The sequence below is a fragment of the Peromyscus maniculatus genome, chromosome 2 (genome assembly GCF_049852395.1).
Source record: "Peromyscus maniculatus bairdii isolate BWxNUB_F1_BW_parent chromosome 2, HU_Pman_BW_mat_3.1, whole genome shotgun sequence".
Taxonomy (NCBI): domain Eukaryota; kingdom Metazoa; phylum Chordata; class Mammalia; order Rodentia; family Cricetidae; genus Peromyscus; species Peromyscus maniculatus.
In genome coordinates this window covers 20,923,083-20,995,171 of record NC_134853.1, presented here as the reverse complement: position 1 = coordinate 20,995,171, position 72,089 = coordinate 20,923,083, and the positions used below count along the sequence as shown (strand labels likewise).

The 72,089-nt window shown below is 40.9% G+C and overlaps 2 protein-coding genes across 3 annotated transcripts; both read right to left on the bottom strand.

Annotated features, from left to right (window-relative positions):
- Window positions 1-23,617: 23,617 nt before the first annotated feature.
- Window positions 23,618-39,092, bottom strand: Ca2 (carbonic anhydrase 2). Its single transcript, XM_015988214.2, has 7 exons — window positions 38,718-39,092; window positions 37,439-37,636; window positions 30,281-30,399; window positions 29,767-29,859; window positions 28,681-28,743; window positions 27,490-27,645; window positions 23,618-24,406 (listed from the first exon to the last, which is right to left on the bottom strand). The coding sequence occupies exons 1-7, from the start codon at window positions 38,749-38,751 to the stop codon at window positions 24,287-24,289; spliced, it is 783 nt and encodes a 260-aa protein (XP_015843700.1). The 5' UTR covers window positions 38,752-39,092; the 3' UTR covers window positions 23,618-24,286.
- A 14,679-nt stretch (window positions 39,093-53,771) lies between these two features.
- Ca3 (carbonic anhydrase 3) lies at window positions 53,772-64,350 on the bottom strand. Of its 2 annotated transcripts, none has more exons than XM_015988211.3 (8): window positions 63,137-64,350; window positions 62,597-62,688; window positions 61,762-61,959; window positions 59,423-59,541; window positions 58,017-58,109; window positions 57,150-57,212; window positions 56,225-56,380; window positions 53,772-54,602 (listed from the first exon to the last, which is right to left on the bottom strand). In XM_015988211.3, exons 2-8 carry the CDS (start codon window positions 62,628-62,630, stop codon window positions 54,483-54,485), a joined length of 783 nt encoding a protein of 260 aa, XP_015843697.1. In that variant the 5' UTR covers window positions 62,631-62,688; window positions 63,137-64,350; the 3' UTR covers window positions 53,772-54,482. The 2 variants fall into 2 exon arrangements, with proteins under 2 accessions (XP_015843697.1, XP_076419937.1); XM_076563822.1 differs by having other exon boundaries at window positions 62,597-62,728; window positions 63,137-63,474.
- Window positions 64,351-72,089: the final 7,739 nt, after the last annotated feature.

The window sequence follows — 72,089 nt, the reverse complement described above, 5'->3', positions numbered from 1 at the left end:
GAAAATCCCTTTGAACTCTTGAGACCAAGTAAATATCATTTTATCCACCTGAGTTATACTTTGAAGTATTCCATCACAGAAATGTAAAAATAATGAAGATAGTAATAGTTCCCAACCTGCATGAATCCCCCAGATACAGAAATACAATCATATTAATTCCCCCAGTAACTATGCATTTAAAAGTTGAATGCTGGAGAACAATCCCAACTTACATATACAAATTAAAAGTTTTTCTACATAGATAATCTCAGTTTACTAAAAAAAAAAAAAAAATGGATGAAACACAGTATTCGTATTCTCTCTTTGTACAAAACCATTCTGAGTTCATTATTTAAAAAAAGAATTGAGGAAGATCCCATAGTGTTTTGTCTTTACTCTTCCTGTTTTCATGCATACAAAACAAGATGCCTTAAGGGGAAACAGTGTCTACAGAGAATATAGAAAACCACCACTTGAATAAGAAGTGTGTAAAAAATTTTAGAACCTTAGCATGCATTTCCTCAGAGACAATATTGTGTGCATCTAGAACATAATGAAGTAAATGTAAGTATTTGTAAAATAAATAAATAAATAAATAAATAAATAAATAAATAAATAAATAAATAAATAAAAAGAGTAAAAACTGAGCACACTGGGCACTGCAGTCAGAACACAGTAGTAAAACAGAAGATTTTTTAGTAGGAATTGTACTGGCAGCAAGACAGTATATTATGAATATGTATGACTGAGGTGGTATGAAGATTACTGTCTGAGACAGGAAATCGAGGGAGTGTAAAGTCACCAGTCCACATGACCACTGAAATTACTGATCACTGTCAGAACATGTTAAGCTCCTCTTCTGTTGGAAAGTGAGCACAGCAGCTGGAAAACTTGCACCACAATGAATGAGAATAACACAGTCAGTTGTTGTTGTTGACACACCAATCAGATTTTAAAGTGACAGCCCCACTTTTTAGTCCCAAAGTACATGAGAATCCTGTGGTCTGTAGATTTAGGTATGGACTGAAGAAAAATAGATCAATGGTGGATCAAAAGTATAAAGCATGAAACAGAACAGCCCGAGATAAGAGAATGTAAGTGACTCTTAAGGATTGAGTTCTGTGAGAATGACAGAGGACTTAATAAGAGCCTATTACTTGGAAGACAGTAAAGCTAAATGTATTCAGTAGGTTATACGTGTCTCCATGTGTGTATAAAAACTATAATTGAAGAAGAAATTATTAATTTGGAAAGGAGCACAGTAGTTGGTGAAAGAATGATAGCAGGATTAGTATAGATGTGGTGCTCATATACGAAGTTCGTAAAAAACAAATAAAATTTTGAACAAAAAAGGAAGTGGAAAAAGATTAGGGGTAAAATTTAAAGTGTGATTCCCTACCCTTTTGTAATCGGTGCATCTATTCTATAATGGGGTCATACTTTCTCACTTACTCAACACATGTGCAATCATAGGCTAATAAGAGATTAAAAAGTGTCACACAGAGAATGGAAGAGGAAAACGTGGAAACAATTGGCCACCACCTAAAACAGCTGCCCCTGCAATTGCTGCTGTCTAGGAAGAGACTGGGACAAAGGCAGTTGGAAAGCCAGGCATGAGAAGACTGTGTGTAGTGCTTGTGGAGGATATGTATGCCATATAGCATACATATCATGGGGGAGCTCAGCATGCCAGACCTGAGAGGCCACATGGCAGTGGTTGGTCTTTGGTTAAGGGCAAATTTTATTCTTGAACCAAATATCCTTCAATTCTTATAACAAGGTAGATGGGAAGACTGAAACACATCTTACTTCTTCCAGTTGACAGATCCATTAGCAAACATGGAGGAGAAACTTAGCTTTTGCTTCAAATAAGGGTTCTATGGTCCTCATAGCTGGCATGCACTTTTCAGAAGGACTCTAACATCCTTTCTGGAAGGGAACAAAGCATGTAAGCCAAACCGATATGTGACAGGTCTTTGTGAGTCCCACCCTCCCCACCATGCTTCCTGTCCTCTTCCCGTCTGTGGGAAAATTAGCCTTTGCAATGAGCTGGGGAACAAACTTGAAGATGACAGAAAAGTAAGGTGTTTCTGGTAGATCAACTTCAGGAAATTTATATGCATAAGTCAGGTGGCTGTAGGTAAACAAGGAAGTGGGTGCTTAGCCACAAGGTCATTTCTAAAATTGTCATGAGAAAGCAAGAGAAAGGAAAAGATAAGAATGAACCTTGAATGGCGATATGTATAAAGGATGCACATCTGAATATGTGGTTTTCAAAGACATGTTGATGAAGGGATTTCAAACACTCAGTAAAGAGCAATAATAGCAAACAAAGCATCACAGAACAGTGATTAACAACAGCATTGTCACTTTCACCATCTAGTCTTTTCCCAAGGCATTTTATAGTCAAACCGGCATGATGATACTTAGTATAATTCCCATATTCTTTCTTGCATATTACTAAATTGCACACTTCTCATATATGCATATATCTATTCCACTCCAAGGCATCTAATAGTCAAACTGGTATCATGATATTTAATATAATTCCCATATTCTTTCTTGCATATTACTAAATTGCACACTTCTCATATATATATGTATATATCTATTCCACTCCAAGGCATTTTATAGTCAAACTGGCATCATGATATTTAATATGATTCCCATGTTCTTTCTTGTATATTACTAAATCGCACAGTTCTCTTGAAGATATCTAATCCACTCCTGTGCATACATCCAAAGGACAGTACTACAGAGACACCTACACATTTCACTCAGGTATAAAGAAAAACAAAATTACAAAATTTGAAGCAAAATGGATAGAACAGAAAAAGATATTTTCAATGGGATGATTCAGATTCAGCAGAACAAATGCCATGTTCTCTTTCATGTGTGTCCTAGCTTCTATTCTTTCTTTCTGTTAAACATACAGAATACCTGTGGGTTACCTGTGGGTGCTAGGAAGAGGACAGTGAGAGTGGGTAATGCCTTAAAGGAGGAGATCTAAAAGGAAAATAGAGATGGCAATATTGGAGGCAGAAAGGTTTAAGTAGGTGCAGGGTGGGGTGGGTAGGGAAAGATGGGAAGACCAGTTAAGCAAAGCAAAGTGTATATGAAAAAGACATATGGAAACATACTATAATTTAACCAAAGAAAAACTCCAAAAGAGAGACTGAAGGGAGTTGCCATGCATGGCTCCTTAGTGGTGCTCCTAGAAACAATGGGTTACCAAACAAAGTCCCCAGTGCCAGGCATGGGCTACCTTTGTAGAAGTGGTTGGTCAGGGAGGCCTGAGAAGCCCCCAAACAAAAGAGGCAAGAGTCAGTCCTCAGTTACCCATCAAAATAAGGAGATGTGAATCTGTTGCTGAAGACAGCACATACCTTGTTTGCAAGGTGTAGAGAAATGGAGCTGAAATGACCTGGAAATTTCTTGCTTGCTAGCTTTTAAAGTTCCAGAAGGTTCTCACAGTTGCCTTACCCAGCTTTGAGCTGTCTGAGTGATTTCTGTGTTTTAAACAGAGAAGGTCAGTTAAAGTCATCCCGGGTAGATTTTGTTTGTTTTTAGTGAGGATGAGAGCTAGAATATGTCACAAGAAGCATAAGGGGATGGTCACAGAAGGAGAGGAAAGCAGACACTCTTCATATGGGAAAAATGAAGAGGAAAGTTGAAGCTTTTGCTTATGAGTGAGATTTGCTTCTTCTCAAACAAAAGAGAGAAAACACTGATGATTTTTGAAGTGGTGGTAGGGATAGTATTCAAAGTAGAAGTCAATCCATGCAATCAGATATAATCATCTAGAAGGACTGAAATGAGAGGTGAGAGGTGATCCTCTCACCAGGCTCACCTCCGTTCTTGGTGAAGGGAAGCTGCTCACCCTGCCAAATTACTTTCATTTTCTCACTGAAGTAGAAGGTGAGGTTGTTTGATAAAAGGGAAGGGTAAGGGCATGGTTGTGATTTCAGAGGTAAATATTTAAAGGTGATTGTGGACGTGAACAAGACAGCATATCAACCAAAGATAAATAGTACCTACAAAACCAGGGGCGTAGAATGAATAAATAAATTGCAGGTCTCAAAGGTGCTGGGTTGCCAAAGAATGTGATAGTAAGACTTGTGAAAAATACATATGAATCAACAAAATAATTTTCATGTATTTAGTGCTTAAATGTGGGCTTTTTTAGTTTGCTTTGTTTTTGCTGTTTTTTGTTGATAACTGAGATTAGAAGACAAAGGAAAAAAGAATTATTTAGTTTTGCTAATAGAAGGCAGTGAAAACATGGGTCCTATGATATGTTTGGTAAACATATATTTTTTCACTATTAAAATTTTCAAATAATTGCATATGAAAGCTAGATTACTAGAGATATAAGGTCAAACTTTAAAAATTCTACCTTGTCCAAAATTATCACATTTGCCTGTCATACACCCACAATAACAACATAAGTGATAAAAGAAAGTTGGGAATAAGAGAAAAACAAATAAGACAAAGAACTATGATTACATCACCACTGTGAACTTCTGTTCTCACTTTTCAATGAACTTTTGTTTGAAAGGCCAGATCATATTGAAAATCACTAATATCCTCTGCCATGGCTTTAAAATCCAGTTCTGAAGGGATTCATGTTTTTATAAGCAATACAATAGAAAATTTGTTTCCATGTTCACTTCAGAGGCAGAAAGCATTTATTAATGGATACTGAATGACTAGTTTCCTACGTCAAAATTTGTGTCTTAGTAATTATGATAGCTAACATTTATGGAGTAAGTTCAAATATGCACTATAGAAAGGATCCTAATTCATTAATCCTTTCTATCACACATTTGCAGAGAATGAAAGTGCCCAGTTAGCCTCCCAAGAGCCATGCACAGAGGAAAGGCATACTGCCAGAGCTATAAACTGGAGGCCATGAAACACTATGAATAAAGTATATACACAGATACGTAAATAGGATCATTCCAAGTAATGGTAGGTGTTTTGCCAGAAATACAGTAGAAGTTACACAGGAAAAGTGATAGGAGTACGGTGTCAGTGTGGGGTTGGTTTTTCATTTGTGGGTTTGGTTTTGGTTTTCTGTTTTGTTTTGGTTTTGAGACATAGTTTCACTTTGTAGCCCTGCTGATGTAGAGCTCACTTTGTAAACCAGGCTGACCTCACATCTGCCTTGCCAGAGCTAGTGTTAAAGAGGTCTGCAGCCTCAAAACTCAGCGCCGTCTGGCAGGAGAGGGATTTAGAGCAGAATGAGAGTGATTTAGAGCGGTATGAGCTCTTCCTTATGGCGTTCTTCCAGCTGAGACGACGAGTGGCAGGCATGTGAAACTCAAGCGCAAAACGACGTACAAGGGACTACAGCAAGATCAGGAAATGGAGGAGAACAACCAGTCTGAAGAAGAAGGCTGAACCCAGGGTACGCAGCCTTGACGGCAAAGAATTGTTTCCTTGTCATAGAGGAAAGCATGTGATGTGATTTGTGCTCTACATGGTCGACTGCAGCTCCTGTGTAGGAAATTAACTGTAAAGTAGAGGCAGGGAGACATGTGGGAATGTTTTGCTGCTACTAACAGAAAACTCGAGGGTTCAGATAAAAGTTGGATTAAGAGTGTTAGGGGAAAATAGCACTCAGGTGTGATTTCTAAACTTTTCATTAAGCCATGTATAGAAAATAGTACCCTTTGATGCCCAGAAAGAGCTAAGAGAGGTTACAAAGATGATTCAATAGTCTTTCTGGTCATATGAAAGCTTAGATGTAGACATCCAGGTGGTAAATGGACAGTTGCCATCTGGAGGAGAGATAATTTAGGGGTCTTCCATTCCCTGTGGTGCAATGCCTTACTCAGCCTGCATGCAGGAGGGAGGGGCTAAGTCCAGCCCCAACATGGCATAACAGCCTGTGTTGACTACCCAAGGAGGCCTCGCTCTCTATGAGGAGGGTATAGGGGGCGGGGAGGGGGAGGTGGAGGGAGCAGGAGAACAGGAGGGAAGGGGAACTGTGGTTGGTATGTAAAAGAATAGAAAATCTTTTTTTAAATAAGAAATTATTTTTAAAAGCTTTTAGAAATAAAAACATTGTAATAAGACATTAACAGCATAGATGACTCTTTGAAAAAAAATAAAACTTTCTATCAAAACTGAAAAAAAAAAGAATTTAGGGGTCTTGAACTGGGTTGTGTCTCATGCCACTTGGTGGTGGAGACTTGTCTAGTACGTGTGAGGCCCTAGATTTCACATCTAATGGGAACCTTTAATTTTTATTATTTTTATTTAAAATAGATTTATTTTCAAACATTATGATTACAGTTTCCCCTCTCCCTAATTCTCCCTGATCTTACCCACTTCCTCACCTATCCAAATCTCCATCTTTTATCTTCCTCGTTAGAATACAAACAGGTACCTAATAATAATAATAATAATAATACCAGAATGGGATGAAACAAACTAACAGAAGAAAAAGAGCCAAAGAGTAAGCACAAGAAACACATATAGACCAAGAGACACACATGTTCACATGCATAGAAATCCCAAAAAACAGAACACCGCCAGGTGGTGGTGGCGCACACCTTTAATTCCAGCACTCAGGAGGCAGAGGCAGGTGGATCTCTGTGAGGCCAGCCTGGGCTACAGAGTGAGTTCCAGGAAAGGGAAACCCTGTCTCAAAAAGAAAAAAAAAAAAAAAAAAAAAAAAAAAACAAACAAACAAAAAAAAAAAGTTAAAAAAAAAACAACACAGAACACCAGAAACCATAATATATATGCAAAAGATCTGTAAGGGGGAAGAGAGAGAGAGAGAGAGAGAGAGAGAGAGAGAGAGAGAGAGAGAGAGAGAGAGAGAGAGAGAGAGAGATGAAGGATTGTGAAACAAAGAACTTCCAAAATTTTAATTGGTTCATTCTGTGTTGACCATCCACTGCTGGGCATGAGGCCTGTGCTTAAGAGTGGTTTGTGTACCCAGTGAGACTCCCTTGGAGAAGAATAACTGGGAGTGGTTACCAGTTGGACATAGCTTGTGAGTTAGGGATGGAGGCCTGAGTTCACTTTTCCTCTCAGTACTGGGATCCCATCTGGCTTAGACCTGTGCAGGCCCTGTGCACGCTGGCATGGTCTCTGTGAATTCCTTTGTGTGTCAGTATGTCTATGTTTGGAAGGCCTTGGTTCTTTGCCATCCTCAGTCCCCACTAGCTCATACGATATTTCTGTCTCCTCTTCCACATAGAACTCCTTGAGCTCTGGGGAAAGAGGTTAGACAGAAACATCCCTTGGAGGGATGAGTGTTCCAAGGTTTCTCGCTCTCTGGGCATTGTGCAGTTATAGGTCTTATTTTTGTTCACATCTGCTGCAGGAGGAAGGCTCTCTGAAGATAGCTGAGCCAGGCACTGATCTGAGTATAGCATGACGTCCTTAGAAGTCATTTTATGGCTATGGTTCCTCTAGCAGAACAGCAGTATTTGATTTTCCCTGTGGCTCTGACCTGTCAAGTTTCAGGTTCTGAGCCATTCAAGCAGTATTGGGTATGGATTCTATCTCATGGAGTGTACACAGATTTTTCTTTGGGCTGCCAGCTCACAAAAAATGACACAGAGATTAATATTAATTATGAAAGTTCAGCCTTAGGCTTGTTTCTAACTAGCGCTTATAGCTTAAATTAACCCCTATTTTTAACTCTATGTTTTCCCACATGTTTGTTACCTCATCTCCATTGCGCCCATCCCGGTTATTCAGGTCTGGCTGGCGATTCTGCCTTTCCTCTTCCTAGAGCTCTCTCTGTCTAAAAGTTCCTGCTATACCTGCTGCCTAGCTATTGGCTGCTTAGCTTTTTATTAAACCAATCACAGTGGAATATTTTTACACAGTCTAATCAAATATCTCTAACAATGGGGTGGGCCTTAAATCCAATCAGATATTGGTTGGCTGCTCCTACAAGCCTTGTGCCAGTACAACACCAGCATATATCGGTGAGACAGGTCACCATTGTGGACTGAATGACTTTGTAGCTGTGCTGGTGTTTAGGTTTCTCACTTTGGTAGCATGCAGAGTACCTTGAGTAGATTTTCAAAAATGTGATACATTTACACAATGGAATATCAATCACCTATTGAAAAAAACTGAAATGTTCTGGTGAATGAATGGAATTAGAAAAATTTATCCTGAGTCAGGTAACCCAGACTCAAAAACATAAATATGGTATACTTTCTTTTATTTGTGGATGTTAGCGTTTAAGTCTTCAATAACCAGGCTCTACCAACTGGATAACCACAGATGTTACACAGAGTAAGGGATTGAGGGAGGGGTGGATCTCCAAAATAGAATAGATAGTCATGTACAGATGGGAAGATGGACTGAGACAAGAGGATCACATGGTGGGGGAAGGGAAAGGGGGACAAAAAAGGGGACATGGACAGGGACATCTGAAATTATAGTCCATTGAAGAAGTCATGTGGAAACAATACAGTAGAAGCTTCTTGAAATATACACATAAAAAAGAAATCTAAATCAAATCACCAAATAATGAGAGGACAAGCCCCCAACAAGACATCACTCATTACCAAATAAAACCTCTAATTCCAGGTATGGGTTACACACCTAATCAAGTTGTTGACTAAAGGAGCCCTGTGGACACCCTCAAACAACTCAGGCTATTTCCAAGGCTATTGGTTGCTCTCTACAAACTAACTGCTACTGAAGACAATTCCTACACAACTCATTGAACATGAAGAAGTCATGCTGGTGCCTACCTAGAACCTTCACCTCTACTGACTAGTATCCATGGTACTGGAAGGAACTATTAACAGGAGCTTGATAGTTAGATTTAAAAGTCTTGATCACATAGTGTGTGACTCAAGAAGAAACAAAGGTCTCCAAGGAACCCAATCAATAAGAGACTCAGCAGAGACAGAACTGTGTTGGTTAGTTTTAACTATAAACTTTACACAACCTAGAATCACCCAGGAAGAGAGTCTTGCTGGAGGAATCAGCTAGATCCGGTTGGTTTGTACTTGTCTGTAGTAGATCATCTTGTTATTGAAGTAGGAAGACCCAATCTATTGTAGGTGGTTCCAGTGCCGAGGCAAGTGGTCCTGAGCAGGAAAAGGGAGGGAAAAACTAGTTAAAAGCAATCAAGCAAGGGTGGATTTTGTATTTCCACTTGACTATGGATATAGGTGTCAAGTAGCTTGTGTTCTTACCTTGATTTCTCCAAAATCATGGGCTATTACTTGGAACTGTAAGCCAAATAAATCCTGCTCTTGCTTATGTTGCTTTTTGTTGAGATATTTTATTACAGGAAAAAAAAAAAAAAAACAGAACAAGGAGCTAGCCACGGGGCCTAATATGAAATAGATAGCAAATTACTGTTTGACCCCAAAGCAGCAAAAATGAAAGATTGATCGCTCTTATCAGATGTATGCCATGACAAGGAAGTGCTGTGGGATGGTCTGTATGTCAAATTGCTCTGATTGGTCAATAAATAAAGCACTGATTGGCCAGTGGCTAGGCAGGAAGTATAGGCGGGACTAACAGAGAGGAGAAAAGAAAGAACAGGAAGGCGGAAGGAATCACTGCCAGTGGCCACCATGACAAGCAGCAGGTGAAGACACTGGTAAGCCACGAGCCACGTCGCAAGGTATAGATTTATGGAAATGGATTAATTTAAGCTATAAGAATAGTTAGCAAGAAGCCTGCCATGGCCATACAGTTTGTAAGCAATATAAGTCTCTGTGTTTACTTGGTTGGGTCTGAGCAGCTTTGGGACTGGCGGGTGACAGAGATTTGTCCTGACTGTGGGCAAGGCAGGAAAACTCTAGCTACAAGGAAGAGGAGAGAGAAACAAGAGCTGTCTTCCTTTATGTATATGTAATCTTTGCAGCTGTAATGGTAACTAGTACCATTAATTGATCCAGTGCTTCAGAATGATGACTCAAGTGAGCCACTGGGGGAAGGGAAAGAGGAAGTGAAGGCAAGTATGGACAGCACTACTAAGATTTGCCTGGAAGACACAGATTTACAAGCTCACCTGGATGACGTGGGTGATGAAATTCACCCAGGTGTTCAAAGAGCTCAAAGCAATGGGTCAGACATTCAACCTCAAGTGTTCTGACAAACTTTTAACCATTTGATTGATATCTAGAGTGTTTTCTAAGTACTTACTTAGCATCACACTATTAATTTTCATAAAGCAGTAATACCATAGTCATCCACACACAGTTTTCTGATATTGAGAAAGCATCAGAATCGGTTAGTAGAGAAGGAGATTGGGGACTCCATGACTGTAGAAGTATAGTACAGGCTTACGATGAGACCCACAACTATTATAAGAAAAACAACTGCGTGTTGTAATTGGGGCCATTTCCAGAAAAAAAATATTTCTTTCCTAACCATATACTTTGTTATAGAAGCCAAGCTGAAAGTGATGCCACCAAACTTCATCTAAAAGCTCCTGTCCAACACTCATACCCAGGAAATGGTTTCTTCTTGGCTTCTGCTTAAGGTCACTGTATACACCATGCATGAAATGAATGTCACACCAAGTAGGACTACCTCAGAAGAATAAATTGCATTGACATTTAAGTTTGAGATGGTGGTTCTTAAACGTAACACTAAAAGTAGGCTTTAAGAACAAATGTGAATTTATTAATACCAAGAACGGAAAGAACAAAGGAGGAGGAAGGAGAGAGCATAAAAATTGTTGCTCACATATGTGCCAGCACAGAGCTACGTGCTTTAAAAGGCATGATCTTTTCAGTTCTCACCAAAGGGCTTTCAAAGCTATTTTCTACATTTTTCCAATGTGGCAAAAGTGAGGCTCAGACAAATCAGTTCCCTAAAATAATATGTGATGTACAGAGTCGATGCATGCATGGCCTAACTGAATTTTAACTAAGGCCATAAAATATAGCATGATGGCCAAAATAGCAAAATCTTGTCATTAGGCTGTGACAAGCTGCTTTACTTCCTGATGGGCTTGTTTTTGTTTGTTTGTTTTGGGAAGGAAACAATTCTGTGGAAATTCTTAGACTTCTATTATACTGTCTCCACTGTACTTCAGCTGTGGCTGCTTGTCACATGGCATTCATGGGAGCATGACACATATTGGAAGAAAGCATCCACTCCCGATTCAGTCTGAAACTCAATCAAATATCAGGAACACAGAAATAGGAAGTAAATAGTACATCTACACTATACTAGTAGGAGTTACACGTGTAAGTGGCTTTTGTTTATATAAAAAAAAAAATCTTAACAGACGTTTCCTAGTTGTATACATAGAAGACTGGTCATACTCTGAATAGGAAAAACAGTTGTTTAGCTTGAACTGTATAGCCACCCCCTCCCAGGCAGTAGAATCAGGACCTGTCCCTGGTGCATGAGCTGGCTTTTTGGAGCCTAGTGTCTATGCTGTGACACTTTGCCCAGCCTTGGTGCAGGGAGGAGGGTCTTGGACCTGCCTCAACTGAATGTACCGGGCTCTGTTGACTCCCCATGGGAGACTTAGCTTGGAGGAGGTGGGGATGGGGAGGAGGGTTGTGGGGGGAGCCTGGGGGGCTGGAGGAGGGAGGAGAGGGGAATCTGTGGTTGGTATGTTAAAAAAAAATATCTACAATGATTAAAAAGAAGAAGACTGCCCATCCCTGTTCAGAGCTCAGTTCTCATGAGGGCTCAGTGTTGTCAGAGTCCAGGGAAGGCCTGATCATGGTATAAAATGTTGTTTGGTCATATGAGTAGGCAAGTTTCTTGGAACAGTAACAATTCAAGCCACCTTAATTCACAAAGAGGAATACAAAGAGTGGAGACTCAGACAGTTCTAAAGACTTAGCTTCTCCCTGCTCTCCTGTGTGCTTCTGGCCTTTGTCTTGTAGGCACTGCATGTTGATGTATTAATGAATGATCTCTTCTCTACTAGACAATCCTCTGCACAGTATCCAGCCCAGCACATACAAGAAGTCTGCCCAGAATGCTCATTTGTTCATGGAAAGTTCTTTGGGCTAGAAAGCTTTACTCCAAGTTACTTCTTCAAAGCTTGAGTTAAGTCTTCCACGATGCAGTAACTGTCCCCTGGGTGCTCAGAGAAGGACAAAATTCAGCTTTCTTAAACTGGAAACCATGCAAATACAAGATCAGCTGGGAAAATGTGACAGGGGGCCATACCTAAGGCACTGTTTCTCTCTTCTCTGACTCCATGATCAGATTCAGTTTGTATGAATAGCATGCAGTTTGGCCAGCTCTTTGCACATGTTTTCCAGTACAAGTTTGACATTTTTATTTTTGTTCTTATTGAACAAAGGATAACTATATAAGGTATTTATTCAATATTCTTTACAAAATAAGCCTGATGTTTGAAGTCCAGATATATCAATATATCAGGTTTTTTAAAAAGTTCTTAAGTATTTTTTTTCTTAGACTGAGTTGGTACAAATCCAAATTTCTGTTGACTTTCAACAAAATGATTTTTGTCATCTAACAAGTCTCTTAAAGATTTACTTCATTAACTGGCAGCAATGTCATATGTTCATGCTATAGAAATAGTTTTGCCCTCATAAAAGAACCTATCTCCTAGCCATTTAGTCCTTCAGATGACTGACAGGCTGATGAGGCATAAGATGCAGTCAAGAGATACCTACCTTGCTTTACAAAAAAAATGAAAATGTGTTAAAAGTACATTTAAAGACATCAAGGATATGAGTATATCTTGGTAACTTTGTTATTTCTGGCTTGGTATCTATACAAATATTCTGTTGAAAAATCCTTCCTGTTGTAAAAGACTTGAATTTATACATTATAAATACACAGGTTTCTACATTGTGCATTTCCCTTTTACACTTAATATTGGATTTCTATTGCCATGACTAGAAGTTATCTTATATAATCCATAAAAATCTATTCTGAAGGAACAAGTAAGTTACTTAGGAATTAATGGATAATATCGTTTATAACTTCACTTTCATGTAAAACAGCTTATACAAGAAAGGTCTTTTGGACAGTATTAGGAGTTGACCTGCATTCTAACAATAGAAAGGTAAAGATGCATTAGAGTCCTAACTGCCTGTTTCTCCCAGTGTTCCCTTATTTGGAAATGGTGTCAATTTGCTCAGCTGTGCTTATCCCAGGGGCGGTATGTTCGGAATCCAATGTGAATGATATCCTTATTAAAATGAGTTCAGGATTGGGAAGCCAGGAGACAGGCCTTCCTTGACAATCTTCAGAAAGCTGGCCAATACCTTAACAACTCCAGTCTACCCATCTGCAAGACAAAGCCTTATTAGTTCACTCAGATTGTAGTTTGATGCTACAGAAGCCTTAGCCAACCAGTAGAGATGACCAAGCACTGCTGGTGATTGGATTTAACCTCACACCTTGGTGAATCCATTAAAATGTAAGTTGATATACTGTGGAACAGAGTTGGACTTTCTCATATGTGTATGTTAAAATGAATCTGGTTTTGTAACAATTGAAAATATTCCTGCCTGTGGAAAAAGACACAGGAACACTGTCTTCATTGGAATTCCAGTTTAAAAAGAAGTGATTAAAACCAGAATGTATCATGACAAGGCAAGTATTGTGAGAAGAGACAGTCTGGGTCTAAGCTACATATGGCATGAAGATCCAATGGGCCCAGTGCTGTGGGAGATCCCTAGAAAACATTGACTCTGTGTATACATATGTTAATGGGCCTGTGTGTGTGTTGAAAGAAACTGACCCATAGCGTTTTGGAAAACATAATAATTCCAATCCAGGAAAGCACAAAAAGAGAGAGGACACAGCCTTTAGTCAAGAACCATCCTCCTGAGCTTAGTGAAGGGTGTATGCATGAAGGCCATATAGCTATGTTTTGCTGGAATCTACAAAGTTGACAGAGACTTTCATGGTCCTCAGTCCCATTCCCTGACTGGCAGCAGAAGCAGTGGACCCAGAATCAGAAAGCCAAATCAATTCATCACTTATGGATCACTTATGTATTTCATAATTCCCTAATATGTCAGCAAGTAATAACATTGAATTATGATCAAGGGGAGTTTTTAAAATAAATCTATGCATATCTCAAATCTGAAAATTAATTTGAGAAGAATCTTTCACAGATAAGACAAAAATTGTAAACACTAATGTAAATGTTTTCTGATTTGTGTGCAAACTTAGATATAACAATCTTACTAGTGTACATTTTAAGTACACTTCAGATATAAATATTAAAAGATAAAGAGATAACTTAGCAGTTAAAAGCTCTTTCAGAGTATCCAGATTTGGTTCCCAGAACCCACATGTCAGGTCACAGTCATTTAAAACTCCAATTCCAGGGGATCCAGTGCTCACATCTGCATGCATGTGATGCACATAAACTCATGTAAGTACACATGTACATAAAAATAGAAATTTAAATATATATTAAGTGTAAGATTAATTATTGTAAAGGCAATGGCACTTAAAACAACACATATTATAAATCTGAGGCTTTATTGACCATTTTGTAATTATTCATCAAAATCACCTAAAAAATAAACAAGTAAAAATAAATTCAAGTGAAAACAACTGAGAGCACCCCAACAAACTTACTTCTTGGACCCTGATGACTGATAGCTCTATCTCCACACTGAAGGAGCTAGACACTTATGTCTTCACAACCTCATGTCAGGGACTGCCAGACAGTTAATGAATCGTGTATCTGCTGGAGGTTGGACATTTTCAGAGATGTCACTGTGGATTTCCCCTGAGCTATTCCCAGGGCCATCAGGCATTCCACAAGCTCACCACATGTCAAAGTTCATTGGAAGGTAAAAATCAACCGCTATTTCCTTATTTGGTTATTTATTTCCAAAAGCCCAGAAAAAAATCTACTTCCTACAACATGAGTCAATGAATTTGCTTTCAAGTATAATACAGTTATTGAGCATTTCCTACGAACTAGGCATGATATTAAGAGTTTCACTCAAATTGTCCTTTTACATCCTCAGAGCAACCCTTGTGAATGTGCTTTTATTATATTCACATAGAGGATAAGGAAACTATTACTCCAAGCAGCTGGATATCTTTCCTAGTCATACAGGAAGTAACACAGAGCCCAGGATCCCAGGATTGCAGCCTGGCTGAATCAATCCCATACAAGCTGCTACCTGGCTGCACACAGGTCAGTCAGATGGAAGCTCATGTGATCTTCACATAAGGCTCTGGCTGTAGTTTAATTGGACAATAGATCTTATTTTGTGACTAGTGCGTTTCTAAGAACAACTGTTTACTGAGCACTTATTATGAACCAAATCACACTCGTGACCTTGGTATATAATCTCTCTTACTTTTCCCCATGGAAGTATCTGTCTCCTCCTACTCAAGAAAGAACAGATGTGAATCATTAAGTAACTTGTTCAAGGTCATACAGCTGGAACTCGGGCCTCTAGGTTAGAGTTTAAGGAAATTATTTTTCTTCCTTCCTTCCTTCCTTCCTTCCTTCCTTCCTTCCTTCCTTCCTTCCTTCCTTCCTTGCTCCCTCCCTCCCTCCCTCCCCCCCCCCTCTCTCTTTCTTTCTTTTTTGTTTTTTTGAGACAGAGTTTCTCTGTGTGGCCCTAGCTGTATTGGAACTCACGATGTAGACCAGGCTGGCTTTGAACTCAGAGACTGGTCTGCTTCTGCCTCTAGAGTATTGGGATTAAAAGCGTTTGCCACCATTGCCCAACTACTTCTTTCTTTTATTAAAAAGTTCTCATCTTAGTTTGTTTCTTATAACTTACATATTGATAGCTAACAATGATTCATATGAAGTATCTTTCTCAAGTCAACATGTACATTTTTATGTCATGTTAGACCAAAATAGCCTGAGAAAGGGCTCTCAATTAATTACAATAGATTGCAAAATAAAATGCCAATCTGAAATAGAGTAATCATCTACCTTTCAAAAATAGAAATTAAAACAAATATGAGGCGAGGTAGAAACCCTGGCGGTGGGTTTGCATCCACGCTGCCTTCTCCTGAGGCAGCACAGCTCTATGAGTTTTGTGGAGAAGGACTCAGCGATAGCTTACTTGACTAGCAAAAATAATCTTAAATATGCCTTTCAGTGGTGTTTTGCAAAGCAGTAAAATGGGAAAATAATTTGGTTTCATTTTCTGGTTGCATTCAGGCTTTCTAGACTGTGAAACAGAAGGAAAAAATTGCTCTTTGTCTATTTGGTGCTGATTCATTCCTATATGTACAAATATTTAGCAAAGAGCTCAGGACAGCCAGGAAGACTTCAATTGCTCGAAAGCGCGGCAGTAGTGGTGCTCTGAGGCCCAGGAGAAGCAGAGCAAAGGGGATATGGGGACTCAGCCACTGCTGCTTCCAAGAAACACCTGGTTTGGGTTGCACTAATACTGAAGGCTTTTATTTTTAGTGACATTGAGAACCTTACTAACTGTCCTTGATTCGTGTGTGTGTGTGCGCGCATGCGTGCGTGCGTGCATGCGTGCGCACATGCGCACACACGCGCGCGCATGCTTTCTGAGCATAAAAGTGTATCTGTTACATGGATTCTCTTTCAAGAATCTTATGTATCTGTTAGTAATCCTTTCACTGATGAGGAAATGGGATTTAAAGAGATTAAATAACTCACCTCAGTTCAGGTAGCTAAGCGACACAAAGCCAGCTTATCCCAAGACACATGTGATCAACTACAGCATGCCCACTCTTCATCCTTTTAAGTTATGTTTACAAAGTCATTGGGTTTGTGTTTTCTAAAGTAGTCTCCTGCCGGGTGGTGGTGGCACACGTCTTTAATCCCAGCACTCGGGAGGCAGAGCCAGGCAGATCTCTGTGAGTTCGAGGCCAGCCTGGACTACAGAGTGGGTTTTAGGAAAGGCACAAAGCTACACAGAGAAACCCTATCTCAAAAAAACAAAATACAGAAAGAAAGAAAGAAAGAAAGAAAGAGAGAGAGAGAGAGAGAGAGAGAGAGAGAGAGAGAGAGAGAGAGAGAGAAAGAAGGAGGGAGGGAGGCTGGGAGAAAGGGAGGGGAAGGAAAGGAAGGAAGGAAGGAAGGAGTCTCCTTTGTAACAGACAGGAAAGAAGAATAATAGACAGGGAATCATTACAGTAATTCACACTTCATACGTTTAAGTTGTGCTAGGGCACAGAGATGACTGCCATGACTGACAGTCAAATTTTATCTCCAGGACCCACATGACAGAAAGAGAGAACACACTTCGGCAAGTTCTCCTGACCTACACAAGGGTGTTATAGTATGCGCCTACATTTGTGCATAGACACACACACACACACACACACAGAGAGAGAGAGAGAGAGAGAGAGAGAGAGAGAGAGAGAGAGAGAGAAATGATAAATAAATGTCATATAAAAAGAAATTGTGCTAGAATACTGCCATAATAAAAATGGTCACTTTAGCCATTTTTCAAGTTTACAGCTTTACTAAGTACATTCACATTGTTGTACAACCATCACCAAAACCCTTTTCTTTATATCTGGCATTATGTATGTTATGCTTTGTTTTGTTTTAAATCCACCTATTCAGGTAAGTCCCTGTTTCTGAAGACACCATGTACTTCAGACACTGGGCTGTGACCTGAAAGCCTCCTCCCGGAGGACTAGCTTTTATGGTACCAAAAGGTTCCACAAAAGCTTCCAAAAGAGGGAAACAGCCAACAGTTCTACCATAGCAATGACCAGCATGGCATGATACTGAGGGAACAGTGGCAGAAATGCCTTAGCTGGAAACAACAGTTCCCTGATTGGACTAAAGACCTACTCAACACGAGGGGAACCTGCCTGGTGTCAAAAAACCACTAACTACCCAGGGCCACTGAGGTCACTGATCCTGGAGAAGACCCTACAATCCCCATTTAAATAAACCAGCATGATCCCTAACTACATTCTAAACATCTGCCCTTATACCCACAAATAAGTGTATTCTTCAGTCCTCATCCAGGAAACTTCTCTTTGCAATAGATAGAGACCACTAGAGAAAACCATGATCAACCAAAATGCAGAGTTGTGGAGCCCAGCTAATATATTAGCCTAACTAATATATTACAAGGCAACTCTTGCACTTAAGACTCAGGGATCCTTGCAGAAGAGGGAGCAGAAAGAATATAGGAGCCAGAGGACCAGAGTTTGCTATGAGATTGTGTTTCCTAGGAATGTCACAGGCTGTACTCATAAAGTCACACCAACATGACATGTGACCTCAATAAGGACCACACCAACAGGCATGGTAGCATGCATGGGAAATATCAGGAGGCTTCAACCTTACACAAAGAATTATAGGCAACTAAGGACTGCAGAGAGCATGAGAAACAGCCTTCCTCAGGAAGGAGCATGCCAACTGGTTATCTAATACCAAAGGTTCAGCCCTGAAGACACAGACATGCAGGTAACACTATGCAGACTGACCACATTGTATTTCTATATTTAGGAATACACACACACACACACACACACACAATTAGTGAAAAAAAAGATTTTGAAAGAGAGTAAGGAGAAGTCTAGTTGAATCTTTTTCTACTGGGCCTCTTCTGACCCTTTTCATATTTTCAAATCTTTGTCAATCTGGCCAGAAAAGCTTGATAAGCCCCCTTTCTTTTATTTTGGTGGCCAAAGCCAGCTGCTTAGAAAAGATATGGGTATGGGTATGAGGATTTGATGAAATTAGAGAGCAGGACCTGGCCCTGCCATCCTATGGGAGGTATTGTAGAGGATATATGGCCACTAGTTCTTCTGACATCCAAGCTTCATCTGTAGAGTTGATTTTTTTATTTTGTGGTATTTAGTATATGATAAATTATAGATACATGGGGAAAGAATTTAAATTAATTAATAACAAGCAAAATGAGGATTTGTAACTCTCCAGTCACCATCCTGATGAATAGTCTTAGTTTAAAAGCATAGGGACTTTCATAACTTGTTTGGATGTTGCACTCTGTGTACATGTGTGCACATGTGTGCATGTGCTCCTGCATGATGAGTTCTTGCATGTATGTGTGAGTATACATAGGTGTATATCAGGTGTGAGGTTGATCTGTTGGAGAGATGGAGCTAAATGGATATGTGTTGCAAATACAGAAACACGAAGCCCAGCTAATATTCTAAGTACAGGGCATTGTAGTGAGGGTAGGTGCAGAGTTCTTGAGGAGAAAGGGTACTGGTAGTGAATGAAGTCTGGGCCACAAAGCATTGCATGTGTGTGGGGTACATGCACACTGCTTTCTGATACCTGCAGTCCACACTGCTCTATCTAAAATACACAAATCTTCTGTTTGTAGGATGTACTTGAAAGTGATATGGACATAATGGTAAATCCTACTACAGCATTTTCTCTTGAAGAAACCAATTAAGTTACCAATAGAGCCATACACTATATAAAAATTGTAAGTAGCATGAACACACATTTTTGCCAACTGTGGTGTGTGTGTGTGTGTGTGTGTGTGTGTGTGTGTGTGTGTGTGTGTTTAAAATTGTTTTGGAATTCTCCATGTAGCCAATGTACAGGTCTCTGGGCTGAATGACATCATTAATACCATAGAACTTTCTGAGGGTTAGCTTTCAGCCATGAAACATACAGACTTCAAAGCTTTTAGGAACTAGGAACTTGGGAGAACAAAGACAGATCAAGTGACTGGGTAGAAGCAAAGCACTGGATAGTCCTTTTCTTGGATGGCCGTGCTGTCAAGCACGCCAGCATCATGTGCTAAGAACTGGGGTCCACACTTTCTCCAAGAAGCAACCTTCCTACCAAAGACAGATATGGGTTAGAAACTCTCAACATCCTTGGCCTTGCTTAGAGTGTGCAAAGTAACCCAAACTATGCAAGACTTTTTCCACACACAACCTTAGGCCTCTGTCAGGAAGGGCACCTTCCATTCTTCCCAACCCTTCCTCCAGGCTTCTCTAATGTCTGAGGCAAGTCCTTACCAATGTTGCACTTAATGGAGGACAAGGGGAGCTTTTTTTTTTTTTTTTTCAGCCTGAAGCCAATATGGCAGAGATGGAAAGGAAATTGTATGGTTTTCTATTCATAAGAAATGAATCTTTCAGTTTCAGAACAATCAGTTCTCTTTTATGGAACCATTGTACCATGAAACAAACAGCCTACTCTCTGAAAAGCAAGCTACCTATCAGTTAGCCTTATTTAGACGTAACAAAATGCCTGAGACACACTTTAAAAGAAGAAAAGTTTACTTAGTTGCAGAGGTTTCCAGTCCATAGTTGACCCCCTCCTCCATGGCTTCTGTCATGGAGGAGCATTTTGGGGAGAAAGCTGTTCCCTTTCTCTGTTTCCCAAAGGGAAAGTTGTGGCAGTTGAGAGGCAAAGACTGCTTCCCACAGTGACCTAGGACCTCCTTCTCGGCCCTGCCTCTCTAGTTTCCACCATCTCCCAATAGTGTCACACTGGAACCACCATTACACACCCACCTTTGAGGGACAGCCAAACCCAAACTACCCTGGTATCTTTCCTCAGAGAGGAAAGGTGATGCTGAAGAGAGGACAGGGGAAGACACAGGGATGCAGGTGAAATTGCTTGAGATTGCCAAGTAGGTGCAGACATCTAATCTTTGCCAGTAATAAGACCACAGTTATGTGGAGACTAATCTGGAAATAATCTCTGATAGATTGTCCCTATTGTGAAGTAGATTTGTGGGATTTTTGTTTTGTTTTTGTTTTTCTGTATCATGTCTGTTATATTCCTGGGAAAGAGTCAAACTATATATTGCTTTCAGGAAGAAACAAAGTAGAAGGGAGGCCACTATACAAGAAGAGATGGCCAACCTTCCCTGACTTGGATCACAGGAGAAGCAAAACTAAGCAGGCAAAGACACCAGTCACCAGTGTCCTTATTGCCTTCCACCTCTCCTCAGACCTCCGTGTTCAGGTAAAGCAAAGCAGGATGCTGGTACTTTGTTCAGAGGAGAAAGGCTGCCCTTGTTTGCCCCTTACCATGTGACAGGGACTTCCCTCTTCCTGTTTTCTCTAGGCACTTCCTTCAGTCTTGAGCAGAGACTGTAACTAGAGCTAATGACAGCAATTAGTATTCAGCCAGAGGTGCCTGCAAACACCAGGGAAGATGAGCCCACCCCGGTTGACACAGATCAAGTTGTGGCAAGCAAAAGCCAATAACTCCATGGCAGAAACCTGCAGGACTCTGGAGTCACCTTCCCAAACCAAGGAACAGCCCCATTGACTCGAGCATCATCTATGATGCCTGGTATGAGTGGGGATCAAGAACCTTGGAGATACCCCGGGCAGTGGTGGCACACGCCTTTAATCCCAGCCCTTGGGAGGCAGAGCCAGGTGGATCTCTGTGAGTTTAAGGCCAACCTGGTATATAGAGTGAGATCTAAAAAAGAACTTTGGAGATAATCCCTTGCTTTACATCTAGTATCCACTTATGAGTGAGTTTGTCCTTCTGAGTCTGGGTTACCTCACTCAGGATGATATTTCCTGTTCCATCCATTTGCCTGCAAATTTCATAATGTCATTGTTTTTGTTTTTGTTTTTTTTTTTTTTTACAGCTGAGTAATACTCCATTGTGTATATGTATCACATTTTCTTTATCCGTTCTTCAGTCAAGAGGCATCTAGGTTGTTTCCAGGTTCTAGTTATTATGAATAATGTTGCTATGAACATAGTTGGACAAGTGTCCTTGTGGTTTGGTTGGATATATGTTGAAGAGTGATATCATTGGGTCTTGAGGTAGATTGATTCCAAATTTTCTGAGAAGTCGCCATACTGATTTCCAAAGTAGCTGTACAAGTTTGCACTCCACAAACAGTAGAGGAGTGTTCCCCTTGCTCTACATCCTCTCCAACAAAGCTGTCATCAGTGTTTTTGATTTTAGACATTCTGAACAGTTGTAAAATGGTATCTCAGAGTCCTTTTGATTTGCATTTCCCTGATGACAACCCACAGCTCCAGAGAAGCTAGTTAACAAGGAGGACCCTAAGAGGGACACATGAATCACCTTGGGAAGGGGAAACAGATGAGATTTCCATGAGTAAACTGGGGATGGGGACTGGGGGGGAACAATAGAGGCGAGGGAAGGGGGGATGAGAACATGAAGGAACAGGATGGTCAAGCTTGGGGAGGGATGGAGTGGAAGATCAATGAAAGAAGTACCTTGACAGAGGGAGACATTATGGAATAAGGTAGAAAGCTGGTGCTAGGGAAATTCCCAGGAATCCACAAAGATGACCCCAGATTAGACTACCAGCAATAGTGGAGAGGGTGCTTGAACTGGTCTACCCTGGTAATCAGATTGGAGAATATCCTGTCATCATAGAGCCTTCATTTAGTAACTGATGGAAGCAGATGAGGAGACCCACAGCCAAGCACCAGGCTGAGCTCAGGGAGTCCAGTCGAAGAAGGGAAGAGGGATTATATGAGCAGGGGTGAAGGGGTAAGATCATGATGGGGAAATGTACAGAGACAACAGAACCAAGCTTGTAGGAACTCACGAACTTTAGTCTGAGAGCTGTGGAACCTGCATGGGACCAGACTAGGCCTTCTGCATATGAGACAGTTGTGTCATTTGGTCTGTTTGAGGGGCCCCTGGCAGTTGGATCAGGATCTATCTATTCCTGGTGTATGAGCTGGCTTTCTGGAGCCCATTACCTATGGTGGGACACCGTGCTCACCCTTGATGCAGCCAGGAGGGGTTTGGTCCTGCCTCAACTGAATGTACTAGGCTTTGCTAACTCCCCATGGAGGACCTTACCCTTTTGGAGGAGGGGATGGGAGGGTGGCTTGGGGGAGAAGTGCTGTGGGGGAAGTGGGAGGAGAGCAGAGAGAAGGATCTGTGGTTGGTATGTAAAATGAATAATTTTTTTTTTAATTAAAAAAAAGAACCTTGGAGAAACTGCATATGCTGATTAGGATGAAGTGTTTTTAGAGCATGGCTTCCAGCTAGCTACCTTCCGCTAAGCAGAAACTGCAGATAATGTGGTCCAAAGGAAATGTGCAGGTGAACATCATGTGAAGGAAATGAGGAGCTACCTGCCTACTATTTCTTTATACCAGAACCAGACAGGCTGGGAGAACCAAGAGTGGACGATAATCACCCCGCTCCTTCATAAAATTGCAGTAAAGCTTAAGAAACAGTGAAAATAGAAGGAAATTTACCTGAATTAAAAAAAAAGTTTTCAGTCCAAAATAGTGAGGCATTTGTATATTAAGCATAGAGTCCAGAGCATGTTAAATTTGGCATTCCAGAATAACTCATACCCCAGCATTCCACGGTGAAGGCAGAGGATAGATGCAGAAAGGGATGAGTGAGAGAATGTTATTTTGTTCACTCACTTCTCCCTGTCTGCAATAGATACAATTTGCTGTTCTAAGACCCCGTTTGAACCCCACGGGTCACTTTGTAAACATACGGGCTTTATTTCCAAAGAGCTTCTATAGACTTCCTTCCTCCTTGGAGGATTCAGCTCAGTCAGTCCTGACATCTTGCAGGATGAATGTCCCAGGAATGTCCCAGGACCACACAAGTGTCACACAAGAGCTCAGAAAGCACTCCAAGCGGAGCTGGCAAACAGTGCAGGGCTCCAGGGGTTTTCCTTCAGTTGTAAGCCAGCTGTGAGGCTGACTATCGATACTGAGCTGATGGGGACCCTGTAAACAGACATTTGTTCTTTCATTTCTGTCCCAATAACACGTAAAATAAGGCGACCCTGAGTAGAATTCTGATTTTTATTAGAGAATATATCTAAAATACATTATCCAGTAAGTTATATGTTATCTGAAGGGAAATATACTCTGTATCACAACTATACCAATTTTTACATCTTCATTTACATCTCTAAAATTCAAAAGTCACCAAGTTACAACATAATTCATATTTAAGATAAGGTTGCTACAAATATATAAGCATTTTAAAAGCTTTTCTTTAATATAACATCTTGGAATAGTGAACTTTTATCTAATTTATAATCATAAAACTATGACTATTTTGCCTAATTTGCTTAAATTATCTCAGTTTGTCTCATGATAGGGGCTTGTAATCAACCATTCTACTTTCCTATGTTTTAAAAATAGCATTTTAGTAAACAGGCCTGAGTACTCATTATCCTGTGGCTGAGGCAAGAGGCCATGTCTGTCCTTTGCAATAGATTGCTTTGACTGAGAAGGTGTGCCGTAAGCCAGCCACCAACCAGCCGTCACACTACCACCATGCGATCCACCTGGGGCTTGTTCTTCACATTTTATTAGTAAGCACAACAGGTGAGAGAGGAAAGGCCTACAACATCAGACACAAAGGCGGGATCCAAATCACCAAGGTAGAATTGTGCTTAGCTACAGAGAGGCGCCACACTTGTAGTGTTTGGACGCCCACTCCAGGACCATTTTATTTGAAGGATGCTTTGATCTTTCTGTTCTTCAGGGGCTGGGCCGGGCGCCAGTTGTCCACCATCAGCTCTTCAGGTTCGCCCTCCGTGTTGAAGTTTAGTTTACGGAACACAGACATCTAAAGGATACGATGAAATTAAAAAAAAAAAAATAGTGTCAAAATATTACATACTTAACTGGCATGTTTTCTCTTTAAATGATGACTCCAAAGCTCAGCAGTGGTGACTCACGCCTTTAATCCCAGCACACAGAGGCAGACAGGTCTCTGAGTTCCAGCCAGCTGGATCTACAGAGCGAGTTCCAGGACAGCCAGGGCTACAGAGAACACCCCCCACTCTCTCTCTCTCTCTCTCTCTCTCTCTCTCTCTCTCTCTCTCTCTCTCTCTCTCTCTCTCTCTCTCTCACACACACACACACACACACACACACACACTCTCTCTCTCACACACACACACACAAAATAAAAAGTAAATGCAGCCTCCGATATTCACACTATCATGAATTCCAAACAGTTACATTACATGTGGATAGAGGATGGAAGTATGCTTTTATGAGTAATCTATTTATGTAGACAACAGGAAGCCACTGGGGTCTTTGATAAAATTTTCTGTGAGCTTGCTTTTCTTGTTTTCCTTTTAAATCAAAGTCAAAATTTCTGTAAATTAGTACCTCACATAAAGCAATGATACCAGTTTTAGATCTACATTAAAGTTTTGTTTTCTGTCTCAGGAAGACAAAGTACAGCAAGTACTCGAGTGTGTAAAGGGCCAGGCCTACGAGCTCCCGGGAAAGACTGAGTAGCTGGTATCTCTGCTTAGACACTCAGACACTCAGGTTGCACTGAGATTCTGAGACCCTGATCCTGGGAACTGGCTGAGTTTTAGTCTCCTTTGAGCTTGTTTTGGTTTCTTGGCTCAACATGGACACAGGCAGACACAAACGTGGAAAGTTCTGCTTATAACATACACCACAGCACTGTGGGAATGTGCCCAGAGATCAACCTTGAATGTTGTTTAGTAGGTGCTAGCCACCTTGTCTTTTCAGAAAAGGTCTCTCATTGGCCTGGAGCTTGACTAGGCTGAGAGGCTGGCTAACCTGTAAGCCCCAAGGATACATCAGTTCTCACTTCCCTAGCATTGGGATTACAAATTAACACCAACACATTGAGCTTTTTCACGTGCTCTCTGGAGTTTGAACTCAGGTCCTAGCGGTCCTGAGATAAGCACTTCAGAGAATGAGCCATCTCTTTAGTCCTAAAACTTATTTTATTATGTTGTTACAAATAGCTCACTTATGGCCCCTTCCCATCACTTACATCATATTCAAATATTGGTAAATTTGTTGCATCATTTTAGACTCAAAGACAAGGTTATGTGTAGAAAATTAAGATAGCAGAATATAACCGATTGTCTATACTGTTCATTTACCAACCATTCCCAGCCCTCATACTTTCTCATAAACCATTATCTGTCTTCCCCTAAAGCCACAATAGGTAAATTCCTTAAGTTTTACTTTTTCATGGTAACACTTTCTTTTGCTAGAATATAACTTAGAAATGAACAAGCGGCACAATGCTAGTCAGAGAGATGTGAAGAATTTGCTGAGCATCTTTGATCTTTAGAACACGGCTTCTGTGTCACAGGGAACAAGTGGAGGCTCCCTTAGAGGTGGTGTGTCTGGAGTTTTTTCAACCACCGCTATACAGAGCCAAGAAGCATAGCAAAGCGAAGGGAATCTTGGAGAAAGAACTAGAGCTGTGACTCTGAGCTGAGCAAGACAAGACCTCCCAGCCTATGTTCCATGATATGCAAATATGCCCTTACTATGGAATCTCAAACACTCAATTCGTATCTGTAGCTTAACATCATTTCTACAGTAAAGGGAAAATCCATTGCCCGTACTTACCTGTATTTGGCACTAGAGTGTGTGCGGACAATAAATATACCTGTCAAAGCAGCTATTGATAACAGACTTTGAAATATCATCAGCTGTACTTAGTGGAGAAATAAGAGGAATGCTGATGTTTTGCACCATATCTCAAACACCACTTCTACAGCAAGAAGTGGCATTTTAATCTTTTCCTCGTGCTACTTCAGGATGCTTGCTCAACTGTTAAAACTCCCAGTTTAACTTTCAAGTCACATTCCAGCCAAGCATACCATTGTGTGGCCCACTTTGATTATAATACATGTGACTTTCTAGTTGTATATTGATTTCTTCAAAGAACAGGTGTGAATTGTTTTTAACATTAATACATTAATATTCTAAAGGAGAGCACAGAAAAGAAAATGTGTTCCCAGCCATACCTGGTACTGCCCAAGGGACGAAGTGGAATGCACTTCCATTTTCCTGTGCTTACATTTTTTTTTTGGTTTTTTTTTTTTTTGGTTTTTTTTATCAGCAAATTCCAGACAGTGAAATAAGAAAGTCTGGCAATGTGATCTCTCTTGCATATTACAAGTCTGAACTCTCAGGATTTCAAAATTTTCCAGTTTTAAATTACACAGTTACTCAAATAATTGTCACTTCAAAACTGGCTGCAGTTGTCTTTTATATTACCAGGCTCTGACCTTTTGTGATTCCTGAGAAATGTCTGTTTTCCACATTTCAGCATATGCTGAGGAAGCCAGGGGGAAACCCATTTGTGTTCACTTGCATGGGTGCTCACAGGTGACTTGAGGGCTGCACTGAGCACTCAAACATCACAAATTGCTTAGAAAATGTAGGAACATATGATCTGAGCCTCTGAAGCAAGCTAGGGTGGGATGTTTTGAGAGATACATGTTCTCCAAGTCAAGACTACCTTGGTCAGGATTCAGAAGTGCATCTCACATTCACAAGACTTCACTAAGCTCTTACATCAGCGAGCAGGAGACTGGGAATCATCGCTGATATCTATGTAACCTTCAATATGAAATCTCATTTTTCAAAGCCTCTATTTCCTCCTAGCTGTCAAAAAGGAATACATTAGTAAGCAGACATCATTCTCTTGTAATCCTCACAGTAACCAACAATCATAGATTAAACTGCTTAAGAACTGCCTGCAGTGATGGTAATAACAGCAAATCTTTACTAACTGCCAAGCATTTCTGTGACATTAGCCACAGGATGAGAAGTCACAGGAGGATTATATCCCAGGCCAGACTGGGAAGGCCAGCTTTTCTGTGTCTGCTAAATGAGAACTCTCCCTAGGAAACCAACCTGCTCACTGCTGACGGTAATGGGTTCCTTGAGCACAATCCAGGTCACACACTCCAGCAGAGGTGGAGTGGTCAGAGAGCCAGGGTATGTCCAGTAGTCCAAGCTTCCAGGAAGAAGGGAGCGAGGATCAAAGTTAGTGAAGGCAGCACTCTTCCCCTGCAAGGCAAATGCACAGAAAAAAGTCAACACCAGATCCACAGTAGGAGACTATCATCCACCGGTCTAGTCAGCTCTTACTGGAAGTCTTTTGTACAGAGGTTCCAGGTTTATTGACAAACCAAATGAAGAACACTAACAGAAGACATTTCACTTGGAAACAGATTGGCTAGCAGGAGCATGAAAAATTAATTATGTTTCATTAAAACAATTCCTTAAGTTTTCCATTGCCCTTAGCTGATCATATCTGGCATTTATTTAAAGTTATATTGTTACCACTATAGTGGTAAATATAATTAGGTTGCAATATTAACAGAAATAAAGGATCTTTGATAATAAGGTGATAATTTTGCTATGATATTTCACAGCTACATTAAAGCACAATATTCAGCTCTGGACACAGCACTTCCAAAGCAGTAACTGGGTAGAAATGTGAGATTTCACACTTCTGTTTTTTCTCCTTTTTTAAGGGGAGCAAGATAGGTGCAAAGATTGTGCATTTCATAAGCTGGGTGCTATTTGAAGGTGAGCTTTGTGCATCCAGCCTGTCACAGGGATGGCCAGTCACTGCGAGTGAATGTTGCACATAAGCAGTTGCCCAAAAAACTCAGCACACCAATGCTGCACAAAAGGTTAAAGCACAGAATGGATGAACTAAGGCCATTCAATATGAATCTCCATGGAGCAGGCTTGTCCAACCCATATATCACTAGATCTCCGGGATTAGTATAGAGACCATAACATAACAAGCCTCCCACAATCACTTCTGTGTGAATCACTGATGTTTTGTTCAGATGATCTTTCTGGCTCCTTGATGTCCTCTGGTTCTTGTGTATGTATGTTTCTAATAGAAAGTCATTACAAGCCAAACTATTTAACAGAATTAGAATCCATTTTTGCAGAAGGAAAAATATTATTATGTATATGCAAGTATTTACTTTTACTGAACTATTCATCCAAACACCATGTCATCAATAAGACTATTCATTCTGATCAAAAGAATATCTCAAAATCTAGAGTATTGAAAAGATTTACCTTTGTTTTAATGGACCCCAGTGCATCAAGAACTTTCTGAAGGCCTTTTGTAGCAGGTCCAATCTGCAGAAAAGTAGGGGTTACAAAACCTTGAGTCAGTTGGCAACACTATCGTAAAATTCCTGAGAAAGAAGAAGAAGAGGAGGAGGAGGAAGAGGAAGAGGAAGGAGAAGCTACTCCTTAGCTTAGACATGCTACACATCATCCGTGGCTAGTAAAGATTGACAACAAAGCTGTCACTGAATCTTTAGCCTACCTCTGCTTCTGTAACTTGCTCCCCTGAATTACCTTGTCCTATGTCCCCCTATCACCTCCAACTGCTAAGCTGAAAGAACTCAAGAGCTGACTGAAGTTGATGCTTTTAAAGGAATTCACATTCTTGCCTACCCCATACAAATTGTCTTTTAGCTTTTCCCACACCCTTTAGCCTTCCTATCTCTTGACTTCTATGTTTCTTTTCAATCATTGGTAATCATGTCCTCAGGGCTTAAAGGCCTCACATTAGCAAATTTTCAGGACTATATCCTGAGCAGTTTTATCATTTTTCTCTTTCTGCTGTCGTTGGATGAGTTCATGAGCTCCTATAGCTTCCTCCTCAGCATGGGACACTACTCACGAGCATCCATTCCCAGAGTATTCTACACTCCCTTTTCCAACCTTCTAGGGACAGCTCAACTCTGAGATCTCACAGTTCCTGATATTTGCCAACACTGTGTCCCTGACCTAGACCCCCACCACCATTTTACCAGAACTTGATCTCATTTCAAGTCTATCCTAAGCTAATAAAGTAGTAACGTTAGCTGAAGGTTTGATTAAAGCAAATCATGTCCTACTGGTGACATTCAGCTTATCTACCTGTCTTTTCTTCACATTATTATCTAACTGGCTTCTAAGTGACACACTCAAAGTGTCTTTCAGATATCCATAAGGAAAGAATGGAGTCGGGGAGGGAGAATTAAGCCTAAAAAAACTTCAGTGCCAAAAATTTCCTCAAAATTTTTGTAGAATGTTCTTCCTGTTAAGAATATTCTGTCTGGCCAATAATTCTTGAAAGCAGAAACACAAAGAACTGGGTCATTAACTAACCTTCAGAAAAATGCCCAGAACAGCCAGTCCGTCTGGTTGCTGTGCAGCTTTTCCAAAATCACCGTATTTGGTGTTCCAGTGAACCAAGTGAAGCTAAAGTCATGGGAGAAAAACCACAGTAAATGATTCACATGATAAAAAAAAAACCAACAGATTTTATCTAATGACTACTCTTCCCTTTACAGCCAAAGGTTATTAAAGAGAAAATGTGGATAATTTTAAGAAAAAACTTGATTTAATTCTAGTTATACTTGATATAATAGCACATCACTTTGAGAACAACTCTAAGACAAGGAAATGTAGATGGAGAAAGGGTACAGATTTTATTTATGGATTTATAATAAAATAATGCTGTTCTGACAGACTTAACTGGATGGCAATGAAGTGTGTAAGAAACCAGTGTGAAGGTCCTTTGCAAAGAGGTTGTTCACTTGGCATGCGTTGGACTTATAAAACTAAGCTTTGTTAATTAATGCTAAACAGGCTTTTCCCTGTAACAAAGAAATGATCTTACCTCTGCAGCATATTTTGTTTTGTTCACAGTGTGCTCGGAGCCATGCCCATCAGATGAGCCCCAATGAAAGTGAAATTGGATCAATCTGTAGGTGCCATTGAGAGGTCCTCCTTTCAGCACTGAAATTAGAATACATAAGTGTAATGTCTCTGTAGACACATACACAACGCGCGCGCACACACACACACACACAGAGAGAGAGAGAGAGAGAGAGAGAGAGAGAGAGAGAGAGAGAGAGAGAGAGAGAGAGAGAGAAATTAAATCCAGACAGGTTAAGTTCAGAGTACTAACCAAAATTATTCCAACTGTGTTTTATTGTCCTATGTGCTAGCTGATGGATGGATGCCTTGTCCATCTTGGCTGGGTACATGGGTATGTCTCCTGCAGACTCTCGAGTCCAGAGAGAGACTTAATGTACGATTACTGAAAGGCCTAGTGGAATGATCTGTGAACCCAAGGGCTCGTCTCCCCATGTGGCCCAAAGATTATCTTGCCAGTCCAAACACCAGAATTTGTGAAAGAATTAAAAATATTTTAAAACTTAACTGTGCCTAACTGGCTTTGTCCCTGAAAATCTTCATCAAACGTCTGGAACTTCCTAATCTGTAATATGTGTCATTCAATTATTTATATCATTAATATCTATCATCTCTATGTGCAGTGCAATGTCCCTTATTATTTTCCAGAAGCTAAAACTCTAACTACAGAAACTATTCCGGATTCTCTATTCTGGAATTAACTTTGTTTTAGTCAATAAATCATCCTAGAGGCCACATGCTGGGACTCCTCCTTTATGGATACTTGACAAGTGTGTCTTGAAAGAGGATTACAATGGAATCAAACTAAAACTTTCACCTTACTTGTATGTATCTATGCCGTTTAAACAATACAGTTAAATGTTTTCAGAAGTGACTCAGTTCTACTATTTGATTTTTCTAGGATGAAAGCATCTGTTGCTTTATTTACATTTTACTGGCCTTGGACTATAATTCTATAAAATAATGAACTTAAATCCACAGTGGCTTTGTAAAACATAGGGGCAAAGTCTGTACAATAAATTTCATTTGCTTCATTTCACTTAAATATGTTTGGCCGGTAGCAAGACCTATTCATCTATTCAAAGTAAAGGGTGAAACCGGCTGAGATATGCAGTGTGGCCTTTCCACGGCAGCTAAGCAATCACTGGCTGCTGACTCTTCCAATAGGCCAAGAGAAAATAAGAAGAATGAAAACAGAAAGAATGAATCATAAACGGTGTTATATTACACATACGTGAAGAAATGTGAACTCATGTGTACTATGCTAAGATTGTATCTCTTGAAGCACAGAAGCTACTGTGTTTATTTATCTGATGAGACCACAAGGAAAGGATTAAGCCCAGGCCCCACACTAGGTTTTTTTCAGAAATGAAAGAACACCCTTTTTCCCCTTTTTATTCTTTTCTCATATATTACATCCTGACTTCAGTTCTCCCCTCCTCCCAGTCTTTCCCTACCACCCCCCTTCTCTCCCAGATGCACCTCCCACCCCCAACACCTCCCCCAACACACCCCACCCCACACCTCCCCTCAGAGAAGAAGAGCAGGCCTCCCAGGGACATCAACCCAACCAGGCATGCACCATCACAAATAGACACTTAACAGTGAAACCATCTTTAGGAAGCAATTTAGTGCAAGGGAAAAAGTTCTTTACACTGACTCCTCAAAGCTCACAATCAACTGACCAGTCATATGCAGCAAATATATAGTATCATTAGATCAGCCAAGGGGCAAATCCAATTCAATGAAACTATCCTGAGCATCAGGCATTACCGATCTAAGTATATCCGCTTTCCCCCAGAGAAGAATCAAATCACCATCTCATATTTTAAAGTGACCATGCTTTCCCACTGTTTCTTATTCCCTCCTTTTCAGACCTTGAAATTGCATCATCTTTCACTTGTTTTAAGTATTTTAAATGCAAATGTTTTCAGTGCATATACACTTTTATTTTAAAAGGCTTTGTGAACACTAGAAGAAATGATTCAATGATTAAATATACCCAGTAGTAACCTTTAACACTAGACAGACAGCTGTTTTAATCCACATTAAAATAAAACTTGTTGCTATGTAGATTAGAAGTCGATTGTGATTAGAAAAGGTTATTAAATCTTTAGAATTAAATTGCTACAGACAGCAGCAGTTCTGGTTTCAAAAATTGTTAGCATGGAGTTTAGTTGATTAAATTCTTTAAAAGCATCATTAGAATCTTACAATGCCTTTATCCCAGATAAATACAACATGTGTCACTTTGTCTAAGAAATAGAAATTACAACACTTGATTAAATATAGCTTACACTATATTCCAAAATATATTTATTTATTGTGACTGTGATACACCATTTTAAAAACTGTATTGGTTTATAATGAAACCTGCTTTTCTCCTACAAAAACATTTTTTTCAGGGTAGTAGAAATTACTGGCTGTATGATTATTCTCTGTAAAAATCCAGGCGGGGAACAGTACCACGGAGTCCATGCCTTCACTGTGCCAGAGAAACTTGTTCCACCAGGCGGCAGACAAAGAAAGGGCCTTTCTGTACTTGTTTATTCAAGACTTTCAAATTTTTATTTAAATTTCAACTCTTTTTTTTTTTTTTTTTTTTTTTTTTTTTTTGGTTTTTCGAGACAGGGTTTCTCTGTGTAGCTTTGCGCCTTTCCTGGAACTCGCTTAGTAGACCAGGCTGGCCTCGAACTAAATTTCAACTCTTAAAACCAGAACTTGTCCCAATTTTAACTTTTATAATCTGTTATCAGATAAACAGTATAAATACCACATAACACTATATAATAATGTCTTCTTATACTGAATACCTGGATAATTTACTAAACTATATTTTTGTTAAAATAGGAGATTCTATACTACTGAAATTAATTTGAAACTCCAATGAAATAACAGAAAATTTACCATTTTTCATTGTTTTTCTTCCTAGTCACTATTACTAATTACGATGTATTTGAACAACAAGCTAAAGACCACTGGGAAAAGTAATCACCCTTAATCCCAAATTACAAGTAAACATCCCCAATATGTTGTTCATAAACCAACATTTAGTGATTTCCTGTTCAATGAAAAACTTTCCATGGATAAGATGTCAATGTTAATACCTGAACATTTTTCTCCACAAATACCCTGAATTTTTTTAATTCATGTTTGCAATTTTTACTACTGTTTAAACTATGCATACTTTTCCTTAAACAGTAGCAAATAATCCTAGGACTATAGTATTGCAAATATATCTGCAAGGGGTGCTCATATTCCATTTCTTCTAAACAATGAAACATTTAGCTATCAACTTCATTAGAGTAGCACAATGAAAAATCAAGTGTGCAGAAGTTTTAGTTTAAGCTACAAAGGGATTACTTAGGCTTAAGCCTGACCCCTTTTAGGAGAGAGTTTCACTACTCAGCGTGCTTAGGAAACATGGCTTAGTGTCCTAGGTATTAGAGATTCTGCTGACATCATTGACCACATGCATGGAAAGCCCCTCCTTGGTTGCTTATGATGGCTTGTGGAAGGTAAATTTACAGCTTCAAAATTAAGTCCCTGTAAAGTTAAACAGAATCCATGTACAAAGCCCCATTATGTTATCCAGACAATGGTCGGCTTCAAAGGCACACAGGGAACCACGAGCTTCCTTCTTTCTTCTTGAATTAGCATAAACAAATAAACGTTGTTTCTGTTTTTAAAAACAGAGAGCTGACTGAGATGAATACAATGTTGTGAGCTGACCCAATAATTCCAACATTGCTCTCAATATTCTCCCGTAACTTTGCAATAAAGCACAGAGTTCTAAACTTATTAACAAAAGTTAATAAGTTAGCAGTGGTTAATTAATGCTTTGACTGTTTTTGTACCAGAAAAAGCTGGCAGGAAAATATCTCAAGCAGAAGTTTATTCCTTCATAATACTTTTTTAAAGAACTTAAAAGGATTATTAACAATATTTCATTAATTTAAGATTATCGGCTTTAAACTAATTTTGAAAACTTTAGTGTGGACCTCAGATTAAGACCTATTAATTCCATGTGTTAAAGAAATTACCTGTGGGTAAAATAGACAACACCAAATTCAGCTAGCTCAGTTTCTGACACCAAGTACTTAAGTCTGTGTGTAAGATAACATTCAGAACATACAGCAAGGCCAGAATTAAGATAAATTCTAGAAGGCTTGGATCTCAGTGTCGGGGTGGGGGTGGAGGTGCGGGTAAATGACTGATGCATTTAAATGCAGAACATAAGAAATTAAAAACAGCCCAACAGGGACTCCTTAGTGTTAATTTTCAAATATCAAGTAACCAAAATGAATTCATTTTAGAATTAAGTGTACAGTAAAATTACATCAGTTTTTTAAAACATGGTATGTACAACTAAATGTTGAAGATGCTTATCATTTGAAGATTCTTACATATATTTATATACAACACATAATATAATGATATATATATATATATATACATATATATTTTTTTTTTCAGTCCACTAGTTAATGTTTCCAGGAAAGTAGTGCTGACAAGGACAAACTTCAGGAGGTGATTCTTTCTTTCTTCATTGTTGTGGGCTGACTATAGCATTATTACTGTTTGTTCTACTTCTGAGAATCTAAGAATCCTTAAAAAGAAAAATCTAAAGGGTATTTTTCCATGTGGCTAATTACTTTTTAACTTATTCTGTAAGTGGGTTTTCCTTTTATATCAACATTTTAATACATTCTAGATTCTTGTTTGACCAAAGTCACTGAAGGAGATAGGAGACACTGGGAAAATTACAAAGGAGTCTTCCACAGCAAGGGAGAACAGTTCGCTCTAATCTTTGTGACCCTTGTTTTTCCTAGACCTTTCTGCTATCTAGGGCACATAGACACACATCCTGTACTCTCTTTAACCCCCTGGAGTTTCCTAATTCCCTTTGCTGGAGTCTCTTCCAACACACCCCAACCCTTTATTCCTTTGAATGACCCTTATTTACTCTGGAAACTCTTTACTGAGGTGTCATGTGGAAGTCGAAGCCTCCTTTGTGTTTCTACTGTCCCTAGAACCACATCATTTTTCAAGTACCAAAGTGACAGCCTTCCTTTTCACAGATATTGATAGACACCCAACTGGGGACATTGTCTGTGAGTCTCTAGCTAACAGACTTCCAAATGCCAGGAATTCCCACCTGAGGAATAAGTTTAAATCAAAAGAAGTATTGGTAGCCACATATCCTGTTCCCCAGCCCCTTCCCTGCCTGGGATTTCAAGAGCCTGGTTGCAAGCTCCTGCTATGAAACCACCCCCTCTACCCTATCCTCCAAAAGCTCTGAAACCCTGATGTGTACCACCTAAGCCCTGATTTCTCTCTTTAGACCACCCCGCCCAACACACACACACACACACACACACACACACACACACACACACACACACACACTTTCATGCTGTCTGTTTCCGGTGCTAGGGTCTTAAATTCTCCTCAAACAATTCTTACATCAAACTATCCACTCCAATGACCCCTTGGATCCCATATCAAGAGCCTGCAGTTCCTTGAACAGTTTATTTTTGCATGTATCAAGGTTCTTTGCAAGTCAGGGCCTGTTATTTCTATATCCTTCGATTTTAGATATCTTCAGTACATTCTGGACTCTGAGGGTACAAGAAAGAAATCAGGCTTCAACTGCCCTCATGACCCTTATCTTATGAGGCATGAACTGACGTTAGCGATGATGACAGACTAGGAGTTAGAAAGATTCCTAGTAAGGCAGAGAAGGGGAGGGGGCACAGCTAGGTAATAAAGGTGGCGAATTTCCAAGAGAGCCAGCTTCTTCACCTCCCTCATGACTTGAGATAAAAGCTTAAAACAAAGGCTCTGCAAGACTTCTGTCTCCCACCAGCAGGCCCCCTGCTGATGGACTGACTCAACAAGTTCCAAAGGCTGCTCAGGACAAGTCACACAACAGTTCTGGGCCAATCAACCATCCTAGCTTTCTTCAAACTGACCAACCCTAGATTAGGGGAGGAAAATCTTTCAGAGACTTAAAAAACCCTGCCCTCGAGAAAAGACTAGATTTTTTTTTTCTTTTTGACATTCTCAATTCCTCTTTTTCTTGCAGAGGGTCTTTTTCTCTGTGTGTCTGCTGCATATGTATGTTTCCCCATCCCCCAATAAACGCGCCTGTCTTCAACTGTTGATTCTGTGTGAAGTATTTGTGGTTTCTCTGCTGCTAGTGAAACAATGGTCAACCTGATTAGAATGCTTTAATTACACATCATATGCATGCATTTAGCATGGTCATTACTTCCAACTCTGACTGCAACTGTAGCTGTTTCCTGTCTTTGCCTTTTCATCTAACACAACTCCTTCCCCAAACCACCAAACATAATGCATTTACAGGCCCATTTCATTCAGTGACCTCCAAAGGAAAACATTCAGGAAAATAGGACACTAGCAATTAAATCAGCCAGTGAGCAATCAAGACAGTTACTATGTCTAAATGGGATCAGTCTCTTCTTTCTAAATAAAGAAGAAAAGCATTCACCAGCATCCTGTCAACGGCCCTATTACAAATAAATTATCGTAACTGTTTTTCAGTAACCGGCTAGGCATATCCAACCAACTCTGAAAAATCTTCACTTGTGGAATAAATTTCTGAATAAGATACTGGTACCTTTACCATGCTCTGCCGACACTGACATATTCACCAGGAACGTCTACATTTTAAGTCATCAGACACATCACTTTCCATGCTGCTGACTTGAAGACAGCAAAGACCTACTTCTCTAGGATAGACATCATCAACTCAGAGGGACAAATGTTTTAAAACTTTAAAGAATCTTAAAAGTTTAAAGGCTTTGTGAATTCCCTGGTCTCTGGATTGCTAAGGACCTGGCTTGCTTTCTGTGAATTCTCGCAGGCACATTGCCTGATGCCCTACATAGCTCACAATCTGACGAGGTAGAAAACAGCCCCAGGAGGGTTCAAAGTAATTTGCCTACTTCTAGAACCTAAGGAAGAAATCAGAGTGACATCTTGGCTTCCAGAAACAAACTGTGGTGGCAGGGGCCTCCGGCCAGTGTCCCTGTATCTTCCACTAAGATAGAAAATAATTATTGGCTAAAAGGCCCAGTATTTCTTAAATACTGACCTGCACAGTCCTGGGAGTCATCAAACTCAACGTTGAAGGAATGGCCGTTGTTGAGAATCTTTTTGGAAGTAGCTTGGTCATAGCACACACTCAGAGGCTGAAGCGCAGGGTCATACTGGGCAGTCTTGGTATCAATGTCCACCGGGGACTGCCGCTCTCCATTGGCAATGGGGAAGTCCTTGTGCCAATGCTCTGGTCCTGGGGGTGAAAAGACATCCATCTGTGAAGTCATCAGTGTGGGAAAGGAGACACTAGCCACTAGAAGCCACCAGTAATTCTAGAGAAAGTCTGCTCGGTTTCAGATTTGGAGGTGATACTTAATAGCACTGTAACGTTTACAAAAACAAAAAGTGCCTTAGTCTCCTTATTTGCAACATCAGGTAATAATATTTCAAGTCTTCCTAATAAAGGTCAGTGTGAAAATTAGAATCCATACACATCTATTTTTTTTTAACAGAAACATAAACAATTTTGAGGTCTTTTTACCCAAATTCAATAACTAAAACTGGACAGAACTGCTGTTAGGGATGTGGTCTCGCTGGGAATATACATCCTCTTGCGATTGAGTTTGGGATATGTATTCTTCCTACGACATTATAACAAATCCGGATACCTCCTGCTGTCACACTAGGTGACAGTACAGACCAAGGCTCAGGCACAGTCACCTCCTTTAGAATTCTCTCTCCTAGGGAGCCCACACACTTCAACCGCGAGCCAGGTGCATCTTCCTCTCCCCTCAGCTGGCCTCAGGCACCTAGGTCTGTGACCAGGAAGACGTCCGGTTATCGAGGACACTGGAAGTTGAGAAATGAATGGAAAACTCTGGAGCCAGCGCGATTAGATTTAAACTGGCTCCAGAAGATGCCATGACAAAGTACGCTTGGAATCTTAGCCACAGGTGCGGCAGAGAGTGATGCGAAGGGGACAAGAGCCACTTCCCCCCGCCCCCGCCCCTTAATCTTCCTGTGACCTACAACTAAAATATTCGTAACAATCTTTGTGCGATTCTGCCTGGGTTTGCATACGGTGACCAGCTGTGGTCCCCATAGGTACTGTTTCCGATTTTGCGTTGGGCTGTCCCTCCCGGCCCCTGTGCGCGGCCGGGATGGCTTGAGATCAGATCCTCGACAGCGCTCCGAGTGGCGCCAGGGACATCCCAGCACGGGGACCCTGCTGGGACCCAGGCATCCAGGCTGCGCTACGGGAGCCGCGGTGCTAGGCAGGTGCCTGAGCGGAGACCGGGAGCGCGCGGCCCGGAGCGCGCGGCCTCCGCACTCACCGTTGTTCCCGCCGTATCCCCAGTGGTGGGACATGGTCGCGCCGGTGCTTGGGGCAGAGCAGCAGTTGTCCTGTGACTAGCGGTCTTGCAGTATGTGTCGCGGGTCGCACGGTCCGGCTTTTATAGGCTCCCGCCAACTTGGTGCTTTGGGCGGCCCAGGGGAGGGACCGAGTGGACCTGAGCAAGGGGAGGAGACGGTGGAGGTGGCGGATGGAGGTGACAGGCGGAGGCCTGGGTAGCCGGGGGCTCCCGCTGCTTGGTCGGGGCGGGGCGCCCTCCGGCTTGTCTCCGCTTCTGCGTCCGACCCGCTCTGCCGCAGTCGTGCGCTCTCCACCCCTCCCGGGCGCGGCGCTGCCTCCCCGGCCGCCGGCGACCCACATCCCCGGCCCCCCGACATCCCTGTCCCCACTGTGCGCACAGCCTGTGCCACCAGCCCACAGAGCTCGACTTCGCTTCCCAGAGTCGCCCAACCCCCGGAACGCGGCCCGCACGAGGCTGCCGAGTTTGACCTTGGGCGGGGAGCGTCTTGGAGGCGCCCTGAGCGGGGATCCCCGAGCCCGGAGCGGGGAGCCGGGGGCCCCCTGCTGCCCGGCTGCGGGAAGACGACCTGGCCTCCCCACCAGGGCGCCCTCCTCCAGCTTCTCACTTGCCCCGCAAATTAACCCAAGGCACCGAGCTTTCCAGTCGCGTGTTAATTTAACACGATCAACACTTCTCAAAAATCGATTTTCTTTTGGAATCGGGTTTTTAAAAAGAAAGTCTTCCAAAGTAATGAAAACTTTCCCTGCCTGGTAAAGGAATTAGCATTTGGAATGCCTAAACAAACAAAATAATTTGATCAAAATGACTTAAAAAAAAAGAAAGAAAGGTAGCTGTCTGACTTTCCAGGGATACTAGGGCGTCGCAGGGACACATTTCTCAGTGTTCCGTTTGTGCACTTATGTTTAAACATTTCCTTTTCACATAACACTTTGTTTTTCCCATTCTGACTTTGAGAACGTTTTCGTAGACTTCTGAATCTATTGTGGACCCGAGGCCATAGTATTTAGAATTAAAACTGAGCTGGATACAGTTAGGGGTGGGGGTGGGGCTAGACATCACGTTACCTATATATATTAAAATCTATGAGTAAATACAATGACAAATTAGCATGTGACATTTTGAGTGTTCTCGGAATCTATGTGCATTTGTTTCAGCCAATGTCACACATTGACATGATGCATGTGTAGATCTTCTTGTTCTTATTCTAAGACTCAGAAGATTGTGTTCGTCTGTATACATGAGTCTTTAGGTTGATGTCAAGGGAAATTTTTGACAAAGGAGCATCAGTCACAAATTTTAGATTTCTGGGTCATTACAAAGTGCAATTCACAGGGTGTCCCTTCGATCTGTGACACTGGACTCGCATAATTTGCTGCGTGGCCCTCACTCATTTCCTGTGAAGCCTACTGTTTCAACACAGCCATGCACGGAACAGGAACGGATTTGAGTAAGTACCTCTCAAGACTTCAGACCCCACCAACTGGGGTTGCAGCTACTGGGAATCTTCATCAGCTCAGGTACTTCTTAGGGAGCCAAGCCCCTGCTGGGGAGTCTTGCTTGTCTGCCTTCGCACAGTCAAGAGAGCCTCAGGTATTGTATTTCTTACTCATTTCCTTTTCTAATTACAGTGGTGGTCGGCATTTTCCTTCTCCTAGGTTTTCCTGATGGAGATGGCTTGCACAGTCATGTAGATCAGTCACTGTCTAACTCTGTTGTACTGCCGTCATTCCTCCCAGGCTGCCATCATTCACTGGCTCCCAGAAACTGACATTGGGTTTTTAAAAGTAAAAACAATACTTACCTGCTTAGATCTTTTTAGAGGGAAGAAATGTACCTCCGGGGGATATGCATGTATGTATGTGTATATACATATATCATGACGATCAGAAAAAAACTTATTTAAAAATTACTAAAATCATGTTCCACTTATTATAATAAAAATTCTTTATCATGAATCTGAACAAAATTTTAAAACAAAATGAGAAAGCATTTGATTTACTCCCAAATACAGATAGTTAATATATGTTACAAAGAAATACATCTGATTTATGCAATAATTAATGAAAGAAGTGGATAGTCTCATAGTGATTAATTGGAGTATTAAGGTTCAATGGAGACTGAGAGACATCCCTTCTCAGGGCTCCTAGAGCTCTATATGTAGCCATCTCTCTACTATGGTGCAGCGCTCTAAGCTGACACCACTGTCTAACCACCTGTTTGTAACCCACCTCCCCAATATGCTATTGATTGTTCATGGTGAAGTGAGAATAATCACACCCAGCTAGAGCTGTTGTACAAATTCAGCTAGTGAATGCACATTAATCACCTGCCACCTGAAGCCATCATCGGTAAGTCATGACTTCAGAGTCTATCCTACACACGACTGTACAAAACACCATGCAACAGATGTAAAGTAAACATCTGGGCAAAGGGGAGGGAGGAAGATATATATATATATATATATATATATATATATTACATATATATATATATATAGAGAGAGAGAGAGAGAGAGAGAGAGCCTCCAGTTGTCTGGATTTTCCTTGTGGAGGGAATGAAGAGTGTATGGGACATGAACATCCATTCTACCACACACTGAGCCGTTCAAGTGTAAAGTGTGTCATATTCTCCTGGCTAAATTTTGTCAACTTGACACAAGCTAGAGTCATTTGAGAAGAGGGAACCTCAATTGAGAAAATGCCTCCCTCAGATCCAGCTGTAGGGCATTTTCTTAATTAGTGATTGGTGGAGGAGGTGGGCTGGTAGTCCTGATTCTATAAGAAAACAGGCTGAGCAAGCCAGGGTGAGCAAGCCAGTCAGCAGCACCCCTCCATGGCCTCTGCATCAGCTCCTACCCCCAGGTTCCAGCCCTGCTTGAGTTCCTGCCCTCACTGCTTTTGATGACTCACTGTTATATGGAATTGTGGGTAAAATAAACCCTTTCTTCCCCAAGTTGCTTTGAGTCATGGTGTTTCATCACAGCAAAGGTAACCCTTGGTTAAGACATATTCTTTCTCTTGATATCCTAGGTAATGGAACCCTTTACCTAGACTGAGCCCCCAGGACACATGCGGCAGCTGCTCATGTAAAGCTCTTTGAAAGTGTTTTGTGTTTTCATTAATCCAGGTGAAGACAGCAGCAACTTTACTAAGAAGCCAGCTATTTAAGAATGGCATTGTATTAAAATTAGAGTGGCTTTGATCTGGGTTTATTTACTAGCTTTATGGCCTTGGGAAAATTGTTTTATATATACTCATAAACACACACACACACACACACACACACACACACACACACACACACACACACGGTTTCACTGTGTAGCCTAAGGTTGTTGTAAATTAAAATTCAGCATCTCACCTGTAAATTAAGATAATAATGATTCTCATGTCATAAGGTCATAATGAGAACTAAATGATATGTCATGTGTAAAAGGGTTTGACATTATGCCAATAATTACAGCTTATTAAATATGAGTTATCATTTTACGATTGCATTTCTTGAGATCCTACTAAGTGCTCAATATTTTCCATTTACTTTTTGGGCTACATAAGGTAAATCCATTCATTTACCAAGATATCAAATGCTACTTTGGGCTGTAGTCATGTCAACCTGATGCCAGTCCTCTTGGCGTTCATAATGAATAAACATGGAGACAGCAGGGAACAATAAGCAAACAAAAGCTAAGTGAATTCCATCAGTGCCAATGAGTGTGAAGTTCATGACACAGAAATGAGCTAGAATGGTACAGGAAGAGAGGCCACTTTTAGACTGAGGATCCTGGAATCCCTGCTGAAGGAAGCCCCAGAAGAGCCACTAAGGAATGACCAGAAACAGAATAGTTCAAGCAAAGGCAATGAGTATAAAGGCCTAGACAAAGAAGTTTCTAGAACAGAAAAGTTTGTAACTTCAGCATTGGGATCAAGAAAGAGAAGACAAGCAGTAGCATCAGAGCCAGGCAGGACCTGCAGCCAGAGGAGCCTCACAGACCACCATACCCAGGAACTGTTTTCTATTTAAGTATACAAGGAAGCCAGGGGGCAGGTGTCAGGAAGAGAATGACACAACCTTAAACTAAGACAAATGGAAGTTTTAAGGCCACACATCCAACTCTTCATTTTACAGCCAAGGATCGGATGGAGGGCTTGTGTGCCCCCTTGTTATCCTCACCCTTGTGTTTGCCTAAGAACTACCTTCAGAAAAAGAACCCAAGTTCCTCTGATATGGAAAGCCATCTGACTCTGACCCTGGCTTCCTTTTTGGATTTTGAGTCTCCCAGTATTCTTCTACAGGAACGAGAGCCAGGTTTTGTGGGTTTGTACTGGGTCTCTGAGCCTTCTCCACTGCATAAACTTCCATGATCTATTCTACTCCTCAAGCTCCTGTGTTTACATGTGAAATGTATTAAGCATACCCAGGGCTGCTGAGTGATAAACTTCATTTATGTGGCTTAGCTAAGGCTTCCTGTGTTATTAGCTTCTCTGTCGGGGTCCTTGTGATTGTGAGGAGAAACGTAGATTTGTGAAATTAGAATCCAACTTTCAGTGTGAGCTGAGTCCACCATCGGACTCCAGCATAGCCCTGAACTAAAATTAGGCAACTTGCCCTGCTCCATTTGTAAACTGATGAGAGAGAACTCTAGCCACAGAATATCGTTATAAGGCAAAGGGTCTGGAAGATCTCAAAAGCCAGGTGTGGTTTTATGCCTGAATTAATAATATAATGGTCATTATAATATTTTCCACTGAAAAATAATAGATTGCCTTTTCTGTGTCACTAACTTAAATGGAAAAAAAGCATTTAATTAACATGTGTGAGTTTTTACACTCTTAAAATAACTTTTTTGGTTTTTTGAGACAGGGTTTCTCTGTGTAGCTTTGCGCCTTTCCTGGAACTCACTTGGTAGACCAGGCTGGCCTCGAACTCACAGAGATCCACCTGGCTCTGCCTCCCGAGTGCTGGGATTAAAGGCGTGAGCCACCACCGCCCGGCAAAATAACTTATTAAAACTATTCATTTACCAATACAGTTCTAAAAAATAACTTACTAAAAGTAGTTATCTACCAATACAGTACCAAGTTCTTCACATAAGTCTAAATTGCAGCCAGAGCACTGGACGGCAGAGATAAGTTTCTTGACCCCAGGCCACTAAGCTAGCAAGCAAAAGAGCCAGGTGTGAACCAAACTGGCAAATCCAGTTTGAACCCTCAGTGACCTGTCCTTTGGCCTGCTAAGAGCCAATGAATTCCTCCTTGTTAAGGATTTGCTCCATGGTACTGGAATAACAATGTGTTAAGATTATGTGTGTAGCCCTCCTCTGGGAAGCCAAGTTATGTCAACATGCCAAGCACTTTTGGAACATCCTGCCAAAGTCCCTCTAACTACAGTTTGGGTAAGAGATAACACTAACTTTATATCTACAAACAGTTGAATTTAACTGTCCTTGGCAAGCTGTTTTCTAGATTTTAAAAAGTGTAATACCTACATTTCCAAATTTAAAGATATTTTTAAAATGTCTTTTTTTTTTTTTTTCAGGATACCTGGTAATATTTAACTCCTGTAAGAACTAAATCCATCCAGAGTAGTCAATGAAATCAAATATATTAACAAGTTTCCATTTTAAGCAGAACTGAGCTGAAATATCAAATGAGAAAATTATACTCAAGTGTGCAAATTATACCCTTTTAATGTTAGGTGTTTCAGAGCAGCTGCCACATTTACCATACACAATACTCCAATAAAAATAAAAGCCCCCTTCTCCTTAGAACATAGTTTCTCAACTGATTTGCCCTATGGGGAATATTGAACATCTCTGGAGAGATTTCTGGTTTTCCCAGCTTGGGAGATATGGGTGTTCTGTGGCTGGCATCTATGGACAAGTGCCAAAGATGCCCTACATATGCCACAGTGTACAGGAAAGACCCTGGAGACTATTCAACTCCTAATGCTACCTATCTAGCAGAACTTTCCTTATTCATGGTTTCATTAGCTTCTGTTACCCATGGTCAGCCATATATAGGAATTAGTAAATGGGAAATTCTAGACATAAACAATTTATAAGACTTTTATCATCCACCGTTCTCATGAAATCCAACAATGTTCTGCCTCATCCCACCCAGGACATGAACCATCCTTTGACCAGAATAGCCATGCTGTAAATACTACCTGCCAATAGCAATTTAGTAGACATGTTGGTTAGCAGATTGACTGCCCAGGTATCATGGAATTTTTTTTTCAAACAAAAACTGTTTTAATTAATGTTGACCCAAAGCACAAAAGTAGTAGCCAGGATATGAAATATTGGAGAACAATTAACTCTGGAACTGTGCATCAAAGCTGCAGAGCATCTGGGGATAAGGATGGAATATCTGTGGTTTGGTACTATCTAGATTCTGAAGTAGGACCAGGAGTCTTGGGCTGTATCTCCTCACATATGAGAAACTCCACCAGACCAGGCTGTGAAATTCTGCCATAAGATTATCCACATGGTTAATGGCCGAGGTAGAGCTTAGGGGCAGAGTACAGGCCTAGCATGTGCAAAGTCGTGGGTTCATTTGCACACCCACACTATATATACTATACTATACTATATATACATATATATGGTAATTCTTTTCTTAAAGGTCTGGAAAACAATTAGGACAATTATGTTTGTATTCAAAAACATCTGAGACCTAAGACAGTGATGCATTCATAATATTCCCTCACTTATCTTTTGTTCACTGGACTGAGTAGGAAAGAAAAGAACTCTAGCACTGCACCTTGGGAAATTGTCCGTTTACGCTGCTTGAATGCACACCCAGTCCTGTGCAGATCCTAAGAGCTCGTTAGGTGAGCATTGGCTTCCCTGTGTGATTAAACGTCTCTATTGCCGATAAGTCGCCGCTCTGCTTGGGGAATTCTGACTCCCTCTTACTAACAAGAGCGAACTAACACTTTCCATGCAGGAGTAAAGGCATCACACTACACAGTTCCTCCGTCTTAAGGGCAGGAAGCCAGAGCTGCCAGCCCCGTTTACTAGGAGCAAACAGATACACAACCAGCACTTTCACAGTTCTGTAACATGTATGAGTGGGCTTCTGCAGATGGACATGGCTACGTTTTATAACTGTGGTTTTCTTGTTTTGTTCTAATTCAAGTTAATTCAGAAGCAGAAAGGAAATGTATTTTATTCACACACACACACACACACACACAACACACACACACACACACACACACACACACACACACACACAAAGATACTTTAAAAGTTTTATACTACTCAAAATCAGGATTCAGGAAAATAGAAACCATAAGCTAAGAAAATGCTCCTGACATTGAACTCTGACAGCATTTGCTTCAAGCATCTTTGCTTCATGCCATAATATCATGTTTTAACCACTTCATACAAAATTCTCAAAATTAGACTTTATAATTTTCAAGAGCATTCCTGTGCCCCCCTCTCTCAACCTCAGTACAGTGGGTAAAATATAAATATATACATTTGAATGAATAACTGAATGTAATTTCAGTGGACAGGAAATACAGTAAATCCTATATGTGACAAATGTGTTTTTTGTCCTCTCTTCTTATTTACTCTCCTTCTTCTTCCTCCATCCATTCCTCTTATTTTTTCCCATTTTGGGGGGGGGGGGGTTGAGACAGGGTTTCTCCATGTAGTGTTGGTGCCTGTCCTAGATCTCACCCTGTAGTCCAGGCTGGCCTCGAACTCACAGAGATCCTCCTGGCTCTGCCTCCCAAGTGCTGGGATTAAAGGTGTGCGCCGCCGCAGCCGCCGCCACCACCACCACCACCACCACCGGCTTATTTCTTCCTTTTGTTCCTTCCTTCCTTCTTCCTTCCTTACCTCCCCAACAACAGGCTTCCTTTAAACCCTTCTTTCTTTTTTTGCATTGTCTGACCAAACTGGAAGGGTTATAACCAATTCAAAACTGACCTGCTGAATGCTGAAGCCCGACAGCCTATGCTGCATGCTTCCCTGCTTCCACCAGGGCAGGAGTGCTGGCCTGTTTTTCTAGTATTCACGGTACAGGACTTCTTTAGTTTCACTCTTCGGTGCCCACTTGAGAAGACTGTGAACGAAGTAACAGATCAGCAGAGTGAGAGAGCACAGGACAGAACAGTGTGGACAGAAAGGCTGGAGACCACGGCTGCTCTTGTTAGCAGAAGACTACCAGCTTTCCACAGAAGACACTCCACACAGTTCAGGGGTGTCCATGATGTATCTGTCACCCATGGCAGGAAGAAAACAGATGAACTTGTATTTATGATTAATTTTTTTCACCCTTTAAAAATGTCTACTTTTATTTTATAGCAGATACTTTAGTTATAACAGATATGTTATATGTGCCCATACATCTTTAAAAAAAAAAAAAAAAAGGTCCTGTTTGGGGATCGTGTGCCTCAGGGCTCACATCACCCAAAGTAAGCTGGAGTCCATTATGGGTTCCCAGGCCTGCTGACCCAGAACCATGTTTTGCAGGCCACCTGTCCCAGGCCCTGCTATCTAAGCATCCTTTCCAGTGGTGCTGATATCTCTATGGAACACACCCTGGTGTTGTGGACCATGCTCATGCCTGATAAGCTTTTCTTTTGGTAGCCATAGCCCAAATCAGCCTTTCTGCTTAGAGACTGCCTTTCTCCTCTTAATTTTTTCTCCTTCCTGCATCCAGGTAGTTTATTGATCTTTTTTGATGTCTTACATTCTTGTCACATAAACACATTTGAAAGCATGGAACAATCCTGAAAAGAGGGTTTTACAAAACCACTTGTGTGTTTATTTTTAAAGCACGTGTCTAGTACTGAAGGCTTTTCTATATTCAGCTAATGCCAGTACTTCTAGCCAGATCCCTCCTTCCCTGAGCCTTGTGCTTATTTCCTAGCTCCTCTGGAACTCTCCCTCCCTTTTGGGGCCTAATCTATGTTTTCTATCAATTAGGCTGCTGAGGACAAGAGGCTCAACATACCTCACAATCTTGACAACAGGTCCTTCGTAGAGAAAACAAAGTGAAAAAGAGGAATTGGACTTTCTTTAATGACATGTCATTAAAATATTTTATTTAAAGAAAAGGATTTACAACAGGTAGCTACAAATCAACTCATGAGCACACAAAGGGCCACTCAGCCTCCCCACACCAAAATAATCCTGCTTTCTCTTAATCGATTATCTGGGGTCAAATTTTGGTGTGTTTTTTTCCCAAAAATATTCTCAGTTATATTAAAAGGGGCTAAGATGGGCCTCATGGTACAGACCTCTCTTCTTAACCACAAAACAGGCTGAGGTGGGAAAATATCAAGTTTAAGGCCAGCCTTGGAAATTTAATGCAGCTCTGTTTGAAAATTTAAAATAATAATAATAATAACAATAACAAAGAGGGCCAGGATGTAGCTCATGGTATAGTGCATGCTTGAGGTGCAGTCACATACACACATAATAAAAGATGCTGAGTAGTAATTGTAAGTACATGAACATGTTGGTAGTATTTGTGTCTGGGCTGCATGTGGAGGGGGCCATTTCCCTGAACTTCCTGTCTTAGTGGAGTGTGTCAGTTAGGAGTGTTTGTTGACTCTTCAAAAGCATTCTACTCTCTGATTTCTTACCATGAGGCAAGGATTGGACCTAAGATGAGGACTCTTTATCATGTATATAGAATTGCTTTAACAGTCCTCACACAAAACTAGAAACTACTGGAGAACTAAGTCACTGAGAAAATTAAGAGAAACTTCTAGAAAAAAGAGAATGGGCAAACACAAGCACCAGGGTGGTGATGCAGATGCATGCTACTGGAGACAATCCCCCAGGCACTCTGCCAGCCTTGTACCCAGCAGTGCAGGTGGTAAAAGAGATAAGTATCCTGGGATGGAATTCTCTTTCATATCTCCTAACACACATCTCTTCTTTGCTGAGTTCAGTTTTAAATTTACAAATAACAAATGTTTGGATATATGTAAAACAGCATTTCCCATGCATTCTCTTCATAGAGAAACTTGGATTCTACAATTTCCCAAAAACTCTTTGCGGTGTCTCTGACCTTCAAAGTGTGAGGGAATAACCCCTGCCAGAGCACTGACAGAGACTAGCAAAGATTACTGGACCGTTCATGTGTCACCATTCATTCTTCCCTCATCCATTCAACAAACACTTTTGAGTTCTGGCAGGTCCCTGGTTCCAAGTTAGGTCCTCAGGCCTCAGTGCAACAAGACAGATCAAGTCCTCACTTCCATAAAACCTTGCTGTCCACCCTCACCTATTTATTGATCATACTCATATTGACCCACACCAGCCTTCATTTCACGTAGAAACTTCAAATATATTTGCTCTTTCTAAATTAGTATACACAGCAAGGACTTGAGTCCTTTATATTCCCTGAACTCTATGCAGCCAGCCTCTCTCTCTGCCCAGCGCAGGACCCTGCTCTCACATCTGCTCTGCTTGGCTTGTGCAATCTCACCACCCTTCCAGTCTTTCTGGGTCCCTTGCTCTATCCACGTATGCCCTTGGTGACCTGAGGTCCTGCCCTAAACTGCTCACAGAGAGGCTGAAGTGTGACTTCTGTGAGCCCTGTACTTGTATTATGCTTCCATGGGAATCAAGAGGTCTTTCGGGAATGACTTCCCTTTAACAAATGTGTTTGGAAGCATCCAAATTTCAAATGAGCACGTGAACACGATAGAAATTTACAGGCAAGTTGGAACAGAGAAAATGTTTACTTAATGGAAAAAGATTCTCCCTGAGGTTTCAGGCTCCTTGACCTGGGGCTGATTCAAATACAAGGGAGAACCCGGTTCCCTGTTTACTGCAGAGCTGCTTCTCAACTGGCTAAAATTAGCTTTTAGATCACTGGGCTTGTGCGGCAGCAGTGCACCCTGTCCCCTGGGGCCGCGCTGTTAGACTCGCTCTAACTCCTGCTGATCACCTGTGATTATCTCCCTGGCTGAGCTGTCACAGGTTGTACCTGCTAAACTCCATCACATCCGCAAAAGATGGATCATTAGCACTGCCCGATCCCTTGATCATAGATATTATGCTTAGGCCGCCTGACTTCACTTCGCTCCGTTGGAGTTGAAAGCCCTCAGGAGCACGGACGCTTTTCCAGAGCGTGACTCGTACATCATGTTTGGCATTCTCACTTTAGGACATGCCCAGGCACGCTCAAAATTAATTTCACAGCAGGAGACTTTCTGCCTTCAGTATTGAGATGGCTTTTCCCCCTCACTCAGCACTGCAGGAGACCCTGTTCGTGACATTTGGAAAGCTAGCGTCAAACAGAAATGAACATTATAATTCTCCAGCCTCTTTTCTGTGTTTGATTTTTCTGGATGTCTGACTAATCTTACACCTCCTCCACTAGGAGCAGAGCTCCTGAGGCAGAAACTTCCCCAGGAACAATTGTTTAGTCTTCCTCCAAGCCACCTCTTCAGGAGATGTGTTAGTTCAGTGTGACCACACCCTGGTTACTCTGCTTCATTTCTGGTACCCGAGTTATTGCTTTTAAATAGCATCACTGGGCCAGCAAGATGGCAGTCTCCTGCTGCCAAGTTTAAAGACCTGAGTTTGATTCTTCAAGACCCACATGGTAGAAGGAAAGAGTTGATTCCCAAAAGTTACTCCCTAACATTCACAAGAGCACTGTGACACATACACAAGCACACACACACAAAAGCACTGTGACACACACACACACACACACACACACACACACACACACTACGTAACTACCTAACCAAATGCATACACGTACATACATACACACGCAGATATATTTAAAAGAAATTCATCAAATAATAAGCAGCAGTAAATAGGAATTCTCACGCCCTTTCCTACAGTTTGAACAGATGAGATGTAAATTTCTAATACCACAAAAAACTTCATTAAAAGATGACCTTTGGGGTTGTAATAAGCCATTCAAAATTTCCTAAGTTGAAGTAAAATCAATTTTAGAAGATAAAGGTTAACCCTTACTGAGAATTTTGTCAGTATGATATTGTTTTGTATTGTAAATGTATTAAGTCTTAAAATATCCGTCCGTAGATATTGTTGCGGTCCCCACAGAGACACAGAGATTACAACCCCTTCATGATCTCCTGTCCAGCTGTGTGATTTTGCATCCTCCACACACTAAACATTTCTTTAAGCTGCTCAGTGCTTATTGGTCCCCCTCTTAATTCAGTAACTGCTTCCCTGTTTGCCCTCAGCCCTCCTTTTTCAGCTAAGGTTCTTAAGAATAAGTAAAAATCCTTCATCTCCTTGGCTAGACAGTATCAATAGATAAGAGTAAATATGTAAGCAAAAGAAACAAAATGTCAGTCTAAAAAACTTAAAAGCTTAGCAACTTAGATGTCAACATGATTGAAACACAGGGCAGCTTTTAAAGGCTACTATTTTTGTAACAGAGATTTTATTGCCATCTAGTGCTCAAAATGAAAATAACATGTAAACATGTTAGGCTTTATTTGCATGAAGTCTTAGTACCCAGGGAGCCATTTAATAAAAAATCATTAAATTTATATACATTAAATATGAACTAATTTAACTCTGACATGCAGAGTTACTTCTCTTGTTATTCATATGTTAAATAATATACTATACATGTCCAGAGTTCTTTCTTATATCGAATAAAACCTTAAAGAAAATCGAGAACTAATTTCCAGCAGATGCAGTTAATGTGATTGGGGACCCTATGGTTTATTTTAGGTTAATTTTGCTGTGTCAGCTGTCATTCTGGTATCTGGTGTATTACCATTTTCCAATGCTTCCAAGTGTATTTATGGCTGGTTCATCTCAACTAGATTTATTTACTGGTGTAAGTGGCCACATTTAGATGCTGAGAGCTGTAGCTTTTCAGTCTCTATGTAGACTAGCTCCCATTTATCCACAAAACTATTCACTTATTTTGCATTTGGAAACATTCTACACTGAAGTCCTGAATTATTATTTGCCTTCTGATAAATACAAGATCTCTCCATTTTACAAACCCCAGGCCTGTCATGAATTTGTGCCCCTCAGCCTAACAGCCTGCCCATGTTGCTCTCCTTGTAGGCTTTTCAGCATGCCATTATCTGAAGATTATGAAACACTTTAATTCACATCGGTTTCTCCTGACTTTGAAATGTTAAGATACCTGCAATTATACCCTGAGAAATAAGGTTGGCGTGTTCTGGAGCCTTCTCAGATGGCAGCTCTTGGCACACTGCTCTGCAAGCTACAGAAACCTGAAGTGCAATCATTCAGAGGCCTGGACCTAATCTGGAAAATGATGGTCCCTCGAACACAGAAGCATGCCTGTCTTCAAGCCAAGAGAAGTCTATTATGGCACCACACATTAGGGGCAGTTGTGTGTGGGGGTTAAGATGGTTGATTGTTGTGTGCACTATTAATCACTGACAGCAAGGGCAGACAGGACATTGGAGAGTCTCCACCTACAGTCAATGAAATGATTTTTCAAGAAGACATAAACTAAGAGGAGCAAAAGTGGTGTTAGTATCAATATTCAAAGTGCTGTGAAGTTCAAGAGGCTGGGCCTTCCCTAGACGCATCTATTTTCATGACATCGTCTGTTCATATGAAATTCAGCAAGTGGTTTTGTTTTGTTTTGTTTTGTTTTGCTGGACACAGTATAAGATGACAGGCAAATGCCAGTGGCCGGAATAGTGCCTGAGCCCTCTGGGAGCTTATGGTTCAGGGAAACAACCTCCTCCAGCCTTGTCCAGCCTGTGTCCTAGAATAATAACCATTTCTAAGAGGTGTGCAACCATGTGCCTCCCACACACAGCATAAAAAATGGATACATTCTTTACCATGCTCTGAATGTGACGAACCAAGTATCCTGAGACAAGCAGCTTGTGTATTACCACTAATGATGAGAGCTCCACACCTCTTAATTTCAAGGGATTTAATTAACACATCCTTTTCACACTGACCAACCTGGTTTTACCTCACCCAAGTGGTAATCTATTAAATAACTTCAGCCTCCCAGGACTTCATCACATGATTTGACTTCCAGTGTCTCAGGGCTCTCCTGACCCAGGACCGTTTTTCACTCCTTAAGGTAATGTGCTTATTGCTGCCCTTTTCTACAGTAGCTAACTTTGTAGGCCACCAAAGCAACGACAGATAAACCCATATCTCTGACTGTACAGTTGGACTTTGTGTCTAGAGATATTAAATGTATTAAAAGTCAAATATGTGCATTTCTGTGCCGTTGGGTCTTAGCATTCTGAAGTACATTTTTCAAACAGTGATAAAAGGTGCTATCTGGCCTAAAGGGAGCACTGGCTGTTCGCACTGGCCTGCATGCCGGAATCCTAACCAGCTTTGACTTGACCTGCTGGGACCTTTCACATGATGAGACTGACCAACACCCACCGCTCAGGTCTGCAGTTCAGTTAGATGTCCTTACCGACTGCCTTGCCCCCTTTCCTAAGGATGCAGCATCTGAACTCAGAACTTGACTCTTTTATTGCAACCCTTCAGTTACAAAAAAACAAACTTGAGAAGCTTGTCATTCTGGGTTTCCTCCATTTTTGTCATTTACACTGCTTTTCCATTAATTGTGCACACCAAATACAATCTTATTAGGGGAAATAAGCCAGACTCAGAAAGACAAATAAGGCCTAGGCTTAAAATAATATATGTCTACAGACTTATGGGTGGTCGGGAAACTAGAAAGGGGATCATGAGGGGGGGAGAAGACAGATCTTAAAAGGGGAGGACAGTGGGATTCGTGTGATGTTGAAGCAGAGGAAGGGGCAGTGGGAGGGCAGTGATGGAGGGGCTAAATTAGTACCAAGTATACTGATGACTCGTATGCATGAAAGGGCCATAATGAAACCTGTCACTTCATATGCTACCTTAATACAAATGTTTTAATCTAAGTCTTCAGTTTTAAAAGAGCATACACCCACTTGTCATTTGCACCCTGTCTTTATAGTTTCTGTGACCAAGTTGTCATCCACGCCTTCCTGTTCCAGGAATCATTTATTCCAACCTCAAACTCAAAAGACACCAGAGACAGTTTTTATTTTTATTATTACTATTATTATTTTAATAAGCATGCAAAGATAAAAGTAGTGAAATAAAAAAGAAATGGCCCTGCTTTGGACAAAGAAAACCATCTTTATGGAGAAGAAATTCAAATGCTGGATCAAACATTTTAAAACACCTGATCATATGTGTGTATGTGCGTGTGCGTGTGTGTGTGTGTGTGTGTGTGTGTGTGTGTGTGTGTGTTTTACAGACAATTTAAACCAGACAAACTTGGTAGTAGGCAAAATTTTAGCGAGTAATGGAGTTTTGCTGGTATTAAGAGGTAAAACACAACGATCCTAACGGTGGGCACACATCTCCGTACCCACGCACACAGCATGACTTCTGTAATATCAGTAACTCAGCTGGAAAACAGGAGTCCTGAGATTGTGAGAAATTCAATATGCTCAGTAAGTCATTGTTGTCTCTATCTCTTCTATATCTCTTCTTCTATCTATTTCTTCTCATTGAACCCATACTAGAAATACTAATTTTATAGAAAAGGTGGTTATTACAAAGGTTAGGTGTGAAATTCATGCTTCTGGGTTAGACAGTGTCAAAAGGCGTTGCTATTTCATGTGACTACTTCTTTTCCCTCTAGGTGTTTTAGAACAGCTTAGAAAACAGAGCACCAGGAGGAGGCAGGCAACTCTTCAGGAGCAAGTTTTCTTCCTGAAGAGGGCAAATCCAGAGCCTCACTTGAACGAGGCCCTCACCACTCTGCCCTTGACTGGCTGCGGAGGGCGCCAGTTCCCCACCAGAGGCACTGGGGGCTCGTTCTCCGCGCTGGCGAAGAGGCTGCGCAGCTTGGCCATCTGCAAAGGGAAACAGACGGTTAGAAACCGCTGGCTCTCCAAGCCAGCCAGGCAAACCACAAGCCGAGTCTCCAGGGGTGTGGCGTGAGTTGGCAAACATAGCATAAACAGTTCCTTACGTCCAGGATCCCCTCCTCTCTGGAGACCCACCTTTCCCACCCGTTGTAAACTGAGGGGTCAGCATGAAGTATACATTTTACATAGAAAGGGAGTTTATAGAAAGGTTTATTGTATGCCTGCAAATAAGAAAAACCTTGGCAGGCTTCCACTGTGTAATCAACTCAAGCATTTATGAAATTACTTTAAAGGATGAGAAAGAAATTAAAATCGGGCTATCCATTAAAATGATAACCGTTTCTTTTCTTTTTTTCCTTAAAGGATCAGAAAATAGGAAGTTCTCATAAAAACAGTATGTCTTGGTAGTTGAGATGGCTCAGTGTGTAAATGTCTCGGTAGTTGAGATGGTTCAGTGTGTAAAAGTGCTTGTGGCAAGCCTGACAAGCTTCGATGCCCAGAACCCACAGGGCAGAGGGCTGTAAGCTGTCCTCTGACCAACTCACATGTATATGCATGCAACATGCATATACACGCACATGTTGTACTTTTACAGTTAAGATAGCTGGGCGGTGGTGGCACATGCCTTTAATCCTAGCACTCGGGAGGCAGAGCCAGGTGGATCTCTGTGAGTTCGAGGCCAGCCTGGGCTACCAAGTGAGTTTGAGGAAAGGTGCAAAGCTACACAGAGAAACCCTGTCTCGAAAAACAAAACATAATAATAATAATAATAATAATAATAATAATAATAATAAAGATGTATTATGCTTTAGTAATAAAGTGGTTTTAACTTTCCTTATTTAAAAATTGTCATTCCACTTTTAAAATCTTTATACCTGTGAACAAGACTGTTAAAGCTAATCCTTATTTTATTCATTTATTTGTTTTAACGTCAGTTTACTCTTGGGTTCACCCAGGAAGAAACATATAAGCCACTGTCTTGGGCCAAGGAGTCAGGCTGGTGAGCTGATCTTACTGTGAGACATTCATGTTCCAGGCTGTGAGCCCTATGTGTTTCACGTCTTTACCTATGTTCTCCATGTCCACACCCACTTAGCTTTCCCTGAAGCACCCGTCTACATGTTACCAGTCCATTCGTTAGATAAATGGAAGGCAGGAATGAGAAGAGCAGCCAGGAACTCTTGGAAGTAAACAGGCTGGGACTGGGATGAGAAATTTGTGCTTGGTTGTCCTTGTGGAGAAATTGATGTATGTTTCTCTACTGATAAAAGCTGGAGGAGCGCAGCACTCTTCAAAACCTGTCCTGCTCAATTACTTCTGCGTCTTTCTCTTCCTCAGACCCGGATTTCACCCCATCTCCTAGTCAGTCCTCACTCTTACATAAACCCAGTTCAGGATCCCACCTGCTCTTTCAAGATTGCATTGTCCCACTACCCTTGGGAAAGTCCCTTGGATAAAGCTGAACAGGCTGAGGGAATTTCTAGAGGGCAACCTGTGAGACATTTGAGGACCACACCAGCAGTCTGGCATTCAGCGTCTATGTGTTTCGGCTTTAGCAAATGCCTTCAGCCCACAGTTCACACACAGGGCTCTGCGGTTGCGCTCACCTGGTCTGAGCTCACGGTCATAGGCTCCTTCAACAGCAGCCACACGATGCATTCCTCGCAGGGTGGCGTGGTGAAGGAGCCATGGTAGGTCCAGTAGTCCCGGCAAGCAGGGAACAGGCACGACGGGTCGAAGTGCGTGAACGGAGCCTCCTTGCCCTGGAAGACAGGAGCAGGCACTCTAAGGCGGCACGTGCACTCAGCGCCCCCTAGAGGCCTCACTTATTCATTCATGAGAACGGAAAGGAAAGCGGGCGTTTGGACAGGTTCAGGCCCTTCACTAGCGAACCTCAGGCGAAAAGGAATCTGCTTTATGTCTGACTTGATCTGTTACAGTCACTGCAGTATTTTAGTCCTTGTTTTCACGCTGTGTGGGGCTGCTACCCTGTCCTTTCTCACAGGGGAGACTGAGAATGAAGAATACTTCTTGGAGGTTGATTTGAAGACTTTCACTTTAGTACATTTCATGCTCAAAATACTTCTTCCAGTGTCCACACTTAAAAGCAGCTACTTGAATAATCTCAAAGATAACCAAATTGTGTTTGTTGTTAATGTTTAATTAACATTAATTATGTTAATGTTAATAATATGTATATAGAGGCTGCCAGGAAGGACAATACCAGGATTGAAAGAGTGACCGTGGGTGGCCTGAAGAACCTCAACAAATCCTGTGCTCACCATGGAGCAGGGGTAGACCACCGGAACCTCACTTACCTTCCTGGGGAAAGTCCTTATCTGATAGGCTGACTGACAAATGAAATAACAGATGTGAAAGTGCTCTAAGGACTCGACACTAACAAATACCTGGCATTCACTTTTGTATGCAAAGGTAAGATATCTATCAGACAGTGGAAGGCTTTACCCAAAATTCAAATACAATTGAAATGTTTGGACGTAGGTTTGCAGTCCTTATCTGATTTGCTCTTACCTTGGTCTTAACTTTGTCCAGGGCATCAAGGAGAATCTGGAACTCCCCTTTCTCCCGTCCTATCTGTAAGCAAATAGGCATCCAATAAGATGTTTTTCCCTCCTCTATAATTGGAGATCATCATAAAAGCTTATTTGATCCATCCACATGCAATTGGTGTTTATAATTCTTCCATAGTCTTAGGTTGAGCCAAATATAAGTTTATTCACCCTGAAGGACTGTTGAATATATATTTTCTGATCTAAATTTGGATTTTAGTTCTCTGAAGTACAAAACCACAAAATTACATGTTGGTTCAACTCTATTTCCTTGACTCTTTCTGCAAAGTCATTCCATTTTTTAAAAGAGCCAAAGCAAAAGTAAACTATGTTTCCACAACTGAACTTACAGTCTTTCCCCTCACAAGCCTCCCAGTGAATTTAGAACCTAGAACAAACTAGGTCATTCGCTGGCTTAAAACTCAGATTGGGTTACCATGAAGTTCATGTGTTAATGTCACTAAGTCCTCTTTAAACCAAGGTTGGCTGAACAACACACACATTCTTTGTGCCATCCTAGCCTGAGATCCTGTGGGTGGTGGCCCCATTAAGCTGGGGGAAGGTCCAGCCAGGCACTTGGCATCCCAGAAGTTCCCCGCACTGGCTTTCTGGTTTCCAGTGTGATGGAAATAGAGTGGTGTGAAAAGAAAATGAACACATGTCATACTCACACTCGCCCTTGCGCTTGCCTTTGCCTTCATAAGCTTTTTAAAACCCTGCCTCACACGTGCTTCAAATACAAGGGGAAAATGGAATGCATGGTCTACTAAACATTAGTAAGGAATTGCATTCTGAACGAGAAAAAAATTACCATCAATGTCTACCTCACCTTCAGAAAAATGCCAACAACAGCAATTCCATCGGGTTGCTTTAGGGCTTCTCCAAAGGTGTTGTACTTTGGATTCCAGTGAACCAGGTGAAGCTGCAACCACCAAACACAGGCTGTGAGATAAATCCTTAGGATGCAGAAATGAGCATTATTATCCCCAAGAGACCCAAATGTGTGCAGTCTCCAGGTTATTGCTGAACACTCTCATGGAAGTTGATGATATTCTAAATATTAATAAGCAATACTTCGGTAAAATTTCAATAGTTCAAAAAAAGGGGGATATGAAATTGTCTGCCTCCTCATGGACAGAGTTCCAGTGTCTGGCATCAAGCATATCTTAATTTAGGACATGAGCACAGCTTAAGTAATCAAGTTGCCCATATTGAGTTACTTAAAATGGCAAGAGAATAGTTTATAGCTGTTAAATGTTTATATTCAAGTTCAAAAATGTGAGATAATCCCATGTACAAATACCGCACTCCAAGCCTTTTCCACATTTGGAAAAAAATTAGCCTGAACTTTCTCCACTGGTGGAGGAAATGCCGAGCCAGGAAGACAGTCCTAATAATTTATTGGTCTCTACCCTAGCTTTCTAGATTGCCTGTAGAGAAATGGCCATACCACCCTAAATGTGCTGGATCTCATCTAATCTGGAAGCCAGCCAGGCCAAGCCTGGGTAGTACTTGGAGTTTCTTCAAGTTTTATGTAGCCAACAGTTAAGTACTCAGTGATGCCCCTAATGGGATCAGCTATAGTGTGCTGCCAGGATTACACTTCCATCTCATCCTAGTGCTCATCAACATCTTTGGAAAAGAGTGAAACAGAAAGAATGAATTTTGCTCTCGATTTTTGAAGAATGAATTTTGACTTGATGTCCTAATGAAAATGAGAGGTGGTTTGTCTTATTCCATTTGCAAATTACTGCCTTAAACAAGGTGCATACATATACAAGCATACTTCCTTAAGCAAGCAGAAAGTAAAGATTTCTTATGATTACTAAATGTTGTTTTTGAAGCATTATCTATACTCATAAAAGAGATATCTGAGCCAGTCTGTATAGAGAAGACCAGCCCAGTCCCCTTGCCTCTGTTATGTAACCATTATGTTGCCTATCTGTAACCTCTTGCAAGTGGTTTTAGTGGGGACCAAATCAGCTAATGCACATAGTTGCTTCACGCACATTAGCTGCCTTACTGGTCTGGTTCTATTCAAGACTATGCCCGTTTCTCAAAATAATCTGGAGAGTCTTCATTGAGGATGCTGACCCATTAGACCACTTCTCTCTGACCTTTGGTGGCTTCACTTTATGAGTGGGAGGCTTAAAGCAGGAAGAGTACTGAAGTTGTTTTTTAAATTTTCAGTTTCAATGATTTGAGACCTAGTGTGGATCAGGAAGTTCCCCCTACCTCAGCAGCATACTTCACTCCATCCACTGTGTGCTCAGAGCCATGGTCATCCGAGGAGCCCCAGTGAAGATGGAATTGGCGAAGTCGGTAGGGTCCAGAGAGAGGACCACCCCTCAGCACTGTGAGTAAGATAATAAGGTGACTGGTGAGTTCCCCTACCTCTGCAGGACCCTATCTGAAACCAGCACTCTACAGAAGACTCCATGGGTAAAAGACGTCAACTTCTGGGAATATGGAGCCATCCCCAAGTGCTTGTAACTTGAAGTCAAAATATATCAGAGCAAGGATTTTCTTTACTCTCTCATTTTTGCTTGTTTATCTTGTTCTTTTAACACTTTAGGAAACAAACTAAAGTAGCAGATATACTATAAGAACCCGAGGACAGGCTAGTAGTACAGCACTCTTGGGAAGAGCTGGGCACCTGACAGGATTTAAGTACCATTTCTGAGCCCACACCCTCATCGTTGTGTGATCTCAGGCAAGATACTCCGCTTCTCTGAACTGGTCTTTGAATCTCTAAGAAGGTGATAATAATCCAGCACTTTTTGAGCTGCTGTGAGGATTAACTGAGATCAAGCACCTAAATGGTGCTCATCTCACAGTGCCCTGTGAGGGATCACTGAGCAGGCAGGAACTCCTTCTGAGTGTCCCACTTTCAGTGGTGCTTTTCCTTAGATGAAAAGGGGTACTTCTCATACACATCTACTTTAGATTGTATCTGCTCATGGCAGAGGAAACAAAATTCAGAAATTTCCCAGGAAGCTAGTCAGGGTGGACCAGTACATATCATCATTATATAAATGTATATGTATGTATGTATGTATGTATGTATGACATATGTATCATTCTTAGGCATTAGTTTGGGCTTGTATAGCACTTATCTAAATCTCTCCTGTAATTTGATCTCAATTCATTCTGCCTGAAGATTAATTTAAAGGTTCAAATATCTTCCAAAGGATACTGAAAACTGTACAGAAACCCTAAAATCAAGATTTAGCAATGAAATAGCATTGTGGCAGCAGCTATTTTAGAAAGACTTGGTTTCTTTCAGTGGCACAGGGAAACCCACAGTGCAGACCTACAGCAATAATGCTAGTCTTGAACCAGCTTGATCAGATGGGAAGGAGGTGGTTTGACTTGTAGTTTCCTGTCCAATCACTGAGAATAGCTATGATCTGGATATGAGTCTAATTTATTGAACTAAACCATATTAAATCTCTAATACTCAATTTTTGTTTTTAAAAATGGTATTTCATGTGATTCTGCTTGTGGTTTCTAGTTTTTTTTTTCCTTCCAAATGGAGCTTCAGCTTTTAAGGCAAAGGAAAAATGGGAAAGAGCAGCAGGAAATAACTGCCCAGGAAATGGTAAGCTTCTGTCCTTTTCCTTAACTGGAAAGGAGAAGTGATCACTCACTCTATCATTATTTCTTATGATATCATTGGGATGTTCATTCATGGATATCAATAAAGGAAATTTTAGCTTATGAGGAATGTTGTTCTAGGAAACTGCATTCTTGATAACTAAAGAATAATTCTTATTTAGACTTGTTTGCAATGAAATAAAGCCTGCTTAATTGAAACAAAATTTCACTCTTTAGCTCTGGCTGGCCTGGAATTCATTAGGAAGACCAGGTTAGCCTCATATTTGTGGCAAACCTCTTGTCTCTGCCTCTTGAGTGGGTTTATAGATGACAGCCACCAAGCCTGTCTGAAATAAAGTCAAATTAGTCTTATTTTACTTCACAGATTGCTTACTAGTGTAGACTTAAAAAATTATATTATGTTTCCAATTTCACATTAACATTGCCCCAAGAAGAAGTGGTCACATACATCAGAAACACTCACCACAAAGATTCTTTGGTTGATCCCCAGTGAGGTACTGAACCCAGGTCACCTGAACTCAAAAGTGGCTCTACCTTTTCCCATTGACTGGCCTCCTTCCAGTTATCCAGGGAAGAGATGACCCAATTGATTTCTCTCTGATTGAGAGAGTCTGTTTTCCATACCATCAGGAAACATAAGAACTTTATCTCTTGGTAGTCAAAAAGTCCATGTGCATTCCCTGTTCAACCATCCTCTGTCTCTGGAATGTGTAGCTAATGTTTAGCTTGGGCACATGGCCATTTTTCAGCAACAGGGTAACCATAGTTAGAGGGTATGGCATTCTTCTTCATTGCATAAATATAATTCTTTACAACTAGAGCCAAGTCAAATGTCATCTCCATTTCAAGGATGAACTTCTCCCCCTCCCCACTAGTTCTGTTACTGTGTCACAAATTGCATTTTGCCAACAGATACTGAAAACACCCACATGACCCTTCCTAAGTGCTGTACTTACTGGACCTGTCATAAGTATCATCAAACACAACTCTGCAGGTCTTCCCATTGTTCAGGATGGTCTTAGCAGAGCCAGGATCATAAGATGCTGACCAGGGCTGCAGAGAGGGGTCATGCTTGATGTCTTTAGTATGCAGCTCAATGGGTGACTGGTTGTCCCCTTTGGCAATTGGATAAAGTTCATGCCAGTGCTCAGGACCTAAGAAGTAAAAGGAAGGAAATTTATTTATTTAATAGTACAACCCAAGGTCTCTTTCCAGTGGACTAAGCCAACAAAATACACATAGGCCAGAAAGTGGTTACAGAAAGGTCTTGGGTTCAGATTAAGCAACATAGCACTTTGCATTTCAACCCTATTTAGAACCTTGCTTATCTATGCTCGAAGAGTATTTCAGTCTATGTAGTCCCTCCTCTCGCTTAGGAATCATGTAACCTGAAAAGCTTATCTTTGAAATGAATCACACATGATCACATGATTTTGCATTATTTTGCAGCTTTCTTCTCTTGCCCATGGCTGAGGGCTGACTCATAATCAAAGCAATGATTGTTACCAGGGCCCCAGGCTTAAAGAAGCCAAGTGCTCACTGCTCAGTTTCACAGAGTAAGGACCAACCAGACCTGATCTGGAGTTGAGTGACTTCTCAGACACATCATCCAACCTTAGACTAGTTACAGTGTATCTCTGAGCTTCAGGTTCCTCGGTGGAAAGGAAAACAGTGAACCATGTTAAAAGGACCAGCAGCATGGGGCACCTGAAAGTTCTCACTACATGCTAGCATTGCTAGTTCTTTACTCCTATGCCAGCACATCTGTGTAATGCCAAGGGCTCTACTCACCGTTGTGGCTGGCGTAGCCCCACTCCTTAGCCATGGTCACCTTCTTGTTTCTCAGCGCTGGACAGCTCCTTCCTTTCCTTGCTCCAGTTGTCCTGCGAAGTCCCCAACAGTCCTGACTTTTATATAGGTCTCCTGCAGTGTGCATGGCCTTATTAGGTCAAAGGGGTGAGGCAGGGGGCTAAACTGGATTGGGGTGGTATTTGGAAGGCGGGGCGGGGGAAGCCAATGAATTACAAGAGCTGAACAGCTGTCCGGGTGAGAGGGTGGCAGGAGGGGGCAGTGAGGGGGGCGGAAGCCCTCCCCCCCCCCTCGCCCCTTGGCTCTCGCATGAGCCCTGGCTCCTTCCCCTGCTCCCTTTGCAGGTTTCCGAGCACGGGGCTTTCTAAGAGCTCCGGCTTTGACCATGCTGGTTCCCTCGTCTTTCATGCACTTGGGGGTCTGGGGAGGCGCGGGCGCAGGCTGCGGTCCCGTTACGCTTAGTCAGCAACTAAAAGTTGCACCCGCGCTCTTGCAGCCCCACTCAGAAGACGTTGCTTTTACCTCGGACTGGAGGACCAAAGGCTGCGGTCTCTGAATGCTAAGGTTCCTTTCCCTGTAAGAATCCGGTTAGGGTGGCGGGAAAGAACTCCTCTGATCTTCTAACTCAAGCATGATTCCCTTGTGAAAAACACGTCAAATCCCGGGAACAGGGATGAGGAGGAGCCCGTAACTACACCCTGCCGAGTCCCGTTATCCTTCAAGGGATGAGTTTCTGAGGCAGATCGTGCAAGGCTTCACATCCAGTCTAGTGGGTACATTTGTCCTGTAGGAGTCTGAGCACAGCGCCGGATCCCTGGCGGAGCACGGACTCTGCACCCCAGCCTCACTCAGCAGCAGTCTGGGAGTGAGCCACACTGGGAGTTATGCTCCGTTAGTCTCAGGACGCCAAGGATACCCGAAGCTTTAGAAGGGCACTGTCATAAAATGAGTACGCTAACTAAAAACTTCACTCTCCAAGACAAATTCAGACACTAGGCAAAAAGGAGAAAAGGGTCTACGGAATCGGTTTTGGGGGGGTCGTTTCTTTTCTCTCAGTCTTAATGTGTTTCATAATACAATAAACCACATAAAAGGAGACTAAAACTGGAGTATCCCATGTATGCACGGCAAAGATATAGTTAGCAATATCTGGTTGCCGTTCACACTAAAGAAATCAGTATAGCAGATGTTTGCAATTTTATGCATATATTATAAAAATTCTTGTTTGGGCAAGAATATCTTTTTAAAAGACCAGTAAGATACATCTGATCTTAGAAATTAATTGAACAGGATTTATGCATGCATTTTCTTATAACTTCTACTTTTCTAAATAGCTTTTTCCATTTTACTTTTCCTTGGGAGTTACAAAACCTGAGAAGGAAGTTTCTCATCACGGCAAAGACAGCTCATCGGCTAGGCATGTGGAATGCCTGACCACACTCAGAACCTGGACGCCAGGGGAGTCAGTCTCCAGGGTATTTTTGTGACCAGGGATCACTTGATCCACACAATAGCACTGTGGAATCAGGAACCCTCAGTTAGTTCGGAAAATCCAAGCAAACACAGGGAAACAAATGCCCTTAGCTCTATGCATGGCTGGGTTTCTAGCTCACTGTGGTATCTGCTGCTGTGTTTGGGATTAATAGAGGTGATTTAAAGTTATAAGTACATGATTATTGGTGTGAATAAGCCATAATCTCACTCCAGGCCATCAGCTGTGATGCTGACTCTTCTCTGACCTGTGTGATCAGGAGATTAATAATTAAATCTCATAGTTACCAATAGTTATTTGATGCTGAGTATTGAGTTAAGACATACAAGGAATTATAAATGCAATCTAGTAATTCATCATGCTACTACTGTTTATGATGAGAGATTCTTTTTAAATGCTTCATTTACAATTTAACAATGTACCCAATGACATTTAAAAAACAGTTGTAAAAAATTGTCAAAGTGAAATATCTAACAGAATTAGATACAATAATTTTGAAAACAATACTTGGGATTTCTATCTTATTTTCTTGTAAGAAATTAGTGAAAACTGTAATTTAACATAATTTATAATAAATTGTGTAATTATACGTGAGGAGTGGTGGCTTACACCTTTAATACCAGCATCTGGAGTTAACAAAGTAGACATATCTCTGCAAGTTTGAGGCCAGCTTGGTCTATTTAGGGGGATCAAGGGCTACTAAGGCTACAATAATGAGACCCTGTCTAAATAAAGAAAGAAATAAGTAATTGTATCTCATCTGAATTCATCTGCAAATATTTTTTTAAAAAAACCTCTCCTGCAAATTTATCATCTGCATTTAACTGAATTACTCCAGCTTACTTAACTATAAATTTCAAAATTATCTGTCCACAGAGAAAAAGATACTTCTAAATTGGGTTCAGGACTTTTAAGCTTTTGGAGTTGACTTGGAAAGGAAAACTCTTAGGCACACACCAAAACTAGAAGAAAGATAAAAGAGCCATTAATAAGTAACTACAGACTATCTCTTCCAGTTCTCCCAGCAAAATCATGGGAAAGTTGATGTAGTGGGTAATTTTCCGGATTTTCCTCCAAAAATGAGTGTATGTAGAGAAAAAAATAGGAGAAAAGAAGGTGAAAAAGTAGGCAAAGAGGTGCTCTTGCCAAAGTCAACTAGAAGATATTAAATTAAATGTAAAATATTAGAAGTAATAACATTTAGATATATTTTATCCATGATTTAACCGTTCTATTTTGCAAAAATGTCATGTAATACAATTAACTCAAACCATCCACAAGTTTGGCATTTGTGTTGCATTACTAAGAAAGAAAATCACCAATTAGGATTTGAAGTAATTTAATAATTCAGCTTAAATATTGTAATCAGGAACATGGATTTTCTACTGCTTTTGATTTTCATAGAATAAGCTCTAGGATAGAAATGCAAAAATAGTCAGCAAAAGTAGACAACACAAATGAAAATTTTAATAAACTATCTGACTATGATGGGTGGGCCAACTTTGACCTTCCTCATCAGTGTCGGCTGAAGCTTGGCTAGGGTGTGCTATAGATAATTGCAGGCTCGGTTCCCAAGTTTGCCACTGGTGACAGCTGGGTCATTTGGATAAGATCTTATATTTGGCCTCTGTTCTTGGCAAGGCTGGAGGAGAGCAGCCTAACTGGGATATGTCAGGCTGATCACTTTACCTGAAAGTGGGAGCAGGAGTTCCAGGGTAAAGTCCTCCCGGATCCACCCAATAAGATCTGATCATCAAGGTCCATCAATTCAAACCAGTTTCTTCCAAACATAATTGTTATTTTGAAATATAGTAATAGAATATTAGGTGGAGAAAATGGTTGAACTTTATGTTTTCTTAAGATCAGACATGGACCACTAAGATATATTTATAATAATTTCATGATGTCTGTTTATAGAATTTAACAGTAGAGTCTTCTTGTTGTTTTGCTTGTTTGTTGACATTTAGGTGCCTGTTTGCCTACATTTTTCTTTGGTCTTAGGTACCTCCTATGGGAAGTGGAGGAAATAACTCCCACCTTACGAGTTTCTTGTGAGGCTTACACGACAATATACAAGGCAGCTAACACAGCATACATAAGATAGAGGAGCAAGCACTCAGCAATTAGTGTCTTTCCTTATTCTCTGCATATAACATATCTCTCTCTCTCTCTCTCTCTCTCTCTCTCTCTCTCTCTCTCTCTCTCTCTCTCTCTCTCTGGAAAGTCATCTACCCTGAATAATTACTGTTCCTTGTTGACCATAAACAGTGCCTTCCTTGCATGTTGCAAAGTGTAGGTGCTAACCTGAAGATATCATTACATGAAAGAGATATCTTGGGTGAATGAAATAAAAATGGATACCCACAGCATTCACCCTCTCCTACAAACTATCTTGTCTGCTTGGAGTAATCATGCTTTGGCCCTTTTCAGTAGAGAAGTCATGGCAAGCCAAGAACCAATTATACACATAATGCATCAATCTAACAGGACTCAGTGAAACTCTCAACACTCTGAGGATAATACCTAAAAACCTTCTTACAAGGCTGAAAAGTTATGCTACTTGATGATCGGGATTTTTGTTTCCCTTTAATTCCTTGTGCTTAATGACGTTCCCAGTGTAACATGAATTGCTAAATAGTCTTTTAATAATAAAAAAAAAACAGAGCCAGATATTGATGTAAATGCTGAAAGATAGGAGAGACAAAGTAGCAAGCCACATCTTACCTCTAGGACTCCTTAGCCTGAAAAAGCCTTTCTAGCAGAAATGCCTTTACCCAAAAGGGGTTCCTCAGCTAAAAAGCCTTTAGTTCCTGTCTCCTTATGCCTTAGATAACTTTCTTTGCCCAGCCATCACGTCCTGGAATTATAGGTGTGTGTGCTCCCCCAAGTATTGGGATTAAAGGTGTGTGCCACCACTGCCTGGCTATGTTTCTCTCCTAGACTGAGTCAATCTCATGTAGCCCAGGGTGGCTCTGAACTCACAGAGATCTAGATGGATCTCTGCCTCCCGGGTGTTAGGATTAAAGGTGTGTGTCACCACTGCCTGGCCTCTATGTTTAATCTAGTGGCTTATTCTGTCCTCTGATCTTCAGGCAGATTTTATTATGGTACACAATATATCATCACATTCAGGGGCTTTCAGACGCACGGTGCACATACTCTTCACCCATCCTTCACTGCATCTATAGAGCCTCCTTTACTCTTTCCATAAGGCTTTTATTTTTCCTTGCTGTAGACTTCTTTTTACACACTTTTCTTTGGTTTAGCTGCTTCTTCCTTTTTCTATACCTTATAGTTTAAAACTGTTTATATCCGCAAGTCTATAGACTGTGTCATGTGCATTAAAATGCTATGCTCTTGTCATCTATACGATAAGTGATGTTATTAAACCTGCCTTCTTTTGTTTCCAACTGCCATTCTAATTCAATGCAAAGCCACTTGTTGAGGTTGTAATGACTCATTTTTGGAGAAAAGAAAGAATACTATATCCACTGTCATGTGCTTTGTTTCCCTGGGAAGAAAAATACAGCAACCTCATTTCTACAGGAGCTAGAAGAGTCTCCTGATGGTACCCTCTGTAAACCACATCATATAAAGCATTGTGACCTTTGGGTGACTAGATAGCTTTTCAGAATAATATCTACCAGTCTCTGGTTTCTCAACAGCAAACAGAGTGATTCGTTTTACATTTAAAAAGTAACATGTTGCGTTAATTCTTACTCTCATGAATTTAATTGAATAGATGATTAAGGAACAAATAAAAAAGATTGGCTTTTAAATTGTAAATACCATTTTGCAAGACATACCTGGGTTGGCCCCAAATCTAGAGCTGGCCATATAGAAGTTTCAGAACAGGCTGCCACAAAGACTTGGCTCTGGAAGGGCCCTTGGGAGGACAGATCTAGGTAAGGGAGGACTCGTAGCAATGGTGAGCAGTGCACACAGAACAGTTGTTTAGGTGGGTGCCAGACTCACCACAAAGAGCCATCCTCCAGAGAACTAGGTCTGTGCTTTGAAACCTGACCCACTCTCAAGAGGCAGCATGAGTCCATACATAAGCACAGAGCCCCAGGACCAAATGACCTTCTTTGAGGTCACTCCTCTTTAAAGTTCCACCACACATCACTACAACCCCAAAGGAAGCTTTGGGAAGCAAACTGCATCAAAACATAGCAGCATCTTAGAAATATGAGAACATTTGAGACTGTATTTCTTCAACTTCTATGTAATAGGGCACAAAATCATCTTCATCAACCTTTCTAAAATGCCATTATTCATTGTTTTCTAAAGTTCAATACCTATTAATAACCAAAAGGACTCTTTCAATTTGGAAAATGTATCAAACCACTCTCTTATTCTGTTTATTCCAAATAAATAATAAAATTTAAAGTCTGCTCCTAAATGCTTTAAATGTGGAGTACTAATGTGAAACACTTTAATATTGTAAGACTAAAAATAGTTTCCAGAGAAAATGTTATGCAGTATATCTCCATTTCTTCTTTACTCATTTAAATATAAACTATTATTTTATGCTCCCCCAAAACAGAGCAATTTTAATCAAACTATAACCCAATGCTTTAAAAATACTTTCAATTAGCCGGGCGGTGGCAGCAGGCCTTTAGTCTCAGCACTCAGGAGGCAGAGGCAGCTGGATCTCCATGATTCTGAGGCCAGTCTGGTCTACAAAGCAAGTTCAAGACAGCCAGGGCTGTTATACAGGGAAACTCTGACTCCAATAAATAAATAAGAAAGAAAGAAAGAAGAGAGAGAGAGAGAGAGAGAGAGAGAGAGAGAGAGAGAGAGAGAGAAGGAAGAAAAGAAATGAAGGAAGGAAGGAAGGAAGGAAGGAAGGAAGGAAGGAAGGAAGGAAGGAAGGAAGGAAGGAAGGAAGAAGGAAAGAAAGAAAGGAAGGAAGAAAGAAAGAAAGGAAGGAAGGAAGAAAGAAAGAAAGAAAGAAAGAAAGAAAGAAAGAAAGAAAGAAAGAAAGAAAGAAAGAAAAGAAGGAAGGAAGAAAAAAAAGAAAGAGAGAAAGAAATAAATCATGTATTAGTATTCCCAATTAATATTAACCATGGCTACAAATTATAAGCATTGAAATCTTAGCTACATATTAGTATATGATTTTGTATTTGATACTTAAATAACTAAATTCATATGAAATCTTTAAGTGAATTTCCACAAGCCAGAGACATGTCTATTGAAAAATACCACTATAAGAAAAATGCAAACTGGGCAGTGGCGCACGCCTTTAATCCCAGCACTCGGGAGGCAGAGCCAAGTGGATCTCTGTGAGTTCGAGGCCAGCCTGGTCTACAGAGCAAGATCCAGGACAGACACCAAAACTACACAGAGAAACCCTGCCTCAAAAAATTAAAAAAAAAAAAGAAAAAGAAAGAAAGAGAGAGAGAGAGAATGAGAGAGAGAGAGAGAGAGAGAGAGAGAGAGAGAGAGAGAGAGAGAGAGAGAGAGAAAGAGAGAGAGAGAGAAATATGCAACTGTGGAGCACAATGGGATTAAGCTATGTAGTCACCAAGGCAACTGTAGCATAAACTTAAATGTATAGGACACATAATTGGGACCAAGAGGATCTGCTATGAGAGCAAACAGCATCTCTGGCCTTTAACTTTAATCCAGTTCACCACCTCTGATTGATACAGTGTCATTTTCTTGTGACCTTGAAAGACACTATAAATATGAATAGTTACTGATATGAATTCCTGTAAAACTAAAAGTTTCCAAAGAGGTCTCTATAAATGCCAATATCTACAGTATGCGTTTTGTTACATGCTGGAATAAATATTTTCTTGAAGCCAACACAGCATGGGACTAGAATTTGTGATTTTTGGAGTTATAGTTCCATATCTGAATTACCTACACTAGAACTTTTTTGTTTATTTGTTTTGTTTTTATGTATCAGAAGTGCCTGGTGAATTATGATGACTTTGGGGAATTTACAAATGACAATAAATAATTTTTCCTTATATCAATGCATTTCAACCTTGAAATACACTATGAGTTGATGGAAACAGAAGTTGGTTTATATTTTTATAATGTTGACTTACCAGAATGCTCCATTGATAAAGGAGCAGAACTGAGTGAGAAGTATTTCTGGGGCATGCAAAAGTGAATTGCAGTTCTGGGGACAGCCAGGTCCAAAGAGACTCGGGACAACAAACACACTATGTCACATTCTATGGAATGTGACAGAGCACATAATTACTGTTAGGTAATATTTAAAATGTCAACAGATGGGACAGTTGGAAAGCATGTCCACATTGCAGAGCTAAGACAGTATCGATCAGACAAATAAAACGTGTAGGATACCGTGGATTGACCAGGGGGAGGAGGGCTGTGAAGACTAGAGTGTCCTGTGCTAGCTGGAAGCAGCTCTGTCCTGATACCTCTCCCCATTAGTCCCTCATTAAACTCTGGGGTTCTGTTGATACAAACCTCAAGGTCAGTTTATCCCACTGAACTCTATCAGAGCCTCAGTCCTCAAGAGAGGTAATTCTGATCAAATCAAGGTTTTTTAGCTTCACATACATAATCATTTATTATTGATCTTAAAGACATCCTTCTTTTCAGAAAGTGCCAGGTACAAAAACCAAACAATCCACAAACAAATTTGCACTCAGAAGAGCAAAATTAACCTGGCTGGCCCTGTTGGCAGAAGTTCACAAAAGATTCCTTACTCACAGCCAGACTGATGCACAAGGCATTTCCAAGATAAACAGAGCTAGGCTCCCTGTTTGGCAGCATTGTGTTGAGACTCACAGTACTGTCCTGGGATAGTCTTTCTTTCAAACAAGGATCAGACGTGAAACCGAGAGGCACAACTGGCCCAATCTTTCATCTTTGGCTTAAGTCAAAGACTTCCCACCTCCATATCTGACTGAGAGAATGAGTGATGGTCATTGTTGACCAGGACTCTGCAATCAGTAACACTGCCTCCTCTACCAGGGTGATGAGAGAAAGAAATGGCTGCCTGGCCATTTTCCCCAAGCACAAGGAAGAATTGGCATAATATCAAAACAGAATTTTTTGAAGCCCAGTAGTTCTGATTCAAGTGTAATCCCCATGTTTTCTCATTGCTGAAATGCTATGTTACTTAAGCCCTGGTGGATTTTTCAAAATCTCTTATCAAAGGAAATGAAAGAATATCTGTCTTTGATGGTGAAAAATTAAGAAAAAAAATCTGAAAATGTAATCATTTGATTATACTAAAAACACAAAGTACAAATCTGTTTTATAAATTTAATGTACTTTGACTAGAATAAATACCTTTAATTTAGATTTTTCAGTAGACACAGATATCACAAATCTTATCATAAATCCATAATCTCTCTAAAATCACTCCATCAACCAACAAACCCTGTGACATAGCTGACTTATAGTATACTTGTCATTGCTGAAGATTCTATGGTTATCCAGTCATATCTGATTCTGGAGGTGGTGGGAATGGGGGGGTGGGCTGGGGGAAGGGGGGGCAGGAAGGGGGGAGAACAAGGGAATCTGTGGCTGTTATGTAGAACTGAATAGTATTGTAAAATAAAATAAATAAATAAAAAATGTTAAAAAAAATAGAATCATTATGTGATCCAGTGATCTGATTGCTGGATATAAGTCTAAATGAAATAAAAATAATATTGTAAAGAGATACTTGCACTCACATGCTCATTTCAGCATTATTCAAAATAAGAATTAACATAAATATTCTTTAATAGATGACTGGAAAAGAAATGTTATATATATATGTATATGTATAAGCACACAATTAGGCACGCACACACACACACACACACACACACACACACAGAGAGAGAGAGAGAGAGAGAGAGAGAGAGAGAGAGAGAGAGAGAGAGAGAGAGAAACTCAAATTATGTAGCCTTTATAAAGGAAGAAAATCTTACCACCTGCAGCCACACTGAATTAAGTCAGATTATAATTGTGGTAAGCCAAATAAGCAAGACATAAAAAAAGAGA

Bases quoted from the DNA above. Each gene is read 5' to 3' on its own strand.
- Ca2 (XM_015988214.2), bottom strand. From the start codon at position 38,751: ATGTCCCACCACTGGGGATACGGCGGGAACAACG. The intron at 37,637-38,717 runs GTGAGTGCGGAG...TTTCACCCCCAG, and splicing joins GGGATACGGCGGGAACAACG to GACCAGAGCATTGGCACAAG. The intron at 30,400-37,438 runs GTCAGTATTTAA...TTCTAATTTCAG, and splicing joins TGACTCCCAGGACTGTGCAG to TGCTGAAAGGAGGACCTCTC.
- Ca3 (XM_015988211.3), bottom strand. From the start codon at position 62,630: ATGGCTAAGGAGTGGGGCTACGCCAGCCACAACG. The intron at 61,960-62,596 runs GTGAGTAGAGCC...TTTACTTCTTAG, and splicing joins GGGCTACGCCAGCCACAACG to GTCCTGAGCACTGGCATGAA. The intron at 54,603-56,224 runs GTGAGCGCAACC...TTCCCTTTGCAG, and splicing joins TGACCGTGAGCTCAGACCAG to ATGGCCAAGCTGCGCAGCCT.